Genomic DNA, 72,089 nt, shown 5'->3' with positions numbered 1-72,089 from the left:
AAATTTATGGTGTAGGTAGAGAACTCAGATTAAGAATTATATAGATATGGCATGCGCGTTCACCCGTAAGGGACAGATAGAGAGTACTATAGACTATACCTATATATAAGTAAAAGGATTGGGGTTACCAGTTATTTGTTTTGTCCCGAAAATGAATAATTACGATATAATTTAATATATACCAATTTATTTATTCCCAATTAAATTGTAATTAATAAATGTAATAAATATAAAAAACAATACGTAATTTTTGTTTATGTGACTAAGATTAGGTAAACAGATTTTTTGGTAATACTTAGTCAATATGTATGTACTTAGTATGTTTAATATAAAATAATTGAAACAAGTTTATTCATTATGTGACCATTTATATACCAAAATGAACTTAACAAAACATAGATTTTTATGACACTAAAGTTTATTCAAAATGACCTCCGTGATTGTGAATACAGGCCTTCAATCTGCTCGGCAAGTCGTCTATCGCCGCACGAACGAGGTCCATGTCAATATCGGCGGCTGCCTTAATCTAGGATGTCTTGAGTGACTCCAAAAAAAGAATTTCCCGATATTTTTTTCCCGCGTACCGCTTCAACAAAGCGCGGCATCTCTTCAGTCTTAGGTCCATTAGACGAGCATTCAAACGATGTCCTGTTTTTCTTCGATATGCACGAAGCCCTAAGTCTTCATAAAAAGCTACAAAAAACATACCAATATTTTAGTCATATAATTTTAAATTACTCTGTATATCATTACAGTGAACACTATATATAAAACTACTTAATATTTAACTATTTTGATTGTAATTTCTAAGAAATAAAATTTACATGGGACAAATTAAAAAGCATACTCTTTAAAATCAACGGGATAAGAAAGTATCAATTATTTAAAAAACACAGCATATACTAGAATTAAAAACTCCTTTTGAAATCTGTTGAAAATAGTATAAAAATGTGAATTGTTTCATTTATATACATTAAACATACTATAATTTATTTCCCCTAAATTCAGGGTAATTTTTACAACAAGATGGTGGTATTATTTTTACGGGTAATAACCAACCAATTTGAAAAGAAGTTTAATATGGCCGCTTGTTTCCCAGATCCACAGTATATTATTTGACACAAATGACATCTGCGTTTGGGCGCATAATGTTCGAAAAATACTATTTTATTTTAGCTGATTTTACCCGTATTTTAACATATTAGTTATTACAAAGACTGTAAAGAACAACTAGTTTGTATTTTCTTCCTTATTTTGTATGAATACATGTGAATAGGTGCGTACACAGGTGGGCACAGTTAATCGAAAAGTTAACTTCGTTAATTAAAAAATTAACTTCGTTAATCGTTAAAGCGTTAAATTTTCGAAAACTTAACGCAAGTTAAAGTTAATCGTTAACAGTTAACCATACCAAAATTGTACATACTAATTTCACACTTATGTAGCGACACTTGTTTAAAATAGTAATTTGACTATACATTTATAGAATGTACACATTAGTATTAGAGACAAGTATGAATGCATTATAGTATATTTTATTACGAGTGCGGAAAGCCTGTCATTGCAAAGAGTTCCGACAAATGTCTACCCGAACCGAGGCGCAGCCGAAGGTGAGGGTTGACAGTTGGAACAAGTTGTAATGACAGTTCCGCACGTGTCCTAAACAACTATTTTTAATATAGTTGCGAAAAATGAAACAATTTAATAGAATATTTAAAACACAATAAACTCAACTAACTAAAATGTTTGAAAAATGGCGCCAACCGTAAAAGATTTTATATTTGTTTTCTTCACCCATTCTGGGAAGGCAAAGGGAACTATGCCCAAACGGCCAAGTCTTCAGTAGATTATTTTTATCAATATGAAATGAAAATGAAATTTAATGAGATTAAATAAAATGAAACCTAACCTAATTCATTGAATCAAGTCATTAAATCTGATATTGTAACAAATTAGGAGTTTCTTTTTTAGAAATATTTGCATGAATCATAAAAACTTCAATGATTTTTTTTTGTAAAAACTTCGCGGTTGTTTTTTTCTTTTTAAAAGACATTATTTTGACAGTTGGGAAAGAGAACGCACGAGTTTGTGAAAAACTAAAGAAAACGCACGAGTAAAAAGTGTTTTAATACAGTTGCTCAAAGAGTGGCGTATTGCAGGGACGAAGAGCGTTCGGAATGTGGACTATTACGTACTCGTGCTTTTATATACTCGTAATGAAATATACTATTTCGAACCTTCTTTTGATTTTGTCCTGTTGGTCACGTCTTTCCCGGACGCTCTGATGCATCACACTTGCACGCGAACTTCACATATATCAATTATCAATTCGTTCGTTCACCATTCGAGTCGCCGACAGTCGCCCGACATAGTTGAACTTACGAGCGTCGCGTGGCGCGTAATTTAAACAAAATGACAACACGTCTCCAAGTTTCTAATTTAACGATTAACGGACTTTTATTAACGGAAGTTGAGTTTAACGGAAGTTAACAAAAGCGTTAACACTTTTTGAAGTTAACTTAAAAGTTAATCCGTTAAGCAAAATGTTAACTTCGTTAATTAACGATTAACGGATTAACGAGTTAATGCCCAGCTCTGGGTGCGTAGTTTCAGTACTTACGAGTGAAAGGTTATTGTACATCCTAAATCGGCCCCGGGTAGGGGACTGACTGCGGATATACAGAACAACTCGCACGGGAGGTGCACCGGCAATAATCAACGGTGCACCCCCAATGCGGAGCACGGGGAAATAAAACCACCTAATGCTGGTAACGGAAGAGCCTTATTTGATGTGTATTTCGCCTTATATATGTTCTTAGATGCCTGACCAAGCATGAGCATTTACACGATCTTCATAGGTGTGTGTGTGTGTTACGTGCGCCCCAATCTTTTAGACTTCCTGCTACATATCACGTATGCTCTACATATTTTTATCGTTGCTGTGGAATCTTCCGTTACTATGGGCAGGCTCTGCTCTAGCCATGGTCGTTGATACGAACATTCTGGGGAGTCTCCGGATTGCGAGGATGCGGGCTTCTTACAAGTAGACGTTGGCACATGACAGCTCTGCTGGGTGGGTCGGGGCCCTGGTAGATTCGGTATTTGATACGAACATTCTGGGAAGTCTCCGGATTGCGAGGATGCGGCTTCTTACAAGTAGACGTTGGCACAGGACAGCTCTGCTGGGTGGGCGCGGCGCGGGTAAATTCAATATTTGGTAGGAGCATTCTGGATAGCCAGCAGGCGGGCGACGATGCAGACAGCTTGCAGGTAGGCTGAGGCTCAGGACAGCTCTGGTGGGCGGGCGCGGCGCGGGTAGATTCAATATTTGGTAGGAGCATTCTGGATAGCCAGCAGGCGGGCGACGATGCAGACAGCTTGCAGGTAGGCTGAGGCTCAGGACAGCTCTGGCGGGAGGGCGCGGCGCGGGTAGATTCAATATTTGGTAGGAGCATTCTGGATAGCCAGCAGGCGGGCGACGATGCAGACAGCTTGCAGGTAGGCTGAGGCTCAGGACAGCTCTGGCGGGAGGGCGCGGCGCGGGTAGATTCAATATTTGGTAGGAGCATTCTGGATAGCCAGCAGGCGGGCGACGATGCAGACAGCTTGCAGGTAGGCTGAGGCTCAGGACAGCTCTGGCGGGAGGGCGCGGCGCGGGTAGATTCAATATTTGGTAGGAGCATTCTGGATAGCCAGCAGGCGGGCGACGATGCAGACAGCTTGCAGGTAGGCTGAGGCTCAGGACAGCTCTGGCGGCGTGCGGGGTGCGGGAATATAGCCTCAAGACGTGCGACGATAGAGCCAACTTGCAGGTAGACGTCGGCTCACGACAGTTCTGGTGGGCGGAGCGGGGCGCGGGCAATTATATAGAAACTGTCTTACGACAGTCCTGCCGGCGGAGCGAAGCGCGAGGAGAAGGCGCGCGACGCAAGGCGAAAAGCGATGCTGCATATGATTCGTATATTCTCCGAAGTAGGCGTGTCGCGGCATTAATTTCTTTTTTCACGGGACTTCTTGTCGTGTGTTGACTTCGTGTTTGTAAAGCTTCCTTCTTCTATACGATGCTATCCTTTCTTTACTCATAACCCATATTAAATATTGTTAATTGTGAAAATCCGTGTGCCCGCTATATACAAGTATCTACATACTGTTTTGTGTTCCAACTAATAACATCGATCTGACATTCATCAAGTTTGATTGTTATTTTATTCTTGGTTTACTTTTTACTGGCGATACATTCTTTAACACTTATGTATTTTATTGCTCTCTACCGTTTAATTTCATACATCAATTCTGACATGTTTCAAGGCTTTGTTTTAGCTTTACTACTCTCAATTTCAAGTTTTCCAGTCTCGTTGATTGTTTTATATCATAATACCCGCAATGCTAACAACATCAGTTGTTTTGTTCAAAAATTGATCTTGACTTGTTTTGGTTGTCTCATAATGTGCTCATTTCTCAACTGACTAAAGATGTCGTGTGATTTCCAAATCCGCCTCTCTTCTTTCGCTACTTCGTACAATTAACACATTCCTTATTGCTTTCCCAACTACATCTTCTCATCTTCAACTATGTATTTGTATAACACACTGTGTTTCTGCTGTGGTCACCTTGTTTGAAAACCTTACTTTTTTTTTTTAATTACTTCCCATGTTGAATTAATTTATATCCTCTAACTTGACACTTAATCGGATCTATATACTCCTCGTTTCCCTTTTACGTATTACTTTTGCTTTTTCAAAATAATTCCTTTGTCATGGATTCACCACAAATATGTCTCTTATTTATTTAAGTAGTATAAGTATAGCTGTTTTTTTTTTTTATATATATATAAATTTTCATGACTTAATTACAAATTTTATTAATGCTACTGTTTTTCTTCTTCTTCATTTTCAATAACCTTCCGTTTAGTTTTTTTTTTTGTAAGTATTTCAATCTCAGCTTAGTTTGTCCAGGTGCCATTTTAAGGTTTCGTTTTATTGATCATATCACTCATACTCTTCAGTCGTACCGCAGGAGTACGCTAGATCTGGTAATATAAAACACAGCATTACAGGGTTCGTCATTTCATCCTGGAAGACGGTGATATTTCAAAAACTTAGTTCGTTATTCCTTGTGATTATTCGTGATTCATTGATTTATGGCCACATATTCAATAACATTATTCATATAGTGACACTGTCTTTTCCATAAAGTTAATCCTATAATTGTTAGTGAAATATATGTTGTCCTATTATTTCTTTTCTTAATGTAGATCGCCATTGTAGAACTTGTGCCCTCTTCTTCTTTCTAATCTTTAACTGTGAGTATTTCAACATTCAAGCCCCATGGCTGTCTTTACATACTCCCGATGGGTAACATACATCAGTTCTCCTAGCGGCTGACCCGTCACTTTAATGTTAACTATACGCTTGGACCTTAATTTACGCTGTTATTCAATATTGTTTTACTTCTTATCTTAACTTGAAGTATTCAATACTTTCTACTATTGACTTTGTTTCTGCTTGTGTGATAGTTTGTAAAAACTTTACTACTCTTCAGATACAAATATCTTCTCTTTTCTTCTATCCATGGTTCCACGCTGACCTTAAGCTTTTCTTATTTTTGATGATTGCATAGTCTCGTAACAAGAATTTTTGGTTCATTGTTAAGATTACTCCCCGATAATAGTTAATTTTCTTAACGTGTCTTGTAATGTAAGACTTTCCCGTTATATTTTAATTCATGACATTTCTGTTGTATGACTATTTGTTTGTATTCATCATAGCATATTTCACAGTTATGATGATGATGATGATGATGATGATGTAATCCCGGCCGATATCGGCCACGGCGACTGTCTTCAGCTCCGGTTTTGACGTTGGTGTGCTCGCATGTGGCTTATGTAGCCAATTTTGTTTGCGAAAATCCTCGCACATTGCGGACATGAGAGCACAGTTATACGCTCCGAACAGCACGTCACACCATAGTTTGTTTTCTTGTCGCTTTGACAACTTCCTCAGACGGCGTCATGCCGCGTAATTTTGATTCTTTATTTTCTTTATACCCTATCTATTTATGGGTATGTTTAGGTTTAGATATTTACTTCAAAACTTTGCTGGCTTCTTTCTTCTTTCTCACATGGACTATTCTATGTAATGAGCTTATACGTAAATGTTGAATAGTTTCTTATTTAGCCATCTCTCAAACGTTTGGTTATTGCAGTGCAAGACCTAGCAATCCCTTTTTTTTTATTTGGTTTAGTATTTCTGTATCCGACTATGGCATTCGCAATTTAAAGTTCCCACATTGTTACATTTTGACTTTATATTTAGCTATATTTTCCGCCCGATTGAGTTACAAAACTTCTACCCATTTTCTTATATCGCGCTGATTTCCAGACTTCCATTCTTCATCTCTAGCTTCTCGGTATCGCGTTCCCACGTTCAGGATAACGCAACTGATTCTGCATAATTGTTTTTTATTGACTCGATTTATCTCTTGCTCTTCTTAGATTGCGAATTTCACTATAACATTATGTTGTTATGCTTGGTCGCACCTTTTGTACCTTTTTTACACTATGTACATTTACCTATGCAACCTTTAAATTTTGTAATATTTCTCGCCGTTAACATATCTGACCCTTTGCTGCAATCTCGCCATAAGTTCTTCCTTGTAACGTCGTTATTTCCTGTACTTTGTTGACTATTTTCTTATTAATCTGTAGGACATTATAGTGTTTCTTAATATCCATTTAATGTCATATTTGTATTTCTACCTTTCTTGAATCTTTTTTACAATTATAACACGCATCCCATAGTCTATATTGTTTTTCTTTTCTTTTTATTTTTACGTTTTCACATTGTCTTTGGTTTTGATTGGTGCGATCATCGAAGAACTGTGGAGGCCGCTATGACTTGCAGGGTGAGGAAGATCTCTTCCCTGGCCTAAATTTACTGCTATTCTTTGTAATTTTCTTTGAGGAACCCGCTTCTTGGCGTTAGAATCTTGCGTTTATTTCAATTCCTGGTTCCTGCATCCTTGACTGACATATATTTATAAATAAACATATATTTTTTGAATATCTTCTTGAATGTCCTCCCTTTTTAGCCGACTTCAAAAAGAAGGAGGTTATCAATTCGACTGTATTTTTTTTTTTTTTTTTTTTTTTTTTATGTGTGTTACCGCGAAACTCGGCCCCTGGTGGTCCGATTTTGATAAAAATTATTTTAATCGAAAGGAAGTGCTTGCAGGTGGGTCCCATTTTTTTGCTTTTTTTTTTAAATAACTAGAAGACTAGTAGATTTTGAATATAGCTTCAAAATTTGTTGCGGAAATTAGGGACATTTTTGCTTTCAGCGCTTACGTAGGCTAAACTATAGGACCTACATAAAAATGATGTATGGCGAATTGTAGCTCTTTAAATGTGCTAAATAAAAGTCCGCGATAGCATATATCTATCTTTTATAGTTTTCTCACAATAACCATTTTTTTCTTTAGAAACATTAATTAAATTCATGCCCTATTTCCGACGCTATTATTCAAGTTCAGTATTAACCCTTATGTAAATAAATATGTTCATTATCAAGAGAATTTAATGTAGATTATATTTGCAATTGAAACTATATCATTCTGTTTAATAGTTTAGGAGATATCGTAAGAATAAAATTACGCGGAAACGAAAAATGCTACATCGCGTTACAATGAATAGCACAAATTTGCTTTCTGGGCTTACGTAGGTCAAACTATATGACCTACATTAAAATGATGTATCGAGTAATTATAGATCCTTAAATTTGCTAAATAAAAGTCTCAGGTGGCATATATCTATCATCTATGGATGTCTCACAAAAACCATGTTATTATGAACAAACTTCGATTAAATTGCACACGAAAACCAGCGTCGTAAGCTTACGGCGCTATTATATTATATTCGATATGAATCCTTATCCAAATAAATATGTTTGATGGCTAGAGTATTAAATGCAGATTACATTAGCCTTTAAACTATGTAATTCTGATCAATAGTTTGGAAGATATTAAATTATTAAAAACTACGCGCATTCGAAAAATGCTACTGCGGCGCGCGGCTGGACAAAATTAAAGGCACGGTACGATGTATTAGTTCGTTAATTTTCAATTTGTATACCGATTTTGATAATTATTTCATTGTTTAAAGGATAAGTGGTTATCTGGTGTATTCTAAATTAGTTTTTGAATTGAAGTACACACATATTAAATAGGAAAGTCCTTTTCTTTATTTGTCTTATTTATGTTCTTATACGTATTAAGGAAATTTGTAATTAAACTTCAAATTCACTAAAAATTGAGAAATAAAACAAACATTTTAAGAAAAAAAAATAGCCGACTTCAAAACAAAAAAAACTATCTCAAACAAAATGCGCTCAAAAGTAACTTAAAAAAAACAATTTCAAACAAAATGCACTCAAAAGTAACGTAAAAAAACAATTTCAAACAAAATGCACTCAAAAGTAACGTAAAAAAACAATTTCAAACAAAATTCACTCAAAAGTAACATAAAAAAACAATTTCAAACAAAATGCATTCAAAAGTACCATAAAAAACAATCTCAAACAAAATACACTAAAAAGAAACAAAATAATGTCATGAAAACTTCTTTCTTTCTTTCTTCTCTCTTTTTTAAATTACGCGCCACGCCACGCTCGTAAGTTCAGCTATGTCAGGCGACTGTCGGCGACTCGAATGGTGAACGAACGAGTTGATAATTGATATATGTGAAGTTCGCGTGCAAGTATGATGCATCAGAGCGTCCGGGAAAGACGTGACCTACAGGGCAAAATTAAAAGAAGGTTCGAAATAGTATATTTCATTACGAGTATATAAAAGCACGAGTATGTAATAGCCCACATTCCAAACGCTCTTCGTCACTGCAATACGCCATTTTTAGCCGACTTCAAAAAGAAGGAGGTTATCAATTCGACTGTATTTTTTTTTTTTTTTTTTATGTGTGTTACCGCGAAACTCCGCCCCTGGTGGTCCGATTTTGATGAAAAATATTTTAATCGAAAGGAAGTGCTTGCAGGTGGGTCCCATTTTTTTGTTTTTTTTTTTTAAATAACTAGAAGACTAGTAGATTTTGAATATAGCTTCAAAATTTGTTGCGAACATTAGGGACATTTTTGCTTTCAGCGCTTACGTAGGCTAAACTATAGGACCTACATAAAAATGATGTATAGCGAATTGTAGCCGTTTAAATGTGCTAAATAAAAGTCCGCGATAGCATATATCTATCTTTTATAGTTTTCTCACAATAACCATTTTTTTCTTCAGAAACATCAAAATAAATTCATGCCCTATTTCCGACGCTATTATTCGAGTTCAGTATTAACCCTTATGTAAATAAACATGTTCATTATCAAGAGAATTTAATGTAGATTATATTTGCAATTGAAACTATATCATTCTGTCTAATAGTTTAGGAGATATCGTAAGAATAAAATTACGCGGAAACGAAAAATGCTACACGAAAAGCACAATTTTGCTTTCTGGGCTTGCGTAGGTCAAACTATATGACTTACATAAAAATGATGTATGGAGTAATTATAGATCCTTAAATTTGCTAAATAAATGTCTTCGGTGGCATATATCTATCATCTATGGATGTCTCACAAAAACCATGTTATTGTGAACAAACTTCGATTAAAATGCACACGAAAAACAGCGTCGTAAGCTTACAGCCCTATTATATTATATTCGATATGAATCCTTATCCAAATAAATATGTTTGATGGCTAGAGTATTAAATGCAGATTACATTAGCCTTTAAACTATGTAATTCTGATCAATAGTTTGGGAGATATTACATAATTAAAAACTACGCGCATTCGAAAAATGCTAGTGCGGCGCGCGGCTGGACAAAATTAAAGGCACGCTACGATGTATTAGTTCGTTAATTTTGAATTTGTATACCGATTTTGATAATTATTTCATTGTTTAAAGGATAAGTGGTTATCTGCTGCATTCTAAATTAGTTTTTGAATTGAAGTACACACATATCAAATAGGAAAGTCCTTTTCTTTATTTGTCTTATTTATGTCTTTATATGTATTAAGGAAATTTGTAATTGAACTTCAAATTCACTAAAAATTGTGAAATAAAACAAAAATTTTAGGAAAAAAAAATAGCCGACTTCAAAAAAAATACAATCTCAAACAAAATGCACTCAAAAGTAACCTAAAAAAACCAATTTCAAACAAAATGCTCTCAAAAGTAACATAAAAAAAAATTTCAAACAAAATGCACTAAAAAGAAACAAAATAATGTCATGAAAACTCTCTAAACTCTAGTAGTTAGTAGTAGGGGCTCAGTTTTCCGCAACTCCACGACAAGCGCGTATTTTGCGTGTCTCTAAACTCTAAAAAAAGTTCTCTTCTTTCTTGTAACATGTCTATATTGTATAATTATTGTTATTTTGGAGTCGGTTTCGGCCTAAGTAGGGACATAAACGTAAGTATGTCTAATACATCTCAAATATAAAATGTCACCTATTTACTTCGGCCGACACCGACTGCGAAATAACAATAATTATACAATATAGACATGTTACAAGAAAGAAGAGAACTTTTTTTAGAGTTTAGAGACACGCAAAATACGCGCTTGTCGTGGAGTTGCGGAAAACTGAGCCCCTACTACTAACTACTAGAGTTTAGAGAGTTTTCATGACATTATTTTGTTTCTTTTTAGTGCATTTTGTTTGAAATTTTTTTTTATGTTACTTTTGAGAGCATTTTGTTTGAAATTGGTTTTTTTATTTATTAACTTTTTATCCAACGTCTAGCTTTTTTATCTTTAACTGATTTGAACTCTAGGCTCTTGTTATATTTTCCTCTGTAAGTCCGTAGCAATGCAGTTGCTACTTTTTAGCCGACTTCAAAAAGAAGGAGGTTATCAATTCGACTGTATTTTTTTTTTTTTTTTTTTTTTTTATGTGTGTTACCGCGAAACTCCGCCCCTGGTGGTCCGATTTTGATGAAAAATATTTTAATCGAAAGGAAGTGCTTGCAGGTGGGTCCCATTTTTTTGTTTTTTTTTTTAAATAACTAGAAGACTAGTAGATTTTGAATATAGCTTCAAAATTTGTTGCGAACATTAGGGACATTTTTGCTTTCAGCGCTTACGTAGGCTAAACTATAGGACCTACATAAAAATGATGTATGGCGAATTGTAGCTCTTTAAATGTGCTAAATAAAAGTCCGCGATAGCATATATCTATCTTTTATAGTTTTCTCACAATAACCATTTTTTTCTTCAGAAACATCAATTAAATTCATGCCCTATTTCCGACGCTATTATTCGAGTTCAGTATTAACCCTTATGTAAATAAACATGTTCATTATCAAGAGAATTTAATGTAGATTATATTTGCAATTGAAACTATATCATTCTGTCTAATAGTTTAGGAGATATCGTAAGAATAAAATTACGCGGAAACGAAAAATGCTACATCGCGTTACAATGAATAGCACAATTTTGCTTTCTGGGCTTACGTAGGTCAAACTATATGACTTACATAAAAATGATGTATGGAGTAATTATAGATCCTTAAATTTGCTAAATAAAAGTCTTCGGTGGCATATATCTATCATGTATGGATGTCTCACAAAAACCATGTTATTGTGAACAAACTTCGATTAAAATGCACACGAAAAACAGCGTCGTAAGCTTACGGCGCTATTATATTATATTCGATATGAATCCTTATCCAAATAAATATGTTTTATGGCTAGAGTATTAAATGCAGATTACATTAGCCTTTAAACTATGTAATTCTGATCAATAGTTTGGGAGATATTAAATAATTAAAAACTACGCGCATTCGAAAAAAGCTAGTGCGGCGCGCGGCTGGACAAAATTAAAGGCACGCTACGATGTATTAGTTCGGTAATTTTCAATTTGTATACCGATTTTGATAATTATTTCATTGTTTAAAGGATAAGTGGTTATCTGCTGCATTCTAAATTAGTTTTTGAATTGAAGTACACACATATCAAATAGGAAAGTCCTTTTCTTTATTTGTCTTATTTATGTCTTTATATGTATTAAGGAAATTTGTAATTGAACTTCAAATTCACTAAAAATTGTGAAATAAAACAAAAATTTTAAGAAAAAAAAATAGCCGACTTCAAAAAAAAACAATTTCAAACAAAATGCACTAAAAAGAGACAAAATAATGTCATGAAAACTCTCTAAACTCTAGTAGTTAGAAGTAGGTGCTCAGTTTTCCGCAACTCCACGATAAGCGCGTATTTTGCGTGTCTCTAAACTCTAAAGAAAGTTCTCTTCTTTCTTGTAACATGTCTATATTGTATAATTATTGTTATTTTGGAGTCGGTTTCGGCCTAAGTAGGGACATAAACGTAAGTATGTCTAATACATCTCAAATATAAAATGTCACCTATTTACTTCGGCCGACACCGACTGCGAAATAACAATAATTATACAATATAGACATGTTACAAGAAAGAAGAGAACTTTCTTTAGAGTTTAGAGACACGCAAAATACGCGCTTATCGTGGAGTTGCGGAAAACTGAGCACCTACTTCTAACTACTAGAGTTTAGAGAGTTTTCATGACATTATTTTGTCTCTTTTTAGTGCATTTTGTTTGAAATTGTTTTTTTTTTGTTCTTTTACGAGTCCGAAGTACGCTGCTTTTATTTTTCACATTTTTTTTACGAGTTCGTACCACTGCCATATTCACTTTTACTCCTCTGCTAGTTCTTTGCTCTTCCACAATGTTGATTTTATAATCTTATCCTTTTGCGCAGTATTGAAGCTGTATAATCTTTAATCTTATGAAGTCTGTAGTATCGCCGCTGTATTATCTTCAATCTTCTGAAGTCTGCAGTATCGCCGCTGTATTATCTTCAATCTTCTGAAGTCTGCAGTATCGCCGCTGTATTATCTTCAATCTTCTGAAGTCTGCAGTATCGCCGCTGTATAATCTTTAATATTATGAAGTCCATAGTATCGCCGCTGTATAATCTTTAATATTATGTCTGTGTGTCCGGCTCGAAGGACCAACATGTACATCCTAAATCGGCCCCGGGTAGGGGACTGACTGCGGATATACAGAACAACTCGCACGGGAGGTGCACCGGCAATAATCAACGGTGCACCCCCAATGCGGAGCACGGGGAAATAAAACCACCTAATGCTGGTAACGGAAGAGCCTTATTTGATGTGTATTTCGCCTTATATATGTTCTTAGATGCCTGACCAAGCATGAGCATTTACACGATCTTCATAGGTGTGTGTGTGTGTTACGTGCGCCCCAATCTTTTAGACTTCCTGCTACATATCACGTATGCTCTACATATTTTTATCGTTGCTGTGGAATCTTCCGTTACTATGGGCAGGCTCTGCTCTAGCCATGGTCGTTGATACGAACAGTTATGTTTTTCTCTTTTCGCTCACTACGGCTTTTACAACCAACAATACAACAGTATACCATGTTTTATACACTTGATCTCACTAAAACTGCAATATCAAAATATTTTTGCAAACAAAAGCCTGGTACGCAGAAAGGGACAGAAGATAGTTATCCCTGTCTTTGTCACGTCACAGGAATTGGGTATAACTGTATCTCTCTCACTCACGGTATTATTATTACCGTGTCATAGACTTGGTGGAGAATGGTAATAGAGTGATTGAGAGAAAACAGAAATCGTTTGATTAATTTTTTGTAATAATTTTACCCCCGAGGGGGCTAAACGACAAAAGGGGATGAAATTTTGTTTGGCAATATGCTCGGTTTTGGTGAATGTTTTGTTTAATATGTTTTGCTGTTATCCTTGCCAATATTTAGTCTAGAGCCTGAGGAAAGACGTAGGCTACATTTTAACGCGAAAAGGGGGTTGTAAGGGGCTGAAAGTGGGGGTGGAAATTTGTATGGAAGTATCGTCATTTTTACAGTTAGAAGCTTTAAACTTATTTTTCAGGTTGCTGATTTGATATAAATAAATATGACATGATAAAAGTTTTACCCTCAAGATTGCAATGTAATAAAACGGAATAGGGGATGAAAGTTTGTATGGGAAGATGTTTATGTGAATATTTTGTAAGTTTAAGTAAAAACCACAACAACAACTTAATTCACGACCCGTAACCCAGAAGGGTAGGCAGAGACCCAGGACCTACATTTGGCGCGATCCTGGCATACCTCTCTCTATGTTCTTCTACATACATCAAAGCATAGCACGTCGGTTAAATAAAATAATTATCCCAAAAAAAATGCTACCCAAAATAGTATTTCACGCGGACGAAGTCGCGGGCACAGCTAGTATTATATAAATGCATTCAGTAATAGTGTATTTGTCATAATGACAATTCAACATGTATAAAATAAGTATCAGCCTTTCAATATGAGATTGTGGTGATGTTTGAGGTAAAAAAATATGAAAAGTAAATTCAACGCCTTTGAGCGATAGGAGCCCTACACACAGGGCACGTCTTGAGCTTCATTGAGCATTCATGACAAAGTGTACTGAAACAAATAAAAAACACCATGATTAAATCATATTACGAGTATTACATAGATAACCTAGGATATTGTTATGTTTATTGTGTCCACAATATTCACGTATGGTTTATAAAACGGTATATTCGTGCCTTCTATGAAAATACAAAATTAGTCTACGAATCGGAAATTTCTAATAGTCGTTTGACTATGTAACTTGGCAAACGTACTGTGTACCAACATAAGAACCCAAGCATATTTGATAGTTTTTTATTGCTATGTGTAAATTTTCAGTTACTGATGTTGTCAATCCACCGCAGTAACAAACCAAAACAACATGTGTACGATGGATGGATGTAGTGAGATAGAGAGACTCACCGATGGCCGCAGGGATGCAGCGTGACGTCGACGGCGCGGTCGCAGCAAATGTCGCACGCGTCTTCGCTCGCATTGAACGACGCTTGACGTTCTTGCATCGCACTGCGCGGCATTCCGTAAATCTGACAACAAAAAACAATCAATTTGTTGCTGCAAATTGTCAGGAATGTCGAATGTATATAGATATTACCATCCTCAGCTGCGGAGTGAGTTGTCCGACAGAGCTGAGCGCGGAGAAGTGTACGCCCTCCGGCGCGCTGCGGAAAGGTTTCTGGCCCAAGTTCACGATGCACTGTTGGAAGGGCGCCATTGTAATCGCCGGGAAGAATTTCTTTGGTTGCCTTGAAACAAACAAATCGACATGTGTATACATCCTTTTAATTGCTTTGAAGAATGTATTCTTACAATTTTTAAGGAAATGTTATTCCGTTAATCCAAATCGTAGCTTCACTACAAAGTGACATGTTGTTTATTTAAAACAGATAAACCAAATACCTACAAGTATGTTATATAAGGATACATATTAACAAGAGTCTCACCTTGTAGGAGAAAAGAAATCGGGGTAAATGATCATGGAATGTCTCCCATTCAGAAAGAAATTGATCGTCTTGTTATTAATTTCGAGAAGGCAACCTAACACGTCACCCTTCCTCCACCTTCCCAGACCCATCTCATGTGGTGCTCTATAATACCATAATAACTTATTTTTGCCTTCATAACCTATCGAAAATTCTTCATATCCAACTTTATTTTCCTGTAAAATAATGCCAGAGAAATACGAGTCAAAAATTAGTCGGTTATTATATCTTAATATTATTTTATTTTTATTTTTATTTTTATTTATTTAGGGTTGCCAACAAAATATGTTACACACAGTTATACATAATTTAAAACATAAGTTTCATCTAAGCGTAATCTTAAACATATTTCAATTACAGGCAAACACAGCATTCATGTAATCAAAGAGAGTATCACAATAACAAAACTATAAATAACATTATACTTATACACATCTAAAGAGATCCAAAACAAAGTGCAGTGACAATCAAAAAAAAATAAAAATTTAGTAACATGTAATGAAATATAAGCAAACAGAATAAAATGTATATATTACTTATCCGGTTTTAAGGAAACAGTTGCATTAAGTTTTTTAAGAAAAGATGACACTGAATCAAAGAAAATGTCTATATCCGATAACTTATTAATCGTTTCATTAAATTCACGTGAAATTCTATTGATAGGTGCATTCCTGCCTACATTCGAGCGATAACGGCGAATCACCAACATATCTCTTTTTCTACTATATCTTTTAGACGCATGTCGAGGGACTAGCAACTCAATCTTGCTGATTAAATCTGGAGCTATAGCCATACCATTTATAATTTTATATAATAATAATATATCTGTTACAGTCCTACGATGATTTAAAGACGTCATTTTAAAACGATCTAATCTGTTTACATAATCGAGCTCGCGCGAGCAGGTCTTATCTTTATAGACTAAATACCTCGTGAAACTTTTTTGGACTCGTTCTATTCTATCAATGTGACACTGATACATTGGATTCCAGACAGGAGAGGCGTATTCGAGCACGCTCCTTACATACGCGTTATAGAGTATTTTTAGAGGCAAAATAGTTTTGAAGTCCCTGCAGCACCTTTTAATAAATCCTAGAGTTCTGTTTGCTTTACCGACCATGTTGTCGATATGGTCCATAAATGAGAGCTTAGAATCTAAATGAACGCCCAGGTCGCGTATACTGGAAACTTCATGCATTACCACATTATTTACCGAATAGGATGTAGGAAGAGGCCGAGTTTTTTTCGTGAATTTTATATGAAAGCATTTTTTGACGTTTAAAACCATCCTGTTTGATTCGCACCATCTCTCAATAGCGTTTATGTCGTCCTGCAATAATTGAGCGTCAGCTAAACTTTGTACACATTTATAAATTTTAATGTCATCAGCAAACATTGAGCAGTTGCTATTCTTTATAACATTAACGATGTCATTTACAAAGGCTAAAAATAATATAGGACCTAAGTGTGAACCTTGAGGCACGCCAGATGCAACAACAAAGGCCTCTGATTTAAACCCACCTGTGACTACATACTGTCTCCTATTACTAAGGTAAGAATGAAACCAATTTAAGATCACCCCATGCACACCATAGCTAGATAACTTCTTTGCTAAAATATTGTGGTCCACCTTGTCAAATGCGCTGCTGAAGTCAGTATAGATTGCATCTACTTGTAATTTAGAGTCTATGGACGTAGATATATCATTAACGTATGATACCAGATTGGTTATAGTCGATTTCTTTCTACTAAAGCCATGTTGTTGGTGTTTTAATACAACGTTCAAGTGCGATGAGAGAACCGGAGTTACTAAAGATTCAAAGAGTTTAGCCAATGTACAGAGTAATGACACAGGACGATAGTCTTTTATATTTTTTCGATCCCCTTTTTTAAATATAGGAACAATATTCGCAACTTTCCAAAGTTCGGGAAAGGTGCCAGAGGATAAAGATGCATTGAATATAATTTTTAACGGAAGGGCAAGGTATTGAGCACATCTTATAATGAAAAAAGGCGGTATCCCATCGGGTCCGCATGCTTTATTAATGTTAAGTTTTTTCATAGCTTTTATGATGTCTGCTTCTGTTAATTCCAAGTGAGTTAGTGTGTTTTGTGGAAATACACATTCGCTTAATGAAAAATCTTGAATTGGGCTATCGGTTGATGGTGTAAAGTTAGAAGAGAAATGTTGAGCAAATAATTCACAGATATCAAATCCCGAGGACGCAGTGACATTGTTCAACTCCATTTCAGAGGGTAAGACAGATGTAGTAGACTTACATGACTTCAAATAAGACCAAAAGCACTTGGGATTAACACGGATGTTTTGTTCTAATTGTGATATATAATTTTTGTAGCACCTTTTAACGAGGGAATGTACCCTTTTACTTAATAGCCTAAATTCAGACTCATCCCGCGGGTTTTTGTACGTCTGTAGACGGCGTCTGAGTTTTTCTTTTTCTTTTATCGTTCTTATAACAGATTTAGTGAACCAAGGAGGGTATTTAATATTACGAGGATTACGAGTGGGAACTGTTGAATCTATTATTGAATTTAATTTAACATAAAACAAAGAAAGCATTAGATTTACATCTGAGCCACAAGATTTAAAAATATCTAACCAGTCAATTGCTTTAAATTTTTCAATGACTTTATCGTAATCAGCTTTAAAAAAGTTAAACTTAGAGGTACTCTTAGGCTTTAATGTAGAGTATTTAATGGATTGAAAAGCAATTTCGACAGGCGGATGATATTCATCAACTTTGGAGATAGGATCTAGACATTTTCTCACGATACAGCCACCTACATTACTGCTGCATAAGACTAAATCTAATATTTTGTTATTACAGTTAGTAATGCTATTAAATTGTTTGAGACCATTTAAGGAAAAAAAATCCATAAAGGCATAACCTAGGTTGTTTTGGTAATTATAGGGCGACAGACCATTCATCGCAGTACACGAATCATTCCTCCACTCTATAAACCCTAAATTGAAGTCACCAATGATAATTGTAGGATTGGCTGTTTCTTCCATAATACTTGAGACTTTGCGTAGAAAGTTGTCCAAAGTTAACTGAAGCACGGGAGGAGGCAAGTAGACAACTCCAATATTAATATTTCTGAATTCCTTATTATGACAGAAGCTTAGACGGATCCACAAATCTTCCACCTCGCTTTCCCATTTAGTCATTCTCACTGAGTTTATGTTTGAAGATACCGCAAGAAGTACACCACCGCCCTCTTTACCTACTAGCGTAGACGTACTTCTGTCTCTCCGGTATATGCAATATTGAGAATCAAAAATTTCACTGTCACCCACTCCCGAATTGAGCCATGTCTCCGTGGCTGCTATTACATTATAGGATTTCGTTGATGCTGACAAATTTATATCTCGTAACTTAGTTCGCATACCTCTAAAGTTCTGATAGTATACTGTAAGAACATCGTGCGAAGAACTATTATCGACACATTGATTTTGTGGATGCTTATCGTATTTTAATGTCATCAAAACTTCTATTAAATTAAGGTTAAAGCAGTTTCAACGAATCCAAGTTCCTAATTTGTTTTATATATTATAAATGCGATAGTTTAAATGGATGGATGAACTGCTAACGGATCTTGATGAAATTTGGCACAGATGTAGAAGTTAGTCTGGAAGAACATGTATTTTTTTATTGCGTCCCTATATCTACAGTCGAACCTGGATAATCGAGAGTTGAACTTGCACTATGCGATTAATTTTATATTATATTCATTTAAACTTTCTCATTGCAAAACAAGCTGGGTTTAGGTAGTTTTTAAAATAGAAGTCATAGTAACCGTGTCAGCGCCGGTACATCCCCAGCCAATTGTCATGGAGTCCTTGGTGACCACGGTAATCTCGTAGAACCATGCTCCTTCCTCCACCTCACAGGTCCCATGTAGTGTTTGAGACAATATGGTATCATTCCTAATTTCCATAAGATCCGGTGAGTACTTCAGATAGATATTTCCACTATCATTTTTAAGCATACCATTTATAGTTGTTATGTCCACTGTATCATAGGACAACTGTCTGCCTGGTTTCGGAACTGCAAATATGACAAAATCTTATAAATTACTTTTATAAACGTGATTATTTAAAACATTAAACAAATAATTATAACAAACATGCATGCATATATAAATACATGAAAAAAATAAATTTAATATGTACATTTCTCTTATATGCATTCCTAAAACATACTGTGTAAAGCGTTGTGTGATGAAACTATGGTACTGAGATTCTTCTTGTTGGTTTGAAGTACATTCTATGCCATTTCTTTTGATTAGCTTTAAATTACGTATAGAACTGCCACAAGTTAAGTTTAAGAGGAAAGGTTACAACAAATTTAAATAAGAAGTTGGCCTTGTTTATCATTAAATATCGTCTATTTTCTGTATTAGAAGATTTCCTCATTAAAGAGTAATAATTACTTGTTAACTGTGAAATACTGACTTAATATACATGCAAGGGCATTGTCAGTCAATGATCTAGGTTAGTTTTATATGCTAGTAGTAAAAATTCTTTTTTTTTCCATTTTTCTAAGCACATATTTGGAGATGCCTGTGCAAACATGCAAACTAAAAATTTATACATATAAAAAGTTAGATTTAGATCTTACAAATATTATCCAGCGCCCATCTTGCGCAATATCCAATTTCACGGCGAACTGAATATTCGTTAGCAGTATCCGCAAGGAACATCTCCAAATTAGTTAAATGATTTTTGTTTACTTGTGCAAGTTTTTCCAATATCTTTGCCTTATTTTCTTTGGTGACAGCAAATTTTTCAAGTGCAAGTAAAGCTCTCATTTGTAACTCCAGGTCATTATGATTTCTACTATTTATCTATAAAAGAAAATGATTATCATGAATTTTTACATACATATTCAGTAGCTTGTATTGCTTATTCATTGGAGAGGAATAAAAAAAGTGCACTACCTTTTCCTACTCATAGATGGAGGACAATATGAAATAACTGGATCTATTGAAAAACGCGGAACATACTTTGGGCTTAAATGATTGCAATTGAGGACCTCTACTTCCACAAAGCTTTTGATCCATCTACTAAAAATAATTTGTATTTGCCTATTGCTTTTAATGTTGTAATTATAAATACATTATTAAATACTTACAAAGATATGACATAAGTAGCTGCAAACATTATCCGTGAATATTTCCGTACATTGAACCCCAACCAACTTCTCCACTAAGCAGTTGAGAACAACGCAGATGTTGTTCTCTCTTCGAATACAAAGGTAGGTCCCCACAGCGCGGTGTGCGGACAACTGGTGTCGCTCGCGCAGTAGCTGAAATTATTTCATTTTATATAACCTTTTGTCTGAGCAAAAATGATATATTATTTTAATATATTTTACAATATCTTACCATGTTAACTGTAGTTACATTTGGACTCGGTATAGCGCGCATTATACTTACGATCGCAGTAATCGTATAAGAATCAATAGGCATGTTCTCCATCATACTGCTGACTACGGCCACCCAGTTTGTTTCATTTTGAGAATTGTGGGCAATGAACTTCAGCATTAGATTGAATTGAAATGTCCTACAATCAATAAGTGACAAACAACATAAACAAAAAAATAACTATTTGAATTACATATACATATGAAATTAATATACATATACATTGAATTTAAATATACATATGAAAAAATTCATAACTTTTTAATTTTTTTTGATAACTGACAAAACTATTAAAAACTTAATCACAAAAATTAAAAATCATATTGCTTGAATAAGTTCAGGGTAAATAAGTTATTTGGGTAATGTAATGTTGCAAGACTACTACAGCAGTTCATAACTACAGGTCATTGTTGACATTTTCCTCTGAATTTTGCTTTTCATCTTATTGTACATGTCTATGAGCCACTGTTACTTCACTATTTTAGCAATGAGTCATCAACAGCTCACTGTACGTCCCCAGCAGGAGATCAGAACCTACCCTAAGTTCCCTAACTTAAGACTAGGCCATAGTCAACCATCCAGTGTGGTTTGTTTGACTACACACATATCTTTGAATTTCTTCGTAGATACAGTAGAATCCTTTTTTTTTTTTATAAGAGAAGGGGGCAAACGAGAGGCGCGAACACCGAGGTGATCATCGACGCCCATGGACATCCGCAAAAATACGAGAATTGCAGATGCGTTGCCGGCCTTTAAGAAAGAGATATGCTCGCTTCTTGAAGGACCCTAAGTCGTAGTGGTTTGGAAATACCGCCGAGGACAGACCATTCCACAACGCGGCCGTGCGCGGCAAGAAATTTCGCGAGAACCGCACTGTTGTGGAATGCCAGCCATCCAGATGGTATGGATGGTACCTGGCGGTCTGTCGGGTCGTCCGATGACGAAACTCGGCGGCAGGAATCGTTCCAAACAGTTCTTCGGAACACTCCCCGTGGTATAAACGATAAAAAATGCAGAGGGAACTGACGTCCCTCCGCAAGGCCAGAGTATCAAGCCGATCGGTAAGAGCTCGGTCGTTGACGATTCGAGTCGCTCTCCGTTGTATGCGGTCAAATGGAATAAGCTGGTATTGGGGTGCTCCCGCCCAGAGGTGCGAGCAGTATTCCATGTGGGGTCGAACTTGCGCCTTGTACAGTTGTAGGCGGTGGCCCGGCTGGAAATACTGCTTCGCCCTACTGAGCACACCCAGCTTTTTGGAGGCCAGCTTGGCCTTGTCTTCCAAGTGACCGCGAAACTGAACCTCACTCGATATGTCAACGCCGAGAAAACCGATACTGGCTGAGGCAACCAGGGGAGTGCCCTCAAAACGAAGATCTACGACAAAGGGTTGTTTTTTAGCGGTAATGGCGCATACTTGTGTCTTTTTGGGATTGAATTCAACGAGATTTCGTCGACCCCAATCCGAAACTTCACCCAGTAGGGTCTCCAGTTCAGACACAAGTTTGGTCCGGTTCTCATCGGCAGTAGCCCGAGAAACATTGGCACGGGCCGTGTACAGTGCGTCACACGTGCTATCGTCTGCATAACAATGAATGTTGCTGAATTGCAGTATGTCATTGATATGCAGAAGAAACAATGTGGGCGACAGTACACCGCCCTGTGGGACACCAGCGTTGATTGGTTTCGGGTCAGAGCACGCACCGTCAACAACGACCTTGATGCTCCGACCCTCCAAGAAGCTAGAAATCCAGGCACATAGTTTCTCGGGCAGCCCGTAGGAAGGCAACTTCGCAAGAAGTGCTTTGTGCCACACCCGATCAAAGGCTTTGGCCACGTCCAAACTAACCGCCAGGGCCTCCCCCTTGCCCTCGATAGCCTCCGACCATCGATGCGTGAGGTACGCGAGAAGATCACCAGCTGAGCGACGCTGACGGAACCCATACTGCCGATCGCTAATCAGCTGATGCTCCTCAAGGTACCTCATAAGCTGGCAATTGACGGTCGTTTCCATGACTTTTGAGAACAAAGGGGTAACGGCAATCGGCCTGTAGTTGGACGGATCCGAGCTATCACCTTTCTTTGGGATCGGGGGGATTATGGCAGTCTTCCATGAATTCGGGACGATGCCTAAGGAGTAGAGGAACCGGAACAGGCGCGTTAAAACCGGTGCCAACTCAGGAGCGCAAGTCTTAAGCACGATGGGAGGAATTCCGTCAGGCCCACTCGACTTGTGGACGTCCAGAGAATGCAGTACTTTACGTACTGATCTCTGGCGAAACTGGATTTCGGACATGAAGGTGTCACCGCACGGGATATTCGGCGGTGAGCTACCTTTATCCTCCAGAGTCGAGTTCGACGCAAAAAGAGAGCCTAGAAGATCGGCCTTCTCATTTGCGGTGTGGGCCAACGAGTCATCCCCCCTGCTCAAAGATGGTAAAGATGGCTTACAAAAATTCCCCTGGACAGCCTTGGCGAGAGACCAGAACGCACGAGTTCCCGAAGGAAGTTTCACCAGTCTCTCACCAATGCTAGCCACGTGTTCCGACTTTGCCTTGGCAATAACTCTTTTGAAGGACCTGGAGGCGGAGTTGTACTTCTTTTTGAGCAGGCTGGTATTTACATCCCTAGCCGCTGACGCTTCAGCCCAGGCTCGGTAACAATCCTGCTTGTAGCGCGCTGCTAATTTGCAGGATCGACCATACCAGGGCCGAGAGCTGCCCCCGATAGGCACGACAGATGACGGAATAAATAGTTCCATCCCCTGAAGCACGACATCGGTGACAGAGTCGGCAACGGCATCGGGATTGTCCAGCTTGAAGCAAACTCGCTCCCATGGGTAGGATGCAAAAAAGGACCGCATCTCATCCCAGTCTGCTGACCTGTAGTGCCACACTCGGCGGAAGCCATTTGGCTTGAGCCGTGGGCGACGCGGATCAGGCAGTGGTCCGACGACCCCAAGGGGGCGTCGACGGAAACCGAGTAGCTGTCTGGATGTGAGGTCAGCAGAAGGTCCAGCAGGGAAGGTGTATGATCTTCCACATCTGGTATTCGCGTTGGCGATGTAACCAGCTGCGTCAGATCATAGGACAAGGCAAAGTCATGGACAGATCTCCCCGCGTGATCGGTGGTTCGAGAGCCAAGCCATTCGGTATGGTGGGCATTAAAATCGCCAAGTACCACAATCTCGGCGGATGGGATCTGCTCCAGGACAGAATCTGTAGCCGTTTGGACTTGCTCCATGAGTCGGTCTATTTCGGCATTACCGCTATGGGACCTATAGAGGCACGCGTAGACTCGCGGATGGTCGTCGCTATCATACAATACATATTTACACATACATATTTATTACATCAAAAGGAATTGACAAACACGACATAATAAGTGGACGTCAAAGTATTTAAAAAAAAAAATGAGATTAATAAAAATTGAGATTGTTAAATGTCCGACGCCAAATTCCTTTGCAAGAGATGAGTTTGGTTGTCCATTTATTACTATATTATATTATTGGATCTTTCTCCTCAATCATAAATGCTCTGAGACAGTTAGATGATATTTTTTTCACTGTACATACAATGATAAACACAAACGAAAAACAATGCATGACCTTCAAGTGTCGATTATTCACTAAGATTCAAAACAAAAAGAGCCACGTGCCGAACGTCATTGGGAATCAATGGGAATCAACAAAAATTACGGAATGTATAAAGAATTATGTCAGTCATTATAACCCGACATAATTTATTAGAAATGGGTCATAATAAGCGACATGTCACTGTAAGAAGTCTTAATATCCCACTTTTCTTAAAGATACTAGCTGTGCCCGCGACTTCGTCCGCGTGAAATACTATTTTGGGTAGCATTTTTTTTTGAGCTAATTATTTTATATAACCAACGTGCTATGCTTTGATGTATGTAGAAGAACATAGAAAGAGGTGTGCCCGGACCGCGCCAAATGTAGGTCCTGGGTCTCTGACTACCCCTCTGGGTTACGGGTCGAGAATTATGTTGTTGTTGTTTTTTTTACTTAAACTTATAAAAAATGCCAAAAAATATTAAACTTACAAAATATTAATTCCTTACATATGAAATTGGCGTTTTTCGTACTGGCCACTTTAATCACGAATTTCTCCTCTTTGGTAAGGAATTCCAAATTCAAATTTGTACAGCTATAGACTCATGTATTTGTGGTTCGATGACCGTCATTCATTTGTTTTTTTTCTTCTGTTTTTTTCTGTTTGCGTCACTCATTTTACAAAATGGAAAACTTAAAATATCGCATTATTTACGAGTACGAGTTCCGCCGTGGCACTAGTGCTGCGGAAACGACTCGAAGGGTGAATGATGTGTATGGCGGTCGTGTTGCAAAAGAAAACACAGTTCGTTTTTGGTTCCAACGTTTTCGTTCTGGAAATTTCGATCTGCAGAACAAGCCCCGTGGACGGCCTGAGACTCAAGTTAATAATGAAGAGTTGAAGGCTATTGTGGAAGCGGATCCATCGCAAACCACGTCCGAGTTAGCTGCAGGCTGCGATGTTAGTGATAAAACTGTTTTAATTCACTTGAAGCAAATTGGGAAGATTAAAAAGCTTGAAAGGTGGGTACCTCACGAATTGACTGAAGCAAACCGGCAAACGCGCGTCGACTGTTGCGTTACATTACTAAACCGGCACAATAATGAAGGTATTTTAAACCGAATCATTACCTGTGATGAAAAATGGGTTCTTTACGATAATCGGAAGCGCTCAGCGCAATGGTTGGATCCTGGCCAGCCAGCCAAATCCTGCCCCAAGCGAAAATTAACCCCAAAAAAGTTACTTGTAAGCGTTTGGTGGACTAGTGCCGGTATTGTTCATTACAGTTTTCTCAAATCTGGCCAGACTATTACGGCTGATGTCTACTGTCAGCAAACGCAAACCATGATGGAAAAGCTAGCGGCTAAACAACCTAGGCTGGTCAATCGCTCCACGCCACTGCTGCTTCACGACAACGCTAGACCACACACTGCGCAACAGACGGCTACTAAATTAGAAGAGCTTCAATTGGAAAGTCTGAGGCATCCTCCGTACTCCCCGGACCTTGCTCCAACAGATTACCATTTTTTTCGAAATTTGGATAACTTCTTGCAAGGGAAAAAATTCAACTCCGATGGGGCAGTCCAAATCGCCTTCAAAGATTTTATTGATTCTCGTCCGACTGGTTTTTTAGTAAAGGGATCAATGAACTACCTATGAGATGGCAAAAGTGCATAGAAAATAATGGTTCATACTTTGATTAATTAAATATATTATATTAAAAAATATTCGACTTTTTGTTCCTCCCATACAAAACGCCAATTTCATATGTAAGGACCTAATATTCACATAAACATCTTCCCATACAAACTTTCATCCCCTATTCCGTTTTGTTACATTGCAACCTTGAGGGTAAAACTTTTACAAATTTCAAATGTCATATTTATTTATATCAAATCAGCAGCCTAAAAAATAAGTTTAAAGCTTCTAACTGTAAAAATGACGATACTTCCATACAAATTTCCACCCTCACTTTCAGCCTCTTATAACCCTTTTTTCGCGTTAAAAAGTAGGCTTTGTCCTTCCTCAGGCTCTTGACTAAATATTGGTAAGGGTAACATCAAAACATATTAAACAAAACATTCAACAAAACCTTACATATTGCCTAACAAAATTTCATCCCCTATTGTTATTTAGCACTCTTGGGAGCAAAATTTTTACAAAAATTTAATTTCCTATTTATTTATATAGAATTAGCAACCTCAAAAATAAGTTTCAAGCTTCCAACTGTAAAAATGACAATAATTCCATACAAACTTTCACCCCCACGTTCAACCCCTTACAAACCCTTTTTCGCGTTAAAATGTGCCCTATGTCCTTCCTCAGGCTCTAGACTAAATATTGGTAAGGGTAATAGCAAAACATATTAAAGAAAACATTCAACAAAACCTCACATATTGCCAAACCAAATTTCATCCCCTATTGTTATTTAGCACCCTTGGGGGTAAAATTTTTCCAAAAATTTAATTTCATATTTATCTTTATCAAATTAGCCTTGAAAATAAGTTTCAATCTTCTACCTGTAGAAATGATGATAATTCCATACAAACTTTCACCCCCACTTTCAACCCCTTACAACCACTTTTTCGCGTTAAAATGTAGCCTATGTCCATCCTCAGGCTCTAGACTATATGTGTACAAAATTTAATTTAAATCGGTTCAGTGGCTTTTGCGTGAAAGCGAGACAGACAGACAGACAGACAGACAGAGTTACTTTCGCATTTATAATATAATATATTGTTAGATATTTGATGCAAAAGTATTTTAAAAGAAATAAACTAACAGCGAAATAGTGAATTTAACTCTACTTCTAAATAATCCTCGCAATAGTATAAATTCAAACCGAACGTAAGTAAACAAAAATGTAACAAGAATGTCAGACGTTCCGCAATGACGGATGGAGAGAGACTGCCTCGAGCAGCAGCGCACGCTTCCTTATAAAACCTTTTGTGAGACTACCCTCAACAGTCCTAACACCTAACACGGCCTCTCCTGACATGAGACCGTCCTCGGGCTCGTTCTTCCAGCAACGTCACAGTTAGCATCAACGAGTTCACCCTCTGCAACACAAAAAGAAAACAATTTACACGTAGCCCTTAAATAAAACCTTCAAAAATTTAGAATCCTCAATACAGACGCAAGCGTGCACTCTTACATCGGCAGTGAGGATAAGCCAAAAAAATAAGTATTTTCAAAGTGAAAAGATTAGGTATAGCACAAACGTCCTAACTGCGCAATTTAGGACGCCTGCACGATACTTCTATCGTGCTAGCCCGTATATGAAACGTCTAACACAGTAGCGCGTTGTTGTCGTCAATATTCACCGATACAGATAACGAACATTAGCGACACAACACAACCACACAGCTGGGACGCAAGATCGGCCGAATCCGCATCTACCATACTGCTAAAAAAAATAAACGGGAAGTAAAGCATCAAACGTGCCCACCTCTACCTTAGAAACGGGAAGTAAAGCATAAAAATGCCCATCTCTACCTTAGAAACGGGAAGTAAAGCATAAAAATGCCCACCTCAACCTTATAGAGTGGGAAGTAAAGCACTGTAGTGCCCACCTCACCCACCACAAACCAGTTTCAAAGAAAGCGCTGCAAGTCTCCGGTGTCCACTCGCCGTGCCACAACACCATGTGTTGAGCAGCCGCCTGGGTCTTTTTGCCGTAGGAGCCGGCGAGAAGTTCCAGCTCGTAGCGGTGATGTGGAAGCGCTGATTGTAGGCAGGCGCGGCTGCGTCGCGCTGCTCGTGGGCAGGCGCGGCTGCGGCGCGCTGCTCGTCGACAGGTGCGGCTGCGGCGCGCTGCTCGTCGACAGGCGCGGCTGCGGCGCGCTGCTCGTCGACAGGCGCGGCTGCGGCGCGCTGCTCGTCGACAGGCGCGGCTGCGGCGCGCTGCTCGCAGACAGGCGCGGCTGCGGCGCGCTGCTCGCAGACAGGCGCGGCTGTGGCGCGCTGATTGTAGACACGCACCGCTCAGGCGCGCTGATTGTAGACACGCACCGCTCAGGCGCGCTGATTGTAGACACGCACCGCTCAGGCGCGCTGATTGTAGACACGCACCGCTCAGGCGCGCTGATTGCAGACAGGCACCGCTCAGGCGCGCTGATTGAAGACAGGCACCGCTCAGGCGCGCTGATTGAAGACAGGCACCGCTCAGGCGCGCTGATTGAAGACAGGCACCGCTCAGGCGCGCTGATTGTAGACACGCACCGCTCAGGCGCGCTGATTGCAGACAGGCACCGCTCAGGCGCGCTGATTGAAGACAGGCACCGCTCAGGCGCGCTGATTGTAGACACGCACCGCTCAGGCGCGCTGATTGCAGACAGGCACCGCTCAGGCGCGCTGATTGAAGACAGGCACCGCTCAGGCGCGCTGATTGTAGACACGCACCGCTCAGGCGCGCTGATTGCAGACAGGCACCGCTCAGGCGCGCTGATTGAAGACAGGCACCGCTCAGGCGCGCTGATTGTAGACAGGCACCGCTCAGGCGCGCTGATTGAAGACAGGCACCGCTCAGGCGCGCTGATTGAAGACAGGCACCGCTCAGGCGCGCTGATTGAAGACAGGCACCGCTCAGGCGCGCTGATTGTAGATAGGCGCGGCTGTGGCGCGCTGCGCAACACAGCTACATAGTAGGACACAAGACCCGACCAAATCTGCATCTATATCAATAATGGTGTCGTCGGTTATTTGATCATAACTCTTTATGGTTTCAAAACATTCGACACATGACCATGCGAGCCATGACATCAGTGGAAGAAGATACCCTAGAAGCATCTCCTGATACAGAGCGTCTCATATTCCGTTCACAATCGCACATCTGCAGTTGGGTATCCCGCAGTCTACGCAACGCAGAGCATCTCGACAATACATGGACAAAGCAAACTGAACTAATAAAGGGCATCGATGACGATTACGACATAATGACATACGTCTGACTCAGGTAATGGCTTAACACGCTCAGCGCAACCGACTAGCCTTACAAGTTCACTTTAAAATGAAAAAATCATGTTGTCATGTAACGTGTTAAATCTTGCCACGACTCGGCTTTACCTGACCCTCACTAATAAAGTGATCGAGGTATTCAAATTCAGTATTTAGTAAAGAACACATCTTTAAATTAATTGAAAAGTCTGATGTTGACTTATTTAGCATCAAAACTTGAAATATAAAAATATTGGTCCGATCTTACCGCAGTACAAATTGAATAGATCGCGTCCACAATCCTTTCTGCTGTGAAATACACAGACAGCGCGTGAGCCTCACTACTCACATATTCCCATGCAGAATACACGGCTTGGTCCACGCTACCCTTGTTTTGCGAACACTGGTACGACTTTGATATCGACTCAACTTGCTACGACTATAACAATTATCACGGTAACGATCTGACATTTTTCTCTTTGCATTTATTTTTTACGAAAATGCAAACACAAACACAGAGTGAGCAAAGTGGATAGAATCACGTGGATCCTATCCCACTTCTGATGTTAGATATTTGATGCAAAAGTATTTTAAAAGAAATAAACTAACAGCGAAATAGTGAATTTAACTCTACTTCTAAATAATCCTCGCAATAGTATAAATTCAAACCGAACGTAAGTAAACAAAAATGTAACAAGAATGTCAGACGTTCCGCAATGACGGATGGAGAGAGACTGCCTCGAGCAGCAGCGCACGCTTCCTTATAAAACCTTTTGTGAGACTACCCTCAACAGTCCTAACACCTAACAATATAATATTAGTAAGGATTGTTAGGACTGTTGAGGGTAGTCTCACAAAAGGTTTTATAAGGAAGCATGCGCTGCTGCTCGAGGCAGTCTCTTTCCATCCGTCATTGTGGAACGTCTGACATTTTGTTTATTCACGTTCGGTTTGAGTTTATACTACAGCGAGGATTATTATGAAGTAGAGTTAAATTCATTATTGCGCTGTTAGTTTAATTCTTTTAAAATACTTTTGCATCAAATATCTTATAATATGATATTACTTTTCTTATATTATATGAAAACCAAACTTCCTAGTGTAATTACATCATAATAATCGGTTGGTCAATATAGGCGGAGTCATTATAAACAGATTCTGTTGTATGTGCTGGTTGCATTACTATGTTTACCTTCATCGTAAGAACATTGTATAAATGTAACTATGTAAGTTAAAATAACACATTGGTATATGGCGGGAATCGAATCCGCCATTTCAAAATACAAGTCAAGAGCTTTTACACCAGAGCCGCTGACACTCTTATACCTCTTAGATACCAACACTCTACAGGTATACCCTATTACACCGATGAGTATAAACACATTTTATTAAATTATGTGCATGCAATATAGCCAACAAAACTGAGGATGTTTTATGAACAGAGTGAATTGTTTTGTTAAATTGCTAGCAACACATCTGCAGTCACTCTGCTGTTGAGATGTACATGGACATTGGTGTTAATTTGACATAAAGCAACCTGTTGATTGTTTAGTCCCTTTTCACATAAAATATAAAAAACTTAATCAATCTATACATAAACATCTAATTATATTATTCAACTATTGTTAATTAGCATAATTGTGGATATACAATACTTACACTGTATTTCTTGGTCTTAGTTTTTGTAATATTTGCAAAACTATATGGGTTATGCTTTGTGGTGCCCAAATTCCACTTGGTCTTGACATATGTATAATATAATCATGGTCGTTTAAGTGACCCACTGCACCTTCCATATTGTAAAATGTATTGATTCTTCTATTGATTAATGTGCCTTACCAGTTCACCTGTAAGGAGATTTTATATTCAACAAATATTTTAAGTGCATTTCATCATGCAACACAAGCACATTCTTTTACTAGGATAATGATATTTTTACTTGTTTTCAAAAATCTATCACAACTGGTATACTTAGAATTAGCAATATTGAATAAGGACTCCATTAGACTAAATACAGAATCGCAACGTAACGAGCTCCTTAAAATCATTAATGCTGCAGCCCAATCAATACCCGGAGCCAGAAATCAAGAAAGGAGCCACAGCCAGATAACAAACAAAACAACAACCACTTACTCTCCACCGAAAACACCCACCACCCTTACCAGAGCCGACAAGGGAGAAGTCATTCCGCCTCGGCTTCGGCCAGTGAGCGAAACCCGGGACCACTATGTAAACGCCGAGTTTCAAGCTTTTTATCTACTAATTTCTTCAGTATTTATTTATTAAAAATAATGTAGATGTAGTCATCACAGTACCAAAGAGGATATAACCACTACGTTTAAGAGACGGGAGTGCCTTACAAATAGCGTAAATTCTAATAAGTATGAAACGGGAGCGAAAAGTCGAAATCAATCTTGCCAATATGAAGCCGCAAACGTCATATTCATGACATACATAATGCCAATATCAAGAACAAAATAAATAGGGAATTCACAGAAATTATCGATATCGATATGAGTGTATGACCCTTATGACAATTTTTGTTAATAGTTTAGGTAGGATAATGAAAAAAAAACAAGGTACCTATATTCAAAGAGTTTTATTTCGTTTAAATTTTATTATGATAAAAATGTCAGTTCCTTTACTATTACTGGTTCTTGTTAGTCACGTTGGTAGTTCAAATAGTGGATGGTTTCACTTCATACTCCGGGTTGGAAGTACTGCAACACAAATAATGCATGAAGTTGTATATATTTCATTACTAAAATCAGGGATGAAAACCTTTTTTTATTTGTGAGGTACAAAACTAAATGAGCAAAAAAAAATACGGCGTAGAGATGTATGATGAATGTTTATAAAGTTATGCACGTGGAATACTATGTTATTTTTATTGTACTTAATTTCATTAGCAGTTTCCAGACGTTAAAGCAAGTACTACTATTTTTGTGACTAACTAGACTTACCATATTGACAAACATTATTGTAATATTTTTATTTGATTCCACATAAAATAAACAGCCATTTGCAACAATACGATCTGCAACAAACATGGAATGTTCTTATTGAGTATGAAAATATATAAAAAATACACATGTTCGAAAATTTGCTTACCTGAATACACAAATAACGCACAGAAGTAGTTTGCATTGTTGAATTTTATTTGGCAACGCTCTGAAGCTGCGCCTTCTTTAAAGAGTCTGACGAAGATTCTTCATTCAACGCGAAAGATCTATCAGTGATTCTACAATAATTGCGGATTAATGACAGATTCATTCGCTGCAATAGTCGATCAACCATCTTATATAATATGTGGAATAGCATTTTTCTTTAACTGTGTTTTCTTTTTCTTGAAATATTTTGCATGAAAATGCTTGCCGCAAATATATTTTAATTGATTCAATTTTTCTATAGGCACATCAATCAAGTTTTCATTACCAGTCACCGCTACCCATTGTTTGCAGCTAAAAAGAAAACGATGTTAAAATTTTTAATAGCTACCTGGTGATAATTATAATACTATGGTGATAATTAATAATTTATTTATTCTTTGTTAATTTGTTTAATTATAAGTAAGTTATATAAGTTAATTATAAGTTAATATATATATATATATATATATAGGTATTTATATACCTATATATTAAATATATATTAATATATTATATTATATTAATAGATATTTAATATATATAGGTATAATACAATTATCGATAAAACTTACACAACACTATTCTTTACATATCAATAAGGTTAAGCATTATTTTACTCGAAAAACCAACTGTTTAATGAAAATTATGATTTACAGTTATTTTACGCGGTTATATATTATATTCTATACTTACCGATCTTCGTCTAGAGGAAATCTTGCCATGAATACCCTTTTTTGGCCGTCCATTCGACAAGTTTTTACTCCACATATTTCGCACTTTTTCTTTTTGATACCACTCATTTTTTACTTTAAAATTGTCTTGAGTACTTTCTAGACGATCACTAAATCCAAAAATATAGCAAATAATTAGATTGTTATAAGAAAAGAGCACAGATCCGACTTCTCAGCTACACACATAGCAAAAGAAAAACGTCAAGTCAACAACAACAATCAACATGACACCGCATGGCGGCAAAAGATGGCGGCGAAGTACAATCCGCCTAAAATCGAATGCCGTTAATTACATACTGCTTTATAGATTTCGATGTTTTTTCAAACTTAGACAAGTAGGAAACTTATCGCGAAATAAAATAAATAATTAAAATCGAATTAAATTTACTAAAAGATCAGAATAATTATATAAGGGGTAAAAGAAAATTAAATTAAATTTTAATGTTATTATTCACAATAAACCTATTTATAATATTATATACACGGGGATTAAAATCTCTAAGAAGTAAGGAAATGTTGGTAGGAAGGGGAACGGAAAGAGATACTAAAGAAGTATATACGAAAGAATGGTCATATTTAGGACAAGAAAAGAAAACATGGTTCAGGTCAGAATAGCTCTCACCACACTCACAGGCGGTACTACTTACGATGCCAAGTTTGTGCAAATGAACCGGAAGACTGTTATGTCCCAGACGCATTCGAATTATAGTAGAAGTGGCGGTTTTACTAAATGACAATTTAGCAAACCATGGCTTCCTGGGAAAGGAAGACTGTATATTATACAAGAAACGACCCTTGATCCGGCCGCTCTCTTCCCAACCTATATTCCACGAATTGTGGAGATATATTCCAGGCAAAGCTGTAAGATCATGGCCAAAATTCTTATACGGGTATACGTCACCAGTCGCAGTAGCACTGTTGGCCAAACTGTCAGCTTTTACATTTCCAGATATGCCACAGTGACTAGATATCCAACAAAATGATACTAAATAGTTGTGTAATTGACAATGCAACAACTTTCTATTACATTCAAATATTACATGAAAAAAAGGGTTAAGTTTTAGAGAAAATTTTGCTAAGCTCTGTAATGCGCTTAAGGAATCAGTGAATATAACGGTTTTTTTGAGTTTGAAACAAAGCACATATTCAAGAGCTTTTAGTCAAAGTCAAAGAGCTTTGGCTCCTACCCTCTTTTTGGTTTACATAAATGACCTGTGTCAGCTAGGACTACCAAACGGCCAGATAACATCTTTCGCTGATGACACAGCGCTGATTTTCTACGCTGATAGTTACAAAAAACTTTTTGAATATGCACAAAATGGGTTCAATTTGGTTGCTGGATGGTTATCAAAAAACTTGCTAACATTAAATGTTGAAAAAACAAAATATATTGTTTTCAGAAAAAAAGGTAACATACATGAATTAATCCAAACTCTTACTTCACATGGCTGCCCAAATTTAAGTATGACAGTAAACTGTAATTGCCCTAAGCTACAACTTGTTGACACAATCAAATACCTCGGAGTTCAATTAGATTATAAGCTTTGCTTTACCAATCGTATAGATATGCTAACATCCAGGTTACGTAAGTTGATGTATATATTTAAAAGCCTACGGAATATAGCCGACCACCGGATTTTAAAAACGATATATCAGGCGCTATGCCAATCTGGGGAGGGACCGCAAAAACTATACTTTTAAAATTGGAAAGAGCACAGCGTGCAATACTAAAAACTGCCTTTTCCCTTCCTTATAGGTATCCCACTAATGATTTGTATAAAATGTGTGGACTCAAATCCGTACGGCAACTACACTCTCGAGCAACCAAATCGACTCACCCCTTGACGGCGCACATATGCATTGATTTTGCTAAAACGACAAATGTCAATTATAAAAATGATATGTCATTCGTGAGCTGAAGATTGATACTCTCATTTAACATGAATACCCTAAAAAAAATTGAAGCGCTGATTTAATGACGCATTTTAATTAGGCGTCAGGGAAAATTTGCTCCATAAGGTATCCACGAGTTGCGCTACCTTTCCCCGCTATAAAACCCGCCCACATCCGGTTTACCTTATCAGTCGCTTATCACAAGTTGACCGGTACACATCTCAGTAAATTGCATTAAAAGTTTTAGGGAAACCATGGATACCACGCCAGAAAAAGCAGCTCAAGTTGTTGCCTTGTTGCAACAAGGGTTAAGTCAGCGAGCAGTCGCTGCCCAGCTCCAATTGAGCCAGTCTGCAGTGTCCCGAGTATACAAACGGTTCCAAGAGACTGGTGCCTTTAATCGGAGACCAAGAACGAGCCGCCACCGGTGCACTTCAGAGGGAGACGACTGTTTCATTGTCTCAACCTCGCTGCGCAATCGACACCTCACGGGTGTTGTTGTGCAACAGGAATTGAGATATACACGAGGGGTGGCTGTAAGCGAATGGACGGTGAGAAGACGCTTGAAGGAAGCCAATTTGAGGCCAAAAAGGCCTGCGACGGGCCCCAAATTCACTGCAGGCCACCGTCAAGCGCGCCTTGAATTTGCTCGAGAACATCTCAATTGGAGCATTACGCATTGGCGGTCGGTACTGTTTACTGATGAGTGCAGAATGTGTTTGCATGGCAGTGACAGGAGAAGCCGAGTCTACAGGCGTCCGGCGGAACGTTTTTCCCAATGCTGTTTTGCTGAAACAGTGGCGTATGGCGGCGGTGCCTGCATGATGTGGGCTGGTATTTCCTTAGAGGGAAAAACTGAGCTTGTTTTCATGCCTGGGGGCGGCCGAGGAGGCGGGCTAACAGCTGATCGGTACATCACCGATATCGTACTGAGTCATGTTGTGCCCTACGCAGGGTTTGTCGGCGAAGACTTCGTGTTAATGCACGACAATGCCCGCTGTCACACGGCACGAGTCACTCGGCAATTTCTTGAAGAGGTCGAATTGCTCACGATGGACTGGCCTGCGCTCATCCCGGATATGAATCCCATCGAGCACTTATGGGACGAACTTAAACGAAGGGTTCGAGCCAGGAATCCAGTCCCTTCGAGCGTAGATAATCTAAAGTCAGCATTGTTAGAGGAGTGGAACGGCATTCCTCAAGAGATTGTAAAAAAATTGATCATTTCAATGAAAAACAGACTGCAGGCTGTAATAAAGGCTAGAGGGGGCAATACAAAATATTGATTTAATATAATTTTTTTTTAATTTCTACCAATTTTTGTGTAATTTCCAAAGTACGAGACCTAGGCCCTTTTCATAAATTCCGATTTTTCCTACTGTTACGTTCAGACGTCATTAACTTAAGAAATAATTAATGGATTTCAATAAAAATGACATCAAATTAAAGCTGACATCTTCAGCTTTCGAATGACATATCATATTTACAATTGACATTTGTCGTTTTAGTAAAATCAATGCATAAGGGCGCCGTCAATGGGGTGAGTCGATTTGGTTGCTCGCGAGTGTATATATCCTCACCACGATTACCCGTAAACACTCTGAATTATTTTACGACCCAAGCGTGTCTGCAAAAGGCGTAAATTTACCGTATGTTATACAGGGTGTCCCAAAAGGTTACGTACATATGAAGGGGGGTGATAGGGGTGGTCACAAGGGTCACCAGAAAAATAAAATAAAAATTCCCCTCTGGGTATTAAAAAAAATAAATGGCATTTTGTAAAAACTAAAAATTTTACACCTTGTGGAGCGATTTTGCTACCGATGACCTACAAATCCTTACTATATTAATATTATAAATGCGAAAGTAACTCTGTCTGTCTGTCTCGCTTTCACGCAAAAACTACTGAAGCGATTTAAATGAAATTTTGTACACATATAGTCTAGAGCCTGAGGATGGACATAGGCTACATTTTAACGCGAAAAAGGGGTTGTAAGGGGTTGAAAGTGGGGGTGAAAATTTGTATGGAATTATCATCATTTCTACAGGTAGAAGATTGAAACTTATTTTCAAGGCTAATTTGATAAAGATAAATATGAAATTAAATTTTTGGAAAAATTTTACCCCCAAGGGTGCTAAATAACAATAGGGGATGAAATTTTGTTTGGCAATATATTCGGTTTTGTTGAATGTTTTCTTTAATATGTTTTGCTATTACCCTTACCAATATTTAGTCTAGAGCCTGAGGAAGGACATAGGGCACATTTTAACGCGAAAAAGGGTTTGCAAGGGGTTGAACGTGGGGGTGAAAGTTTGTATGGAATTATCGTCATTTTTACAGTTGGAAGCTTGAAACTTATTTTTGAGGTTGCTAATTCTATATAAATAAATATGTAATTAAATTTTTGTAAAAAATTTACCCCCAAGGGTGCTAAATAACAATAGGAGATGAAATTTTGTTTGGCAATATATTCGGTTTTGGTGAATGTTTTGTTTAATATGCTTTGCTGTAACCCTTACCAATATTTAGTCTAGAGCGTGAGGAAAGACGTAGTCTACATTTTAACGCGAAAAAGGGGTTTAAAGGGGTTGAAAGTGGGGGTGAAAGTTTGTATGAAATTATCGTCATTTTTACAGGTAGAAGGTTGAAACTTATTTACAAGGCTGCTAATTTGATAAAGATAAATATGAAATTAAATTTTTGGAAAAATTTTACCCCCAAGGGTGCTAAATAACAATAGGGGATGAAATTTTGTTTGGCAATATGTGAGGTTTTGGTGAATGTTTTGTTTAATATGCTTTGCTGTAACCCTTACCAATATTTAGTCTAGAGCGTGAGGAAAGACGTAGTCTACATTTTAACGCGAAAAAGGGGTTTAAAGTGGTTGAAAGTGGGGGTGAAAGTTTGTATGAAATTATCGTCATTTTTACAGGTAGAAGGTTGAAACTTATTTTCAAGGCTGCTAATTTGATAAAGATAAATATGAAATTAAATTTTTGGAAAAATTTTACCCCCAAGGGTGCTAAATAACAATAGGGGATGAAATTTTGTTTGGCAATATGTGAGGTTTTGGTGAATGTTTTGTTTAATATGCTTTGCTGTAACCCTTACCAATATTTAGTCTAGAGCGTGAGGAAAGACGTAGTCTACATTTTAACGCGAAAAAGGGGTTTAAAGGGGTTGAAAGTGGGGGTGAAAGTTTGTATGAAATTATCGTCATTTTTACAGGTAGAAGGTTGAAACTTATTTTCAAGGCTGCTAATTTGATAAAGATAAATATGAAATTAAATTTTTGAAAAAATTTTACCCCCAAGGGTGCTAAATAACAATAGGGGATGAAATTTTGTTTGGCAATATGTGAGGTTTTGTTGAATGTTTTCTTTAATATGTTTTGCTATTACCCTTACCAATATTTAGTCTAGAGCCTGAGGAAGTACAAAGCCTACTTTTTAACGCGAAAAAAGGGTTATAAGAGGCTGAAAGTGAGGGTAGAAATTTGTATGGAAGTATCGTCATTTTTACAGTTAGAAGCTTTAAACTTATTTTTGAGGTTGCTAATTCTATATAAATAAATAGGAAATTTGAAATTTGTAAAAGTTTTACCCTCAAGGTTGCAATGTAACAAAACGGAATAGGGGATGAAAGTTTGTATGGGAAGATGTTTATGTGAATATTTTGTAAGTGATAAGTATGTGGAAGAGTAACTGAAACGACGCTTGCTTAGTGCAGACTGCTTTAATGACATCACGTTGACGTAATGGTCGGGCACAGCCGACCGTTCCTATTTGCGCATAGTTGATGCGCATACATAACATCCCTCCCCTTTTAGAATACATATACATCCCCATCAAAACAAATACATTAAGACGACAGAAACATTACTGCAATATAAAGTAACCCTAAACTTCTTCGTCGGACAGTACCGGACGTCTAACACCTCTAGTGACCGTCACGTTGGGGTGATTGGTAGGCGGCGTCGGAGGCGAGCGGAGTCTTGCACCGCATGTGGCACTCCAGGCTGCTCCGATGCCACCGACGATGTGGGACTACCCAGGTCTATCTCGTCATAGTCCCATGAGTTTAACATGGCCTCACCTTTGTATAGCCACAATTGGTTTTTATGTTTTTTCATTTTATTTAATGAATTGTTGTCTTGTACAACATATAACACTTTACCGAGTCTTTTTAGAACTGTTGCTTGATGCCAGGTGGATCTATTATTTCCAGTAAACTTTTTATATAAAACCTGGTCACCCGGTGAAAAAAATTGTTTATTATTGCCGCCGTGAGCTTGAACTTGCGAAGACTGTTTTTTATTTACAAAGTGAGCAAGGGGAACGCACGAAGACGACGGTGATATAGGGTTGATCAAATCTAAACGCGTCCTAAGTTTCCGCCCGTAAACCAATTCGGCGGGAGAAAAGCCTGTGGTGGAGTGAACGGAATTTCTATAGTCATACAAAAACTTCAAAAGTCGTAACTTTGACTCCTTTGCAGTACGGCTAGCCAAAATGCTGCTTTTAATACCCTTTTTAACTATCTTCACCGAACTCTCCGCCTGACCGTTACTCGCGGGATAGTAAGCCGGCGTTGTTAAATGTGTGATCCCATTTCCCACGCAAAAGTTCAAAAATTGTTGTGAGCAGAAGGATGTACCATTGTCACTGACTATTGTTTTTGGAAGACCAAATCGCGCAATAAAGTCGTGTAAACGTTCGATCACCGCGTTCGAATTCGAATTCGCGTTCATATCGTACACTTCCACCCATTTAGTGTATGCGTCGACGACGACTAGGTAGGTGTGACCATTAAGCGGACCTAAAAAGTCGATATGTACCCTGAAGAAGGGTTGAGGTGGAAACTTCCATGGTGAAATTTTAGTCCGCGGTGGCGATGGCCTCAGTCGGTTGCATATATCACACGACCCTATCAGCCGTTCGATTGCGTCATCGACGCCCGGGAACCAAAACCTGGACCTAGCTTCAGCTTTGGTTTTAACAATGCCCAAATGTGATGTATGTAATTCATCCAAAATTTTCTGACGTAATGAACTTGGAACTACGACTTTATGCCCCCTCATTAAACAACCATTTTCTAAAGATAGTTGATTCCGACATAAGAAATATGGTTTAAAATTTGGATTTGTTTCTTTCTTAGGCCAACCGTTAAGAACGTATTTTAATACGCGATGTAAAATAGTATCGCGCGATGTCTCGTTTGCTAATTCTTTGACCGTAATCGGTAACGAGCCGTCGACAACAAAACAAACATACGCAGCTCTGTCGCACAGCGCCGCGGCGGCGTCTGCGCACAACGCGCGCCCCGCCTCTGCGGCCCCCTCGCCGCTCTCGCTCACGCCTACCAAGCTTGCGCGCGACAGATAATCCGCGCTGTTATCAGCGCTGCGAACGTATTCTATGTTATAATTATACGCGCTTAAAAACATTGCGTATCTTTGTAATCTATTCGCAGATACTTCAGGGATACCTTTATGCGGGCCGAATATTGATAATAACGGCTTATGGTCTGTTCTTAAAAGGAAAGGTTCCGCACGACCGTATAAATACTGATGGAACCTGCGGACGCCGAATATTATTGCAGTCGCCTCCTTTTGTATTTGCGAATATCGTTTTTCAGCGGGCGTGAGCGTGCGCGACGCGAAAGAGACCGGCCGCTCGGCGCCGTCTTCACCCACCTGCGATAATATCGCCCCAAGACCGGTGGGGGATGCGTCTACCGTTAAAATAATTTTGGCGTTTTGATTGAAATGCGCTAACACTAAATCTGACGCTATATTATTTTTTATTGAAACGAACGCATCCGTGTGCTCCTGCGACCATTCCCACTTTTTATTTTTCTTTAACAAATCATATAAGGGATTAAGAATTCTAGATGCCCCGGGTACAAAATTCCTGTAATAATTGGCCAACCCTAAAAATGACTGCAACTGGCTAACATTAGTCGGTACAGGTGCGTCTACGATTGCCTTTATTTTTTCGGGTGACTTCTTTAACCCTTTTTTATTTATGACATAGCCAAGATAACTAATTTCGTCCTTGAAAAATTCGCATTTATCCTTTTGTAACGTTAACCCAGCCTCCTCGAGCCTTTGCAACACCGAGTTTAAACGTTCCATGTGCTCGTCCCTATTTCTGCCCGTAACCAGTATGTCGTCGAGCAGACATAGCACGCCGTCTAGTCCCGATAATACGGTCTCCATGGCACGCTGGAAGATAGCCGGGGCGGAGGACAGACCGAACACGAGCCGCGTATATTGATACAGTCCCCGGTGTGTATTGATACACGTTAACTTTTGCGACTCCTCGTCGAGGCAAAGCTGATTATACGCACTCGATAAATCTAATTTCGTGAACTGTTCACCGCTATGTAATTTGGAAAACAGTTCGTTCACTGTAGGCAAAAGATACTGGTCGACTACTAACTGTTTATTTATACTGACAGCGTAGTCGGCACATATCCTCACGGAGCCGTTTCTCTTAAGCACAGGCACGATAGGTGACGCATACTCCGAATGATCTACGGCTTTTAATACACCTAAATCGACCAATCTGTCGATTTCTTCAGTAACTTTCTCCTTTAAAGAGAACGCTAACGGACGGGCTTTGAAAAATACTGGTTTCGACTGTTCTTTTAAAATTAACTTGATCTTATATTTGTTGAATGTACCTAAAGTATCCGAAAACGTTTTTGAAAATCGAGCCTGGATCTTTTCTATTGAAAGAGGCGAGTCGCAATAGTTAACTGGAGTCAACTGTAAATTAAATTTGGAAATAAAGTCCCTACCGAGGAGCGCCGGGCCCCCGCCACGTACCACATATACGTCTAAGTTACGGGTTTGCCCACAATACAATATGTGCGAATGACTCATGACACCAAGGCAATGAATCGCTTCCCCGGAGTAACCTAGTAATCTTTTCTTTGTTGGCAACAACTGTGTTTTACTGAAATGCCGACTATAGGTATTCACTGAAATAACGGTTACGGCGGACCCGCTGTCTATTTCAAATTTTAGTTTAACCCCATTCAACTCGATAAACTCCACCATAGGCTCCCCTCTAAAGGATCGGATATGAAAACACTCACCGTCGTCGTCGTTCTCGTCCGATACGTTCGTCTCCGCTGACGTCACCTGGTTCACTCTTTTGCACATTCGCTTAAGATGACCTTTCCGGTTGCAATTTTTGCAGGTATAGTTCGAGAAACGACAGTCTACCGACTTGTGGTTATAGCCGCAAACGGAACACTTCACCTTTTTCAAACCACTTTCACTAGCACTTTGTACAATAGCACTTGAATGACCGATCTTGTACAGCGCGTCTGAAGGCGCAGCGACGACGGCGCTGCTGCTCGACGCGGCGGCTGCGCTGGCGGCGCCCGTGCGCGCACAACGGATGTTTTCCGCCAACTCCACGGCCTTTGACATAGTCAGGCCGCTCAAGTCCTTGGCGTAGATCTTCTCTTTCTCGATCCCGTGCTGCATGCCCATAATGAAGCGGTCGCGGAGAGCTTCCTCTAGGTTGCTGAACCCGCAGTGTGCCGAGAGCCCCCGCAGTCGAGCCGCCCATTGCGTAAACGACTCGGTGGGCTGCTGTATTGCCGCATAGAAGTTGTGCCGCTCGCCGAAGCCGACGCGCTTCGGTGTGAAGTGGGCGTCCAATAGGTCGAGGATATCCGGGTATGGCACCTCCTGCAGTTCCTTCGGCAGCGCTAAGTCCGATGCTAATTTATAGGTACCCTCTGAGAATGCACTTAGCAATATCGCGCGTCGCTTTACTCCCGTCGCATCGGTTAAATGGTTTATGTCATTAGCAATAAACCATTGCGTTATGCGACTCTTGTACGTTTTCCACGTCTGTTCACAGTGATCGAAACAAGACAAAACACCAAACTGTCCAACAGACATTTTGAAAAAAAAAAAATTCACAACGCGGGTACTTTGGTTTCTCGTCGCCAATGATAAGTATGTGGAAGAGTAACTGAAACGACGCTTGCTTAGTGCAGACTGCTTTAATGACATCACGTTGACGTAATGGTCGGGCACAGCCGACCGTTCCTATTTGCGCATAGTTGATGCGCATACATAACAGTAAGTTTAATATTTTTTGGCATTTTTTATAAGTTTAAGTAAAAAAAACAACAACAACATAATTCTCGACCCGTAACCCAGAGGGGTAGGCAGAGACCCAGGACCTACATTTGGCGCGGTCCGGGCACACCTCTTTCTATGTTCTTCTACATACATCAAAGCATAGCACGTTGGTTAAATAAAATAATTAGCTCAAAAAAAATGCTACCCAAAATAGTATTTCATGCGGTCGAAGTCGCGGGCACATCTAGTATTGCTATATTTAAAAAAAAAAGCTGTTATGTTATCGTCAATAACCCTTAATCAATATGAAATCAAAAAAACAATACATATCTAACAAAGATTTTAAAGAAAATTAAGTTCTTGTCCAGTCAAGGACTTAGTAATTACGACTTCACTCAACTTCCTCCAAGTGTACTGAAAAAAAAAAGTACTATGCAACTCCGGCGAGTAACTTAAAAAGATAGGTAATTTCATTGCAATTCCAAAATGGTATAACACTTACTTAAAAAATTCATACTAGGACATTTAAAAATATTTTTTGGGAACAATACCCCTTCAAAACAAAACATACCAATAAAGCAATAGTCTCAAATTCGTACGCAAAAAGTTTGGTGGTGAGTGAGAGAGACAGGGAGATACTCTAAGAAAGAGACAAAAGTAGGTGTGCTATCTTTGTTTAGTCAAATAGTCAGTCAGTACATTAAGCTCTCTCGTTTACTGCGCATCCTTTGTATTCGTTTGTGTTCATTTTGTACTAACGACTTTGCTTCGCTTTCTGGACTTGATTATTATCTTTGTGATTTGGATATTGTTTGTGATTTCTTCCAACGACCCGGCTTTCTCAAGGACTAAAGTGTGTGATACGAAGTGTCCCCACCTAATCTGCGATGCCATGTTATTCCTGACACAGCTGATGCAGCCAAATACTCCTGGGATACCAAGTTTACTTTGTATACCCCATTGACCAGTATTGCTGTAGCGACTAACTGTTGCTTTTTATTGTAAACACAACAGCCAGTATCTGTGAAAGATACACTGTTTCCTTTTTTAATTAGTTGACTGACTGAAAGAAGGTTAGTAGTCAGAGATGGTATACAGCATACGTCTTCTATCACGATGTCGTACTCGCAATCATCAGTTGAAGTCGTTATTTTAACATTGCCAGAACATAATACTGTCATCTTCTCATTATTAGCTACGACAATTTCTTTATTTTGTTTATATCTGGCATTCATAACCCAACTTTCATTTGCTGTTAGGTGTACACTTGCCCCGGAGTCGATATACCAATCATTTTTGTTAAAATTTGCACTTAAAAATACTGTACTAAATGCGTTTGATTGCATCCTTTCTTTATTTTTCTTATTTGCTGAATTATTTTCGTTATTCGTGCACTGATTTTTATAATGGCCGACTTGTTTACACCGGTAGCATTTCACCGCCTTGGTATTTCTCTCTTGGCTATGACATTTCTGTTTTGACGCGCTAGTCGTTGACTTATTTCTGTGTTGCCACTTTTTATTACCGCTACTAGTAGCAAATGCGCCGTTAACATCATTTATTCCATTTCTGGCAACACTGGTTTCCGTTTCCATATCCATCAACTTTGTCCTAATGGCGTCTGTTGTGATAACTATGCCCGAATGTTCTATAGCCATTATCATCGGCCGAAATGTTTCTGTTAATCCTGCTAACAGCAAACAGCCGATCCATTCGTCAGTAATCTTGAATCCTGTTCCGTTTAATTTTTGGCCCGTTTCAATGATCTGTGTTATATATTCCTGCATGTTTACACAATTTTCTAATCTAATAGATATAAGATGGCGTAGTAGGGATATTCGTCTTGTGAACCCCGCGTCATCAAATAATGCCTTAAGCGTATTCCATAACTCCAATGATGTTTTAACATCTTTTACATGCACATATAACGTACTATCAATCGTCATTATTAATTTTGCTTTGGTTCTTGCGTCATCTGCGGCTTCTACAACCTTGTCACGGACAGGTTTAATACAATGCACCATGTCTTCAAGGATGAGAAAATTCTCCGCGGCAAATGTCCATTCGTTGTAGTTTTCCCTTCCTTTAAACTTGGGAACATTTATCAGATAGTTCGTCGACATTTTTCTGACAATTCTTTTTATAAAACTGTCTAATATCGCGCTACTGACTATCACTGTTACACTACAAATTTTGCAAAATTAAATAACACTTTCACACTAAACTTTCTGGAACTCAAGTAATAACTGAGAATTGAGATCTGGGACCTGGGATCTGGGATCTGGGCCCATAACCTATTAAATAAAACACGTTGTTTTTGCAAGAGTGGCGCGGGAGCAAGTGAAGTCTTTATTTTATTGACCACAGACAACAAAGTATAATTAGAACAGATAATATAAGAGTGATGATAATCTATTTTTAATTTGCATACATAAAAAAATCAACAAACTAGAAGAACGGGAGACTGCCAGGCACTCTCACAAGGTTCTACTACGTCTAACGCCAACATTTCATCAACTTGTTCGAGTAGAATCCTCTGCTTTTCTGGAGAAAGTCGGTAATATCTTTGCCTAATAGGAGGCGACTCTCCTGTGTCAATATGGTGTGTTATTACGTGAGTCCGGCCCAAACCTTTATGCTCAAACGAAATTTCTTTAAATTTTTCAATTACGGTATCTGCGACTATCTTTTCATTTATATTTAAATGATTGTAAGAACAAATTAAATGTTTCGATCTATTTTCAGTTAAGTCCATTAGCGGTGTCTCTGTTAAAGTAAGAGAGCCTAAGTACAATCGCGAACCTTCCCGGTGTTCCACCTCTAGGGCTATAGTCGTTTAAACGTTTCGTACGCATTGAGACTACGACGCGGAAACAATAACCAATAGGGTGCAGCCTTTAACTCTAATGTTCGAAACCGGTCTGTGAATGGTCAGCGTTGTAACAATAGACTCAATAAAAATATTATTTTCTTTGTTGTCGTTCGAAACGAAAGCAGCGTTACTTCGGACTCCATTAATTCATTTTAAAATTATTCTGTTTTAAAATAAACAACGTAAATCATCGGAAGTTTTAATTTTTTTTCTACCAATATTTACTTAGTCATATGATAATTATAAATTAAAAAAATTAAAGTATGTTTTAGAATTATAAATAACAATAAATATTTATAATTTTAGCAACATAATGTTGTATAATTTACCTTGTGTTATCTTTCTTGGAAACATAATTATGATTTAAAATTTAACCTGATTTAATAAATTTATTTGAGTTCAATTAAATTATATTATTTTTAGTGACATAACATGTGTCATGTCGAATGAAACGACGAGCTTAAAACATTAAATAGACGCTATAAAATAAACTTGAATATGTTTGATTTTGTTAAGGAATGATAGTATTCGAGTATATAATAAAAAATCATACTTAGAGACTCTTTTCTGTGTGGTTGTGGTATTTCACTGATCGAGCCGTCTCACTTGTTGATGTTGTCACGCTAACAATTAATACCAAAATCATAATAAGCGCTCTCGCAGCAGCTTTATAATTTAAATTTATAATTTCACGACTTGATAATCGCCCATGATTAGCGCATGCCTATCAAAAGGTGATACATATTTTCAAAATGTCTTAAGTCATTAATAAAATATGTTTAATGATTACTTTAACCAAGATATGTATACCATACTATAACATTGAAAAATATATGATATGATATAAGAGAATCTTTTTTGATTCTCCGTTCCGCGTAGAAAGTCCCATTTACTTTGTTCTAACATTGCACTTATGTTGCAATTTAGATATCACGACAGTTACCCTTTATCTTAAAACCCGCCTATCGTGTCTGATCAGCCGAATCCGCTGAATGATAATAAAATCTTTTACAAATAAACATTTCTCCTTGGTATCAGATGCAACAAATTATGTTTTATACGGCTGTGTGATCATTAGAATACGGATCGGATTATGATGTTTTTGTTACGGGATAGACTACAAAAAATATTATAGGTGTTCGAAGAAAAATATTTTGCTATTTGCAGTTTATGACAGTCTAAATTACTATTTAGAAAAATATTTGCAAAATTTTCGAAGAATGCCGCAGCAATAACAAAAGATTACTATCTTGTTATTGCTGCGGCATGCTTGTATCATTGTTTACTGTAGAAGCATTTACTACTTGCACCTGTTGAGGCGGCTTTTTACCAAGTGCAACCGATTCAAGGAATAAAATAAAATAGACGTGCCGGGTTGCCAATGTATGAATATTGCATGCCAAGTAAACATTGAATAGTTAATATAAATATATTTCAGTATTAAAAAAATCATTATAGTGAGATTTTACTGTAACTATAAATGCAAGCGTTTATAAATTTTCAGTGAGTAAACTATGGTATTGACTCCTGGTTAAGTAAAAAATATAATTATTTTTCAAATCATTTATTTCTACTTTAATATTAACATTTTAAAGAGGAAAGAAAGGTTGTTTTTGAAGAATGATACATAAAATGTGAGTAACATAGATTCAGCGTCTTCAGCACATTATCAAAATCTTTGATAATGTGCAAACTATAGCCATAATAGGTGTTTCATACATGTGCTGCGAAAACTGGAAATATAAAAAAGATAAACAATATTTAAGAACATGTCAATATCTGTAAAAAGTATAAACTGTAGTTGTTTGTCAACTTGTTATGATTCTGAATAAAATTAAAAGTATACAAGAAGTTGTAAGAGATTTTTATTTTTTGTGCGGTTGTTTTGTCCTAACTGCTATCGTAAAACAATAAACAATTTTAAAATGAAGCACCCGTAATGCCGCTCAGGTGCGCTAAGCCTAAACAATAAGAATAATAATTGTAATTACCATCTGTCCGGGGGATTTTAGAATTCACAAAAAATGTTCCAACTAGTTTAGTTGTAAAAAAATGAACACTTACGCTAAGAGATGTGCGCGCAAATTACAATATTAATATTGATATCCTGTGATTCGCATCATCGCGTTTATACTTTAATTTATTAAATACATATTTTTAAGTATAAAAATAAAACAAAAATAATTAATTCTTTAATCTCACTAATTCATTCATTCAATTAAAAAAGTTTTGGGATGGATGGATGGATATTTACAAAAGATATCTTAAAGAAACTCGATTAAATTCCGCCTAGATGTAGAATTTAATAACAACCTTTTTTTCTCAATTCCCTGCGGACAAAATTTCGGACCAAAGTTAAAGATGAACTTAAGATCGAGCAAAGAGTCAAAGTATAAAAGGTTGACATATGATTAAGCTTAACTGTTACTACATACTAAGTTTGTTAGTAATGGTAATGGTAAGGCCTTTAAGGTTTTCTTTATTTAGATTTAAATAAAAAGCTTATTCGTATTTCATTCATTTTATTATATAATAAATATGGTTAATAATTATAAAGTGTATTATTGGGTTGACATCGTTTTTACAAAATGTTTAGGTTCTTAACATTAACATTTAAATAAATTATAACATGAATCTATATAAATAAAATTGAAATAAATATATTTTATACTAATATACGAGTACTTTTTATATAAATATTAGAAACATACGATTCCTATGTTATACGTATGTTTCTAGTATTTTGTCGGTCCACCATTCGCAGCTATGACGGCATCGCACCTATCTCGCATAGAGAGGACTATGTTTTGACATAAGTCTGATCCTCTAAATGATTCCCAAATTTTTTCACAGTGGGCTACTAGCTCTTCTTTGCAGCGCTCATTTCTACTGTCCCACTTTTGGACCATGAGCGCCCACAAATTTTCAATCGGGTTGAGATCCGGCGACTTTGATGGCCACAAAATCGTTTGAACTTCGCTATGAGACTCAAACCAGTCCCTGACCACGCGCGCACGGTGTATCGGACAATTATCTTGTATGAAGTTAATTCCAGGAAAATCTTCGACGGGATACACCGTGCGCACTGTTGGTAACATTACGTCCTGTAAAATCTCTCGGTATACGTGGCCATTTGATCGCCCGGGTATAAAAACTAGCTCCCCGGGTCCCGCGGAACTCATCCAACCCCACATATTTACTGTTATTCTGCCCGACTGGGTATTTGAAATTACATTTTGAGGAGCATACCTTGTATTATTTGCTCGCCATTAATTCTGACGTCCACATTGATTGGACTTAAAACATTTTTCGTCAGAAAATATGGCGTTTGAAAAATCGAAATCTCTAAACTCTCTAGCGAAACGTAGTCTTGCGGTGCGATGCTCTTCTGTTAATCCAATTTTTTTAGCTGGTGTCCTATTATGGACATCGTTTCTGTGTAGATAATTGCGAATGGTTTTTACCGAGCACTCAAATTTTTGAGCAAAAACTTTTGTAGCAGTGAAGGGCTGCTCGGAGTAGTGTTGCAACATCTGATTTATTTGGGGCTGCTGCGCAACACGCAACGGCATGATTCGTACTCGATCTAACAGCGAGCCTTCGTTCTCGTAGCGCTCCACCCACCGGCGTACTGTAGCTCTCTGTAAAATAACTTTTATATTAAACGAAAGACAGAAAAATTAAAATTAAAATTAAAACATATGTAACGTAATATATCTGTAATTCCAACTGTTGCATCTGATTTTTATTTTAGATAATATGTTTATAAATTGATTTAATAAGTTAACTAAATAAACAGATATTTGTATATTTAACCATTATAAGACAATAGAGAAAGGTCTTGTTATTAAGTCTAGGCTAAAAAATAGTTTTAGATAAGAAGTGTTTAAGTATATAAAAAAGTCAATGTGGTTTGTGATATTTTTTTCTTTTAAGATTTTTTAATTTACCTTGCGTTGCCGGTTATAATTTACATTGGGTTAAGCTAAACCTAAGGTTATAAATATATTTGTATACACATATAAATTTGAAATATTTACGCTGTGTAATCTTTACATTACGAACTTACGGAATTGCTGATATTATGGCTTTTAATTAAAAATCGATATTATCAATCTATTATTACATTATTTCCAAAAACATATAGTATATAGTCTAATATGGCATATTCAAAAACATGTAGTTTTTAGTTTTTGAACGATAACTTGTAACAATCAGAGAACACTAAGTGGCAAGCAGATATAAACGTGTTCAAAGTAATAACGCTAATCAAAAAAAAAAAAACCTACAATGAATCAAAGTAATAAATACAGTTCTTATTTATTCAAAAGTTTTGAGTTACATATTTATAACTAATCAATTACGTTTCATTGTCTATAAAAACATATTACTTACTGCAACATTAAGTTCATCCGCTATTTGAGAGATGTTGAAACCTTCCCGATGCAAAACGATGATTTGTTCTCTTTCTTCAGCAAGAAGATTACGCGGCATTATGTTAAATGATTACAGATTAAGTCCAGGGTTCTAGCACAGGTAAACGTAAGGCGATCTATCAGTCCGGAAAACAAGCAGAGGTCACTAATAGGCACAAATCACAAAAGTCCAAAAAACAAACAGAGGTCGTAAAACTTAAAACGCATAACAAAGACAGCGGCAGTAACAACACGCAGGGATGCAGAGCAGTACGCAACTGATTGTTTTTACTATTATCCAGTCGCTTGCGCAACTCATTGCTAACTCATTGGCTATCCGTAAAAAGGGGGCGGAGTTTGTTTCGTTGCACGGTGCAAGGCATATTTTCGTTAAGTGGAACACCGGGAATTTCCGCCATTGTACTTCGGACATAACTTGAATGCACGTCAGAAATCTATACCTAAGATCAGTGACGGTTTGACTTCGGGAACAACAAAAGCCTTAATTATGTGAAATTGTTTTTTTTTTTTTTTTATATAAGAGAAGGGGGCAAACGAGCAGCGGGAACACCAAGGTGTTCATCGACGCCCATGGACATCTGCAATACCAGAGGAATCGCATATGCGTTGCCGGCCTTTGAGATGGTGATACGCTCGCTTCTTGAAGGACCCTAAGTCGTAGTGGTTTGGAAATACCGCCGAGGACAGACCATTCCACAACGCGGCCGTGCGGGGCAAGAAATTTCGCGAGAACCGCACTGTTGTGGAATGCCAGCCATCCAGATGGTATGGATGGTACCTGGCGGTCTGTCGGGTCGTCCGATGACGAAACTCGGCGGCAGGAATCGTTCCAAACAGTTCTTCGGAACACTCCCCGTGGTACAAACGATAAAAGATGCAGAGGGAAATGACGTCCCTCCGCAAGGCCAGGGTATCAAGCCGATCGGTAAGAGCTCGGTCGTTGACGATTCGAGTCGCTCTCCGTTGTATGCGGTCAAATGGAAGAAGCTGGTATTGGGGTGCTCCCGCCCAGAGGTGCGAGCAGTATTCCATGTGGGGCCGAACTTGCGCCTTGTACAGTTGTAGGCGGTGGCTCGGCTGGAAATACTGCTTCGCCCTACTGAGCACACCCAGCTTTTTGGAGGCCAGTTTGGCCTTGTCTTCCAAGTGACCGCGAAACTGAACATCACTCGATATGTCAACGCCGAGAATACCGATACTGGCTGAGGCAACCAGGGGAGTGCCCTCAAAACGAAGATCTACGACAAAGGGTTGTTTTTTAGCGGTAATGGCGCACACTTGTGTCTTTTTGGGATTGAATTCGACGAGATTTCGTCGACCCCAATCCGAAACTTCACCCAGTAGGGTCTCCAGTTCAGACACAAGTTTGGTCCGGTTCTCATCGGCAGTAGCCCGAGAAACATTGGCACGGGCCGTATACAGTGCGTCACACGTGCTATCGTCTGCATAGCAATGAATGTTGCTAAATTGCAGCATGTCATTGATATGCAGAAGAAACAAGGTGGGGACAGTACACAGCCCTGTGGGACACCAGCGTTGATTGGTTTCGGGTCAGAGCACGCACCGTCAACAACGATCTTGATGCTCCGACCCTCCAAGAAGCTAGAAATCCAGGCGCATAGTTTCTCGGGCAGCCCGTAGGAAGGCAACTTCGCAAGAAGTGCTTTGTGCCACACCCGATCAAAGGCTTCGCAAGGCAAGTTCTCGAATGTTACGGGCAAATTAATATAGCCTATACTATTCAACGTTTGTCCGCCTGCCGCAGTAACCAACAACGGCTCGTCAGTTAAAATTTTAAGGCCATGTTGAAGCAAAACCTTGTGAGCGTGATTCCCTATAACAGTAATTACTGATCCCGAATCTAAGAGTCCTGACGCAGTAATGTCATTAATCTTTATGTTAATATACGGACGGGTATCACGAAATGGTTTTTTTTTGTAGAATTGTAGCGGCCTTGTAAAAACTAAAAAATCTATGTACTGTTTTTAACCATTCCTTCCAATCATTAATATCAGTTTTCGGTTTATTACAAGATCTACTACAATTCTTCCTAATTAGTTTTTTGAATTCGTGTTTCGGTTACAATTTGGGCAGTCGGGCTTCTTGACACCCTTGTTGCCACGTTTATCAGATAGTTCGTCGACATTTTTCTGACAATTCTTTTTATAAAACTGTCTAATATCGCGCTACTGACTATCACTGTTACACTACAAATTTTGCAAAATTAAATAACACTTTCACACTAAACTTTCTGGAACTCAAGTAATAACTGAGAATTGAGATCTGGGACCTGGGATCTGGGATCTGGGCCCATAACCTATTAAATAAAACACGTTGTTTTTGCAAGAGTGGCGCGGGAGCAAGTGAAGTCTTTATTTTATTGACCACAGACAACAAAGTATAATTAGAACAGATAATATAAGAGTGATGATAATCTATTTTTAATTTGCATACATAAAAAAATCAACAAACTAGAAGAACGGGAGACTGCCAGGCACTCTCACAAGGTTCTACTACGTCTAACGCCAACATTTCATCAACTTGTTCGAGTAGAATCCTCTGCTTTTCTGGAGAAAGTCGGTAATATCTTTGCCTAATAGGAGGCGACTCTCCTGTGTCAATATGGTGTGTTATTACGTGAGTCCGGCCCAAACCTTTATGCTCAAACGAAATTTCTTTAAATTTTTCAATTACGGTATCTGCGACTATCTTTTCATTTATATTTAAATGATTGTAAGAACAAATTAAATGTTTCGATCTATTTTCAGTTAAGTCCATTAGCGGTGTCTCTGTTAAAGTAAGAGAGCCTAAGTACAATCGCGAACCTTCCCGGTGTTCCACCTCTAGGGCTATAGTCGTTTAAACGTTTCGTACGCATTGAGACTACGACGCGGAAACAATAACCAATAGGGTGCAGCCTTTAACTCTAATGTTCGAAACCGGTCTGTGAATGGTCAGCGTTGTAACAATAGACTCAATAAAAATATTATTTTCTTTGTTGTCGTTCGAAACGAAAGCAGCGTTACTTCGGACTCCATTAATTCATTTTAAAATTATTCTGTTTTAAAATAAACAACGTAAATCATCGGAAGTTTTAATTTTTTTTCTACCAATATTTACTTAGTCATATGATAATTATAAATTAAAAAAATTAAAGTATGTTTTAGAATTATAAATAACAATAAATATTTATAATTTTAGCAACATAATGTTGTATAATTTACCTTGTGTTATCTTTCTTGGAAACATAATTATGATTTAAAATTTAACCTGATTTAATAAATTTATTTGAGTTCAATTAAATTATATTATTTTTAGTGACATAACATGTGTCATGTCGAATGAAACGACGAGCTTAAAACATTAAATAGACGCTATAAAATAAACTTGAATATGTTTGATTTTGTTAAGGAATGATAGTATTCGAGTATATAATAAAAAATCATACTTAGAGACTCTTTTCTGTGTGGTTGTGGTATTTCACTGATCGAGCCGTCTCACTTGTTGATGTTGTCACGCTAACAATTAATACCAAAATCATAATAAGCGCTCTCGCAGCAGCTTTATAATTTAAATTTATAATTTCACGACTTGATAATCGCCCATGATTAGCGCATGCCTATCAAAAGGTGATACATATTTTCAAAATGTCTTAAGTCATTAATAAAATATGTTTAATGATTACTTTAACCAAGATATGTATACCATACTATAACATTGAAAAATATATGATATGATATAAGAGAATCTTTTTTGATTCTCCGTTCCGCGTAGAAAGTCCCATTTACTTTGTTCTAACATTGCACTTATGTTGCAATTTAGATATCACGACAGTTACCCTTTATCTTAAAACCCGCCTATCGTGTCTGATCAGCCGAATCCGCTGAATGATAATAAAATCTTTTACAAATAAACATTTCTCCTTGGTATCAGATGCAACAAATTATGTTTTATACGGCTGTGTGATCATTAGAATACGGATCGGATTATGATGTTTTTGTTACGGGATAGACTACAAAAAATATTATAGGTGTTCGAAGAAAAATATTTTGCTATTTGCAGTTTATGACAGTCTAAATTACTATTTAGAAAAATATTTGCAAAATTTTCGAAGAATGCCGCAGCAATAACAAAAGATTACTATCTTGTTATTGCTGCGGCATGCTTGTATCATTGTTTACTGTAGAAGCATTTACTACTTGCACCTGTTGAGGCGGCTTTTTACCAAGTGCAACCGATTCAAGGAATAAAATAAAATAGACGTGCCGGGTTGCCAATGTATGAATATTGCATGCCAAGTAAACATTGAATAGTTAATATAAATATATTTCAGTATTAAAAAAATCATTATAGTGAGATTTTACTGTAACTATAAATGCAAGCGTTTATAAATTTTCAGTGAGTAAACTATGGTATTGACTCCTGGTTAAGTAAAAAATATAATTATTTTTCAAATCATTTATTTCTACTTTAATATTAACATTTTAAAGAGGAAAGAAAGGTTGTTTTTGAAGAATGATACATAAAATGTGAGTAACATAGATTCAGCGTCTTCAGCACATTATCAAAATCTTTGATAATGTGCAAACTATAGCCATAATAGGTGTTTCATACATGTGCTGCGAAAACTGGAAATATAAAAAAGATAAACAATATTTAAGAACATGTCAATATCTGTAAAAAGTATAAACTGTAGTTGTTTGTCAACTTGTTATGATTCTGAATAAAATTAAAAGTATACAAGAAGTTGTAAGAGATTTTTATTTTTTGTGCGGTTGTTTTGTCCTAACTGCTATCGTAAAACAATAAACAATTTTAAAATGAAGCACCCGTAATGCCGCTCAGGTGCGCTAAGCCTAAACAATAAGAATAATAATTGTAATTACCATCTGTCCGGGGGATTTTAGAATTCACAAAAAATGTTCCAACTAGTTTAGTTGTAAAAAAATGAACACTTACGCTAAGAGATGTGCGCGCAAATTACAATATTAATATTGATATCCTGTGATTCGCATCATCGCGTTTATACTTTAATTTATTAAATACATATTTTTAAGTATAAAAATAAAACAAAAATAATTAATTCTTTAATCTCACTAATTCATTCATTCAATTAAAAAAGTTTTGGGATGGATGGATGGATATTTACAAAAGATATCTTAAAGAAACTCGATTAAATTCCGCCTAGATGTAGAATTTAATAACAACCTTTTTTTCTCAATTCCCTGCGGACAAAATTTCGGACCAAAGTTAAAGATGAACTTAAGATCGAGCAAAGAGTCAAAGTATAAAAGGTTGACATATGATTAAGCTTAACTGTTACTACATACTAAGTTTGTTAGTAATGGTAATGGTAAGGCCTTTAAGGTTTTCTTTATTTAGATTTAAATAAAAAGCTTATTCGTATTTCATTCATTTTATTATATAATAAATATGGTTAATAATTATAAAGTGTATTATTGGGTTGACATCGTTTTTACAAAATGTTTAGGTTCTTAACATTAACATTTAAATAAATTATAACATGAATCTATATAAATAAAATTGAAATAAATATATTTTATACTAATATACGAGTACTTTTTATATAAATATTAGAAACATACGATTCCTATGTTATACGTATGTTTCTAGTATTTTGTCGGTCCACCATTCGCAGCTATGACGGCATCGCACCTATCTCGCATAGAGAGGACTATGTTTTGACATAAGTCTGATCCTCTAAATGATTCCCAAATTTTTTCACAGTGGGCTACTAGCTCTTCTTTGCAGCGCTCATTTCTACTGTCCCACTTTTGGACCATGAGCGCCCACAAATTTTCAATCGGGTTGAGATCCGGCGACTTTGATGGCCACAAAATCGTTTGAACTTCGCTATGAGACTCAAACCAGTCCCTGACCACGCGCGCACGGTGTATCGGACAATTATCTTGTATGAAGTTAATTCCAGGAAAATCTTCGACGGGATACACCGTGCGCACTGTTGGTAACATTACGTCCTGTAAAATCTCTCGGTATACGTGGCCATTTGATCGCCCGGGTATAAAAACTAGCTCCCCGGGTCCCGCGGAACTCATCCAACCCCACATATTTACTGTTATTCTGCCCGACTGGGTATTTGAAATTACATTTTGAGGAGCATACCTTGTATTATTTGCTCGCCATTAATTCTGACGTCCACATTGATTGGACTTAAAACATTTTTCGTCAGAAAATATGGCGTTTGAAAAATCGAAATCTCTAAACTCTCTAGCGAAACGTAGTCTTGCGGTGCGATGCTCTTCTGTTAATCCAATTTTTTTAGCTGGTGTCCTATTATGGACACCGTTTCTGTGTAGATAATTGCGAATGGTTTTTACCGAGCACTCAAATTTTTGAGCAAAAACTTTTGTAGCAGTGAAGGGCTGCTCGGAGTAGTGTTGCAACATCTGATTTATTTGGGGCTGCTGCGCAACACGCAACGGCATGATTCGTACTCGATCTAACAGCGAGCCTTCGTTCTCGTAGCGCTCCACCCACCGGCGTACTGTAGCTCTCTGTAAAATAACTTTTATATTAAACGAAAGACAGAAAAATTAAAATTAAAACATATGTAACGTAATATATCTGTAATTCCAACTGTTGCATCTGATTTTTATTTTAGATAATATGTTTATAAATTGATTTAATAAGTTAACTAAATAAACAGATATTTGTATATTTAACCATTATAAGACAATAGAGAAAGGTCTTGTTATTAAGTCTAGGCTAAAAAATAGTTTTAGATAAGAAGTGTTTAAGTATATAAAAAAGTCAATGTGGTTTGTGATATTTTTTTCTTTTAAGATTTTTTAATTTACCTTGCGTTGCCGGTTATAATTTACATTGGGTTAAGCTAAACCTAAGGTTATAAATATATTTGTATACACATATAAATTTGAAATATTTACGCTGTGTAATCTTTACATTACGAACTTACGGAATTGCTGATATTATGGCTTTTAATTAAAAATCGATATTATCAATCTATTATTACATTATTTCCAAAAACATATAGTATATAGTCTAATATGGCATATTCAAAAACATGTAGTTTTTAGTTTTTGAACGATAACTTGTAACAATCAGAGAACACTAAGTGGCAAGCAGATATAAACGTGTTCAAAGTAATAACGCTAATCAAAAAAAAAAAAACCTACAATGAATCAAAGTAATAAATACAGTTCTTATTTATTCAAAAGTTTTGAGTTACATATTTATAACTAATCAATTACGTTTCATTGTCTATAAAAACATATTACTTACTGCAACATTAAGTTCATCCGCTATTTGAGAGATGTTGAAACCTTCCCGATGCAAAACGATGATTTGTTCTCTTTCTTCAGCAAGAAGATTACGCGGCATTATGTTAAATGATTACAGATTAAGTCCAGGGTTCTAGCACAGGTAAACGTAAGGCGATCTATCAGTCCGGAAAACAAGCAGAGGTCACTAATAGGCACAAATCACAAAAGTCCAAAAAACAAACAGAGGTCGTAAAACTTAAAACGCATAACAAAGACAGCGGCAGTAACAACACGCAGGGATGCAGAGCAGTACGCAACTGATTGTTTTTACTATTATCCAGTCGCTTGCGCAACTCATTGCTAACTCATTGGCTATCCGTAAAAAGGGGGCGGAGTTTGTTTCGTTGCACGGTGCAAGGCATATTTTCGTTAAGTGGAACACCGGGAATTTCCGCCATTGTACTTCGGACATAACTTGAATGCACGTCAGAAATCTATACCTAAGATCAGTGACGGTTTGACTTCGGGAACAACAAAAGCCTTAATTATGTGAAATTGTTTTTTTTTTTTTTTTTATATAAGAGAAGGGGGCAAACGAGCAGCGGGAACACCAAGGTGTTCATCGACGCCCATGGACATCTGCAATACCAGAGGAATCGCATATGCGTTGCCGGCCTTTGAGATGGTGATACGCTCGCTTCTTGAAGGACCCTAAGTCGTAGTGGTTTGGAAATACCGCCGAGGACAGACCATTCCACAACGCGGCCGTGCGCGGCAAGAAATTTCGCGAGAACCGCACTGTTGTGGAATGCCAGCCATCCAGATGGTATGGATGGTACCTGGCGGTCTGTCGGGTCGTCCGATGACGAAACTCGGCGGCAGGAATCGTTCCAAACAGTTCTTCGGAACACTTCCCGTGGTACAAACGATAAAAGATGCAGAGGGAAATGACGTCCCTCCGCAAGGCCAGGGTATCAAGCCGATCGGTAAGAGCTCGGTCGTTGACGATTCGAGTCGCTCTCCGTTGTATGCGGTCAAATGGAAGAAGCTGGTATTGGGGTGCTCCCGCCCAGAGGTGCGAGCAGTATTCCATGTGGGGCCGAACTTGCGCCTTGTACAGTTGTAGGCGGTGGCTCGGCTGGAAATACTGCTTCGCCCTACTGAGCACACCCAGCTTTTTGGAGGCCAGTTTGGCCTTGTCTTCCAAGTGACCGCGAAACTGAACATCACTCGATATGTCAACGCCGAGAATACCGATACTGGCTGAGGCAACCAGGGGAGTGCCCTCAAAACGAAGATCTACGACAAAGGGTTGTTTTTTAGCGGTAATGGCGCACACTTGTGTCTTTTTGGGATTGAATTCGACGAGATTTCGTCGACCCCAATCCGAAACTTCACCCAGTAGGGTCTCCAGTTCAGACACAAGTTTGGTCCGGTTCTCATCGGCAGTAGCCCGAGAAACATTGGCACGGGCCGTATACAGTGCGTCACACGTGCTATCGTCTGCATAGCAATGAATGTTGCTAAATTGCAGCATGTCATTGATATGCAGAAGAAACAAGGTGGGGACAGTACACAGCCCTGTGGGACACCAGCGTTGATTGGTTTCGGGTCAGAGCACGCACCGTCAACAACGATCTTGATGCTCCGACCCTCCAAGAAGCTAGAAATCCAGGCGCATAGTTTCTCGGGCAGCCCGTAGGAAGGCAACTTCGCAAGAAGTGCTTTGTGCCACACCCGATCAAAGGCTTCGCAAGGCAAGTTCTCGAATGTTACGGGCAAATTAATATAGCCTATACTATTCAACGTTTGTCCGCCTGCCGCAGTAACCAACAACGGCTCGTCAGTTAAAATTTTAAGGCCATGTTGAAGCAAAACCTTGTGAGCGTGATTCCCTATAACAGTAATTACTGATCCCGAATCTAAGAGTCCTGACGCAGTAATGTCATTAATCTTTATGTTAATATACGGACGGGTATCACGAAATGGTTTTTTTTTTGTAGAATTGTAGCGGCCTTGTAAAAACTAAAAAATCTATGTACTGTTTTTAACCATTCCTTCCAATCATTAATATCAGTTTTCGGTTTATTACAAGATCTACTACAATTCTTCCTAATTAGTTTTTTGAATTCGTGTTTCGGTTACAATTTGGGCAGTCGGGCTTCTTGACACCCTTGTTGCCACATTTAAAACATAAAATTTCAGTGTTTTTGCAATTTCTAAATGTATGTGAATGGTTACGACATCGAGGACAGTAAGGAACACTATTATTTACGCTTTGATCACTATTATTTATAACGTGTAGATATTTCTTAACATCATGAGAATAATTTTTGTTGTAATTATGAGAATTATCCATGTCGTGCTTTTGTTTACTAAAGGAGGGGTTGGGATCCTGTTTGTACGAAAACTCGGGGGCTAACGTATCATGGGATGCCGCTGGTGGTTCTCGAAAATGTGCTAAGCGAGACTGGACGTTCTCGTAGTTCCTGCATAACATTCTTAACTGTTCGATAGATGAGATTTGTGGCGATGACGCTAATATGTTAGCATAGCAAGGACGTATGTTATGCAAGATAATCTCCAGCTTATCTTCGGCTGTAAGAGGTTTCGTTAAGCGTGAAAACATACCCGACAGAATTGACAAGTATATCGAAATATTTTCTGTTTTCCCCTGAGTTCTAGAACGAATCTCCGCTAATAAACGATAATCGTAATCAGCCTTATCGAAGTCTTGTTTTAAGAGTACGGTTAATTCATCCCAGGTAGATGCTTGTTCCTTTACGCTTCTGAACCAATGCAACGCGTCCCCTACGAAAATTTCAGTTCCGAAAGCTAACAACTTTGACCCTGGGATATCGCGTGCTCCACTAAATTCGTGTGCCTGCTGAATAAATGAACGTACGCAGGATTTACCATCATATTTCAATTTACTAAGTTCGTTTGAAATTTTGCTGCCGCCTTCACACGTTACCGTAACATTGACTGGTAAAGTCGAAGGTCTGCCTGGTTCCTCGGAAAGATCGACATTCTTGGTTTTAAGAGTTAATAATTTGTCGTACGCTTGTCTAAACAAAACATGACACTTTGCATGCTGGTCGGCGAGCGCGTCGCTAACGTCAATCCGGCCTAGCCTATGGTAGACGTGATGTAGGTTATTCTCAGTTTTGGCCAAAAAATAATTATCTTTAGAACCTTCAGAGAGATTTGAAATAATCCTTTCTAAAATTTCCACACAGCAATTCAAATCACGTGGAGGTTCCAAATGCGAAACAAGAATATTCTCGGATGGATATAATTGAGATAATTTACTAATCTGCTTCCGTAAATCCGCGACCGTGTTGGCGGGTATTTCGTTTCTTATAGCCACCTCATATTCAAGTTCGCTCTTATCCAGAGCAGAAAAGTTAATTGGATAAACCATATTAATCGCGATACTAATATATTAAAAAAAAAAATAACCGGAAGTAGGTAGTTGTAAATGGCACAAAAAATAAAGAAGAAAAGAAAAGGAAAAAAAATCGGAAGATGAAATTAAGTTTAAAAAATAATAATAATAAAAAATAAATACTCCGTTCTCTTACACTAAATTAATGTAACGCTCTGGTTTCTTAATAAAGATAAAAAAATACAACAAAATTATAAAAGCAAAAAAAAAAAAAAAAAATATTTAATTGCAACTAGTGTGAACGCAGCCTTATATTCAATTGCGCTTACGCGCGGTAAGATAACGGCGCGCAAGACAAAAACATTTGTCGGTACCTCGAAAATAACAATGTAAACGTAATTAAAAAACAGTAACGGAAAATAAAATAAAACAACGGAAATTCAAAAAAAAAAAAAAATCACATATAAAATACCTTAGTCTAAAAGTTTTGTTTATTTGCACAATAAAAAGATGACGAATTACTACTTTCACCCTAGTTGCTGCAAACCAAAAAAAATAAAAAGCGTTTTACAAAATCACACATCGCAAAACTAACTACTAACAGCGAAAGCAGAAACAGATTAACCCACGACGAGGGCGCCAATGTACCGTCCCGCAAGGCTTAAAAGGGTGTCCTTGCGCCCTGGGTCCCTAACTCCCTAATGAGGTGAGAAAAGAAACTCAGGTGGTAACAAAAGATATATATAATATTACCAAGCACTCAGCGGTAGGCACATAAAATTTATAAGGTCGTGGGGTAACGTGCTATCAGTCTCTGCTTCCGCGGCGTTTATTACTCCCCTGCTTTGGCTGAACTACGGTGGCGTCGCCCAGCGACAGATGAGCGGCGACAGATGAGCGGCGGCAGGCCAAGGAACGGCAGGACAGGAGGTGCACGTCGACCGTGGCTGGGTGCTCCCTAGGCAGCTAAGCGGCGGCCGCAGGAATTCGGTAGACGTCGGTGCTAAGGTCGCAACGGCAGGTCAGCTACCGATGTATGAAGCTGGCAAGCGATAGCTTGCTCGGAGATAGCTAGCTTGATTGTAGCTTGCAGTATAATTCGTACAGTGCTCCCTAAAACGGGAACAAGTACTTAAATTGTATTAGTATTAATGTAGAAAAAAATAACTTTAGAACGCCAACGTTAGCCGGAAACGATCACACCAAGACTAAGACGCCGGTGACCGCTCTTCTCAGGAGATTGCAGGCGAGTGGCCCGGCACGTATGCAGCGACCCCGCCGAGCCCGGGTCGCCCCTCTAACCCGCGCAGTCCCCGCGGCGCGTGCGCCGCAGTGCACAGACTATGTGACGTTTTAAATACGTTACAATGGACTTAACTGAAAATAGACCGAAACATTTAATTTGTTCTTACAATCATTTAAATATAAATGAAAAGATAGTCGCAGATACCGTAATTGAAAAATTTAAAGAAATTTCGTTTGAGCATAAAGGTTTAGGCCGGACTCACGTAATAACACACCATATTGACACAGGAGAGTCGCCTCCTATTAGGCAAAGATATTACCGACTTTCTCCAGAAAAGCAGAGGATTCTACTCGAACAAGTTGATGAAATGTTGGCGTTAGACGTAGTAGAACCTTGTGAGAGTGCCTGGCAGTCTCCCGTTCTTCTAGTTACTAAGAAAAATGGCAAGCCTCGTTTTTGTCTTGACAGTCGGAAGCTAACCTCGGTTACTAAAAAGGACGCTTACAACTTGCCTTATATATCTGAAATCCTAGACAATTTACGCGATGCCCGTTTTCTTACTAGTCTTGATTTATCCAAGGCTTTCTGGCAAATACCTATCGCGGAAGAAGATAGAGACAAGACAGCCTTTTACGTTCCCGGTCGAGGAACATTTCGATTTAAAGTCACCCCTTTCGGTTTAACAAATGCACCGGCCACACAACAACGATTAGTCGATGCCCTTCTAGGTGATGTAGATCATCGTATTTTTGCCTATTTAGATGATATTATTATTGTTAGTAGCACTTTTGATGAACACGTCTCTCTGCTATCTCGTGTGTTGGACAAATTGCGTAAAGCGAACTTAACCATCAATTTGGAAAAGTGTGAGTTCTTTCGAAGTCAGCTCAAGTACTTAGGTTATGTCGTTGATGAGAACGGGTTACGAACCGACCCCGATAAAGTTGAAGCCATTCTTACTTATGCGACTCCAACTAGCAGGAAGGAGTTGAAACGATTCTTGGGTACGGCTACTTGGTATCGACGTTTCGTTCCTAATTTTAGCACAATTGCAGGGCCGCTTAATAAGCTAACTTCAAACAAAAAAAATGCTCCTCCTTTCCAGTGGACTGAGGAAGCCGATGCGGTATTTAAAAAGCTCAAGGAATGTCTTGTTTCCGCCCCAGTGCTTTCATGTCCCGATTTTGACCAGCCATTTCAGGTTCACACCGATGCGAGCAACTTTGGCATTGGAGCGATGCTAACTCAGGCTACCAACGGAATAGAAAGACCAGTAGCGTATATGAGCAGATCGCTAACAGCTGCCGAAAAGAATTACAGCATCACGGAGCGTGAGACATTGGCCGTTTTAGTTGCTCTAGAACACTGGCGGTGCTATATTGAAAACGGAAAAAGGTTCACAGTCTATACATACCACAGTGCTTTGAAGTGGTTCCTTTCCTTGAACAATCCCACAGGTAGACTAGCTCGTTGGGGTGTACGTTTATCATCTTTTAATTTCGAAATTAAACACCGACGTGGCGTTGACAACATTATACCTGACGCTTTATCTAGAGCTTTACCGGTAGCTTCTATTGCAACGGCCAAATCATTTTCTGCAACTAAGGATGATTGGTATAGGAAAATGTATAATGATTCCCTAACTAAACCTTCAGGTTCCCCTAAATATTTCGTGAAAAATGAAACCCTTTACCGCCTTTCAAAGAATAAATGCGATCTTACAAAAGAATTTTCTTGGAAAGAAGTTGTTCCTCTCGAACTTAGGGAGGCTGTGATAGCTGAGAATCACAACAAGCCAATTGCCGGTCATTTGGGTATTTTCAAAACTTACAGACGGATCGCTCTTAGATATTTTTGGCCCGACATGTACCGAGATGTATTAAAGTACGTGGGCTCATGTTCAATTTGCCTCCAATATAAGGCCCAGAACCATGGCATCCTTGGAGAAATGGGTCGCCCTAAACAGTGTGCTCGACCATATCAAATGTTATCTATCGATCTCATGGGACCTCTTCCTATAACTCGTAAACAGAATAGTTTTATCTTGGTAATAACTTGTTGTTTTTCTAAATTTTGTCACATATTTCCACTTAGAAAAGCTACCTCACGAATTATTGCACAAATTCTGGAAGAACAAATCTTCTTAATACACGGTATCCCTCAAACCATTTTACTAGACAATGGCCCCCAGTTTATAAGTAGCCAAGCCAACGATTTGTTTAGAAAATATAACATCCCTAACGTATTCTTTACGCCAAAATACACTCCACAAGTAAACACCGTTGAGCGCTATAACAGAACCATAATTACGTGTATATCTACCTTTGTGAATAACGACCATCGCTCATGGGATACGTTCATACCCAATGTCCAATTCGCAATTAACAACTCTGTGAACGAAACTACGGGTTATACGCCATAATGTTTAGTATTTGGACGGGAGATAGTCGTTTGTGGTTCTCATTATGTAGACTCCGATTTAGGGGACGAAATTATATTTTTGCCTCGCGATATTTACGCAGAGAATCTTGGTTCGCTTAAATTGGTTTTCGACCAGGTACAGAGGGCTTTATACCGAGCCCATTTAAAGAATACGGCAAAATATAACTTAAGAAGAAAGAATTACGAGTTCAACGTAGGAGACGTCGTATATAAACGTACTTTTATTTTGAGCGACAAGGACAAATATTTTAGCAAAAAACTGGCTCCAAAATTTATTAAGTGTAGGGTAACGGAGAAGCGTTCTCCCTTAGTGTACATATTAGAAGACATGTCGGGAAAAAATCTAGGTGCCTGGCATATAAAAGATTTAAAGATCGTGTAGCTTTCTAATTCTGAGAAACTACACACCTCAAGGATTTTGATATTAAATCAAAATCCTTAGGGCGGAGAGGGGGTACTGTAACGTATTTAAAACGTCACATAGTCTGTGCACTGCGGCGCACGCGCCGCGGGGACTGCGCGGGTTAGAGGGGCGACCCGGGCTCGGCGGGGTCGCTGCATACGTGCCGGGCCACTCGCCTGCAATCTCCTGAGAAGAGCGGTCACCGGCGTCTTAGTCTTGGTGTGATCGTTTCCGGCTAACGTTGGCATTCTAAAGTTATTTTTTTCTACATTAATACTAATACAATTTAAGTACTTGTTCCCGTTTTAGGGTAAGTTTTATGGCACATAAAATAAAATATGTAATGTTGCTAAATTTAATTGTCCTTTATAACCGTAATTTTTTTAAACGTTCTTTGTTCTTGTTGCTAACGGTCATTTTTAAAACTTTAACTTATTTCTTTTGTACGTGTCGTTAGAACTTGTCCCCCTGAGTATTTATTATTATGACACCAAAGCTGTAGGGTCATTGTCCTTGGTTTTATTGGAGTTCAAAAATTCAACATCTTCATACATTTTCAGTGAATTTAATAAACAAAAACAAATGATTTGTTCTACCATATTTTTATTTTGAACATCGTTTAGTAAAATATATTGGTTCTTGACCTATTTTGGACATGTTGATCTTGTTTTGTGTTTTTGGCATATCTGCAGTCATTAAAGTAAACTGAGCACGTCTGCGATTGTAGTTATGGCGTATTACAAGATCTGCCAATCTATTTGGCATATTAATTCTTTGGTGGTTAATCTCTAAAATCGCAGCAACATTTGGATTATCTTCAATCAAAACATGAAAAAGATTTATGATCGCCGCTGCTATCTTGAAATAGTCGAACATGCTGGGAAGAGCTCTGTTATTATATACATTTCGCAACAGGCGAAAATCTCTTTTGAACTTGCCGTTGACCACTTCAACCACCCAACGACTGATTGTTACCAGTCTGGACTTATTGGCCTGATCCGTGGTTAGCTGTGTCTCATTTGGATACTTTGTTTGAGGCATATGTTGTATGTATCCGCAAGATTCCAGATTTCTTGCTGAGTCTCGAAAACCACGGTCTAGAATAAAAACATCGCCACTAATATAAAACCAGTGGAAGGCACTGTCAGCATTATTAAGCATATCATTCATTATATCTGCGTCAGACGTGGTGGCAGCATATGATCCGTTAACTTCGATAATGTGTCCATCACAAGAAACCAAGAGGAAGGGTTTTAGGAGGTTTCTGTATTTGTGATGGTTGTAAGACTTGCGTTAGAAAAAATAATTTCCACTTTTTTGCAGATAGATGTTCGTGCCATCACAAATCGTGATAGCTTTCCTTTCATCTTCTGGGCTCGATGGGTTCCCAAACAGATTGTTGGGTAGAAAAAGATTCCTGTGTGCTACATCCTCACGGGAAACATGGTGAAACCCAACATTTAAGGGCACAAAATCTTCTAACAGAGCGTTGCGTCCGATTTTTAACCACGTATGAAACGCTGTTTCGCTACATTTAAAAATATTAGCAAGCCGCGCGTTCGAGTCACCTGTTCTTAACTTGACTAATATTGCCGCCAGTACGGTTTTTATATTATTTTTAGTTCTCAGACTTGGTAAACTGTCTAATAATTCAGTAAACTGATTTTGAGTCAGTCCTGTCCAAGTATGAAACTCGGTTGGTGCTATATTTTCATACTGCTCAAAATTAAGTATTTCCTTCGTAATATGTCTTTGTAACATCGACACGATAGTCATTATTTGAGCTGCAGTGAATTCCTCAGAAGTGTTGTCTTGTACAGGAAGTAAATGCCACAGATTTTGCTCCACGTGTTCATTACAGCCACGCGCGCTTTCTGGCACGAAATAGCTGTATCGGCATACCATGCGAAAAACTATGTTCTCTGGAACACGACGGCGAGATTCATTCGTACAATGTAGGAAAATGCAACTATTTGCGGTGTTTGGAGCAAGAAGAAGACCTGGCAAAATCAGCGAAATTGGTCTTGAATTTGGAATTTCCGATGGATCACGGTCTTGATCAGCTTGCTGTTCAGCCTCCCGAATAAGTCACTGGTGCGTTCGTTCCGTTTTTTGCCAACAGGGTCGACAAATGGACGCAGTAGGCTATCTTCTATCACTATTTGGGCGATATCAAGATATTGCATTTCTCTGGAAACCCAATCATATCTTCGCCGATTCCCTGTCGATGCACGGCAAGCGATACACAACTCTGCCATGACTCGCAGCAATGTTCAAACTTAACAACGGAGATACCAAAAATAAAACAAATCAAAGCACAAGAACTAGTGGGCATCACACAGACATACACGGCAGCGTTGCTTTCGGTACTAAACAATAGACGCGAATGCTAGCAAACGAATGAGCCTGGCGCGATGTCGGTAGTTCGCGGAAAAAAGAGGGGCATCTGCTCGCTGCACCGTATTCCATTGTTCGCGTGAGTTTTTGCAGTAATATTAGTGCTTTAAATGTTATCTTGTCAGAAATAGGTCAAGAACCAATATATTTTACTAAACGATGTTCAAAATAAAAATATGGTAGAACAAATCATTTGTTTTTGTTTATTAAATTCACTGAAAATGTATGAAGATGTTGAATTTTTGAACTCCAATAAAACCAAGGACAATTACCCTACAGCTTTGGTGTCATAATAATAAATACTCAGGGGGACAAGTTCTAACGGAATACAGCATAATTTTTTATTGGCCGGCACTTTCATATTTGGACCAAAAATGTATGAAATCCCGATGATGTCCTTTATTTTAATTTTCGTTTGCTTCGCTTTTGCTTTGTAAACTCCGTTCTGATAGTTCCACCATCGTCAAGCCGCTACGTATTGCTTTTCTTGAGTTGCTGATGGTGGATACCAGGCGGAGGAACAACGCCTTACCGAACTAACGGTCTGGTGTTTTGAATTTCCAGGAGCACTGTACGAATTTTACTGCAAGCTACAATCAAGCTAGCAATATCCGAGCAAGCTATCGCTTGCCAGCTTCATACATCGGTAGCTGACCTGCCGTTGCGACCTTAGCACCGACGTCTACTGAATTCCTGCGGCCGCCGCTTAGCTACCTAGGGAGCACCCAGCTACGGTCGACGTGCACCTCCTGTCTTGCCGTTCCTTGGCCTGCCGCCGCTCATCTGTCGCTGGGCGACGCCACCGTAGTTCAGCCAAAGCAGGGGAGTAATAAACGCCGCGGAAGCAGAGACTGATAGCACGTTACCCCACGACCTTATAAATTTTATGTGCCTACCCCTGAGTGCTTGGTAATATTATATATATCTTTTGTTACCACCTGAGTTTCTTTTCTCACCTCATTAGGGAGTTATGGACCCAGGGCGCAAGGACACCCTTTTAAGCCTTGCGGGACGGTACAAAGGCAGAAAAACAACTACCACGTGGCCACGAGGTCAATGATCCGGGGCAGCTGGAGCGTGACAAAGCACACCATTGGATAGCTGAGGACGAGGTGAACACAACGCCGTTTCAGGATCTGAAATCAGACAAAAGGATCAAAAGTAATTGAGTGAAGAAAAAAGTGAAAAATTTGTGACAACTTCAAAAATTCGTATCTCGAAAAGTAAATCTATAAGGTACTGTTTTTATTATATCATCAGTTTTGGCATTTAAAGACCTATAAATAGACACCTCACTCAGATTTTTACGACAAAGCACCACCGAGAAATAAGAACTTTAAGAAAAAGGGGGCTAGAAATTTACGTAAATAAATTCCGAAAATTACTTTTTTATATGAAGGAATTTTGACATAAATTATAAATAGGTGGAACAAAGCAGACGAAAAAATAAGATTGACAAGGTTTTTTACCCAAATTAATTTTATTAATATTTTAAATCGGACTTGGAAAAAATTAGAAACATACATAGGAAGGTCAGAAGTACGTGGCTTTTTGACCCCCATACAAGAGTGTCCGTGACCATCTATTTTCTGCACTCAATAGAGGACCTAAAGAGGAAGTGAATGATACCTCAAACACCAAAATTGGACCATAGGGGGCTGAGAAATAAGCTTCCGAAATTTGCAAATAAGGGGAAATAACAACAAACAAGTTGTTTAAACTTTTGTAAGAAAAACTTGTTTATATCAGACAACAATAGAGAGACCGACGCCAAACAGTAATTAACATCGAGAAATTTATGACTAAACAGATAAACTTTTTTATTTAGGACATCGTACTTTATTCGACAAAATCCTTTCGAGCGTATTGCGCGCTAAAGTTCCCAAAACCAAGTGACAGATAGCTGTAGTGAGGCGACGTAAGCGTTGATATTTGACATGTCTAGTGCTGCGCCGATACACCGGCACAGTGTTGATTTTTGTCTCTAACAGTTCGGCCATCCTGCATTTCCTTCGTCCTCGAAGGAGTATTGATCCTTGCTGCATCGTTTTACACGCTGTCCCAAGCGCCATGAAGAGCCAGAACACCTCCAAGAAAAAGGGACCTAAAAGCAAATCAGCCCCGTAGGCAGAAAATATAGCCCCGTAGGCAAAACATACGCCCGGAGGCTAAACATACGCCCGGAGGCAACATATACGCCCGGAGGCTAAACATACGCCCGGAGGCAACATATACGCCCGGAGGCTAAACATACGCCCGGAGGCAACATATACGCCCGGAGGCTAAACATACGCCCGGAGGCAACATATACGCCCGGAGGCTAAACTTACGCCCGGAGGCTAAACATACACATTGACTAGGTCAAACTCTACAAGAGATACAACGGTTATTTACTTAATTATTTATTTGAATAATCATAAAAAAAAAAAACAAAGAAAACATTAATGGAAAGAAAAAGGCCCCTTAGGCAACATTCGACTAGGATTTCGTAGCTGTGAGATCACTTAATTCCAATTCGTCCTCTGACGAACTTTCATGCCTGGCACTCCAGAGTTTAATTTTGTCTCGTGCCACCACACCTTTATATGCTCGCCTGCCCCTGGCGGCTGAGCTAACTTCGTAACGATCATTTGGAAAAATGGCCGTCACCTTATAAGGCCCTGAATATCTTGGAACCAACTTCCCACTGGTGAGTCCGGGTCGCAAAATTTTGCGCTCGACCATAACCAATCTGCCAAGCTCTATAGGCTTAGTCGTTTGTCGACCCTTGTCAAAACGAGCCTTCATATTGGCGGAGTTCAGCTCAATCTTCTCAGCTGCGTCTCCTCTCAGCTTCTCCAAATCATGTGTATGCTTTCCACTAATCAAGTCACCAGCCAGACGTGGCCTCAAGCCACACAGTAGTTCAAGTGGTGATTTCCCGGTGCCTTGACTCACTGTGGAGTTTATGCCTAATTGAACATTAGGGAGATAAGTGTCCCATCCCTGGCGTTCTTCCCCCATTTGGGCGTTTAAGGAACTTAAAATGGTACGATTTAATCTTTCCACTTGGCCATTTGCTCGCGGAGATGCTACCGCATTCAAGACATGTTTTATCCCATTATTTTTACAGTATTCCGTAAACTCTCGGGAAGTGAATGGGCTTCCTCTATCACTTATGATCCTCATAGGATACCCAAAAACTTGACTAAACTTATTGAGTGCTGTAATCACACCCTTTGAATTTGCTCTTGCAACAGCCTCTAGCCACACAAATTTGGTAAACCCATCAATGATGGCGAAGATGTAGGTTTTTCCACCACTCTTACAAAAGGGGCCCAGGTGATCAACATGCAAGGTTTGGAATGGAGTAGGATCCCTTGGTATTGGATGCAGCAATCCTGGCTGTTTACCCGTGGGCTTCTTAGTGAACTGACATCCTATACAACTCGACACATATTTGTCTACGCTCTTCCGCATCCCAGGAAACCAATACTTAGCCTGTATGGCTTCCAAACATTTCGCTGTGCCTAAATGTCCATAGTTATCATGGTAAGTCTTTAATATATGCCACCTTGCTCCCTTCGGTAGAACGGGTCTGCTTCCACCTTCCACAGTACGACAGAGCAAGCCATTGACAATTTTGTAGTCTTTAGCAAGACCATTCTTGTTGTTAGCCTTTAGCTCGATATCCAAGTTTTTAAGAAGCGTCTGGATATTCTCATCGCCATCTTGCAGAGCATTGATAAGGTCTTTTTCTTCAATATGATGCACCGGTATTGGGTTTCGACTAAGCGCGTCAACGTGTAACATCGAGCTCCCTGGTCTATGTTCCACATCAAAATCATATTCTTGTAGGTCAAGCCACCACCGTGCAATACGAGGCGACAAATCCCTCTTTGACCAAGCGAGCCGCAACGCAGAGCAGTCTGTCACTACGCAGAATTTAAGGCCTGAGACGTACACTTTGAACTTCTGTATACTGAAAACCACCGCAAGTGCTTCCAGTTCAAAACTGTGGTATTTTGCTTCAGCTTCTGTCGTTTGTCTGCTTGCATATGCAACAGTCTTCCACTCGCCATTTTCCTGACGTTGTAAAAGTACACCTCCTAGACCGACTTTTGAGGCATCAGTGTGGATCTGTGTTTCACGAGAATGATCATAAATCGCAAGAACTGGATCAGATGTCAATATCCTGGTCAATGTCTCCATAGCATTTATTTGATCAGTTTCCCAGCACCATTTTACATTTTTCTTGGTCAGACAAGTGAGTGGTCTAGCTATTGTAGCAAAACCTTTAATAAACTTGCGAAAATATGAAGCGAGTCCCAAAAACTGCCTTACTTCGTGTACATTTGCCGGTGGTTTAAATTCAGCGACCGCTGCTA

At 38.5% G+C, this 72,089-nt stretch overlaps 4 protein-coding genes across 4 annotated transcripts; all 4 read right to left on the bottom strand.

The window, feature by feature from the left end:
• Nucleotides 1–2,975: 2,975 nt before the first annotated feature.
• Nucleotides 2,976–3,683, bottom strand: LOC123722963. Its single transcript, XM_045685513.1, has one exon. The coding sequence runs from the start codon at nucleotides 3,681–3,683 to the stop codon at nucleotides 2,976–2,978; it is 708 nt and encodes a 235-aa protein (XP_045541469.1).
• Nucleotides 3,684–14,379: 10,696 nt separating this feature from the next.
• LOC106719902 lies at nucleotides 14,380–33,338 on the bottom strand. The gene is made up of 11 exons (XM_045685512.1): nucleotides 33,232–33,338; nucleotides 24,053–24,192; nucleotides 22,439–23,951; nucleotides 20,844–21,021; nucleotides 20,654–20,764; nucleotides 20,078–20,303; nucleotides 19,254–19,504; nucleotides 15,396–15,610; nucleotides 15,047–15,197; nucleotides 14,857–14,978; nucleotides 14,380–14,505 (listed from the first exon to the last, which is right to left on the bottom strand). The coding sequence occupies exons 1-11, from the start codon at nucleotides 33,336–33,338 to the stop codon at nucleotides 14,430–14,432; spliced, it is 3,090 nt and encodes a 1,029-aa protein (XP_045541468.1). The 3' UTR covers nucleotides 14,380–14,429.
• A 5,774-nt stretch (nucleotides 33,339–39,112) lies between these two features.
• On the bottom strand, nucleotides 39,113–43,217 carry LOC123722962 (uncharacterized protein K02A2.6-like). Its single transcript, XM_045685511.1, has one exon. It carries the CDS (start codon nucleotides 43,199–43,201, stop codon nucleotides 39,113–39,115), a length of 4,089 nt encoding a protein of 1,362 aa, XP_045541467.1. The 5' UTR covers nucleotides 43,202–43,217.
• A 12,922-nt stretch (nucleotides 43,218–56,139) lies between these two features.
• Nucleotides 56,140–58,303, bottom strand: LOC123723266. The gene is made up of 2 exons (XM_045685842.1): nucleotides 57,866–58,303; nucleotides 56,140–57,117 (listed from the first exon to the last, which is right to left on the bottom strand). The coding sequence occupies exons 1-2, from the start codon at nucleotides 57,962–57,964 to the stop codon at nucleotides 56,746–56,748; spliced, it is 471 nt and encodes a 156-aa protein (XP_045541798.1). The 5' UTR covers nucleotides 57,965–58,303; the 3' UTR covers nucleotides 56,140–56,745.
• Nucleotides 58,304–72,089: the final 13,786 nt, after the last annotated feature.

Source organism: Papilio machaon, chromosome W (genome assembly GCF_912999745.1).
Source record: "Papilio machaon chromosome W, ilPapMach1.1, whole genome shotgun sequence".
In the NCBI taxonomy this organism is placed as follows: domain Eukaryota; kingdom Metazoa; phylum Arthropoda; class Insecta; order Lepidoptera; family Papilionidae; genus Papilio; species Papilio machaon.
The sequence above is the reverse complement of the archived record's forward strand: the minus strand, read 5'-3'. Positions and strand labels throughout refer to the sequence as shown.

Bases quoted from the DNA above. Each gene is read 5' to 3' on its own strand.
- LOC123722962 (XM_045685511.1), bottom strand. From the start codon at position 43,201: ATGTCATTAAAGCAGTCTGCACTAAGCAAGCGTCGTTTCAGTTACTCT.
- LOC123722963 (XM_045685513.1), bottom strand. From the start codon at position 3,683: ATGCTCCTACCAAATATTGAATCTACCCGCGCCGCGCCCTCCCGCCAG.
- LOC106719902 (XM_045685512.1), bottom strand. From the start codon at position 33,338: ATGAGTGGTATCAAAAAGAAAAAGTGCGAAATATGTGGAGTAAAAACT. The intron at 23,952-24,052 runs GCGATTTTAATG...GATCTGACGCAG, and splicing joins CGCCGAGATTGTGGTACTTG to CTGGTTACATCGCCAACGCG. The intron at 20,304-20,653 runs GTTGGGGTTCAA...TTTCTTTTATAG, and splicing joins ACTGCTTAGTGGAGAAGTTG to ATAAATAGTAGAAATCATAA.
- LOC123723266 (XM_045685842.1), bottom strand. From the start codon at position 57,964: ATGCCGCGTAATCTTCTTGCTGAAGAAAGAGAACAAATCATCGTTTTG. The intron at 57,118-57,865 runs GTAAGTAATATG...GTTATTTTACAG, and splicing joins CGGATGAACTTAATGTTGCA to AGAGCTACAGTACGCCGGTG.